We start from the raw sequence: 72,089 nt of genomic DNA, 5'->3' as shown, positions 1-72,089 counted from the left end.
GTCACTGTGTCTCCCATACAATCTTGTTAGGCCTTCTGCTTTAGTTTTCTTCCACACTGCAAAGCAGGTTGTTGTCAGTCTCTGTTTGTCTACATCTGCTTCCCAATGAGATCATGTGAGATCATATGACTTCACGTGAGGTGGTACTTTACTCCCTCTGGCACACGCAATAATCTTAATATCTTGTACTGAGTGATGTGCCATTATTTTTACATCTTGTAGTGTGTTCAATGTATGTTTAGTTTCTCTTTATCAGTGCTTGGTAACATTACTTTTAAAAGTCGTAACGTTACGAGATTACTGCGATTAAAAAGTCACTTGTTACATTGCTGCGTTACCGACAAAAAGTAACGTGTTAGATCACTTTTGTGTTACCAAAATTTTAAAGCCGTTGGCGACTCTTTATGCATGTCGTATATATAGTCAGGACGGCGTGTAGCCTACTTTACGACTACTTTTAACTGTATTGACTCCACTGTCATTCCATAGCCTTGTTTATGGTCCATAAGACGCAGTATAACCTTTACAGCTCTTTATAATGCTAACACTCTGACAGTGAACTGGGTTATACATTATTAGGCACAGCTGTTTCAATTAAAACAATACAACACAGGCTCTTAGTCCCACCAGTGTAGCGGAGCTGTGTTTAGCTTCAGATGCTTCTTCACATTTGAACATGAGTTCTTCACAGCTGACGAGCACTTATCTACCAGACACAACTTACATTTCACCGTCATGTTGCTTTTGTTCCTTTCACCAAAAAATACAAAATAATGTGAATATTTCCAAGAAGTAAACATTGTCCTCTCTGACATCTCGCTATAGTTGAATTAGCTAGCTAGCATGCACACTGACACAGCTGTGTTTACCTTCTGCTGGTACGCAGCTACCTGCCAAGAAGAAACAGAAACTGTGAAAAAAACACTTTTATGAAAATGTAACTAAATAACAGATTACTTGAATTGCAGAACTAATGCGTTGTGTTACTCGTTACAACAAAAAAGAAATCCGAGTACGCTAACGGATTACTTTGTAACACGTGACCCCCAACAATGCTCCTTATGTGCATGATTCAACCCAGATTTTATAATCTCTTAGGATCATAAAGGGTGGTGTTGACTATTGAGCTGCCAATTAACACAAATATGTGTAGATGGGGGGAGTTCTACACCTTTTTGGCTCAAGTAATAGCTTTAGTTTTGCTTCTTTGAGTGTGTGATTAATACTGCATCCTCTCTGTATGACATTTAACTGTGTGTGCGACTCTGCAGCAGTCTGATTGGATAAGTCATCTTCATCTTGTGTGCAGCAATGTTTAAAGTGTAGAACATTGACAGCATGGACTAAAGAAACAGATAATGGCTGCTTTCACTGACCTCTGATCTTTGGCAAGACTAACAGCTCATTGTTTGACCCTGAGTTTTCACTTGCAGACGTCCTGTGGTAATTGAGGTTAAAATGTCTTCACTTCATATGGTTTGACTTGGTTTCTATATTCCTTTCTATGACAGGGGAGAATACTGGCTGCTATAATAACCTTTAGAGTATCTGAAGAGGTTATTGTGGCTTGTGCTTTGGCTTTCTGAGATAGTTCAATGTCAAGTGGAAAAGTTTATCTCAATACCCTGAAGTGCCCTGAAGAATCATGTCATACTTCATAGTGTGAGCTCTTAAGAGATTGATATATTTGAAGATTATCAAGCGAGTCGTCTATTACTGCTTGAAACATTGATTTCTGTGTTATATCTGTGTTTGTGTGTGACTCCTCGCATCTGTTCCTGTGCAGGATTTCGTCGCCGATCCCATAAGGCTCCTCTGGCGGGCGTCCCATCAGAAGTCGTCTCTTGAATGAGAGACGGCTCGATGGTGCTCAGATGGAGTGAGTATTGTCAGAGGAGCTGCATGTGACTAATCAGGACTGGGCTTGGCTCCCTGCCTCCCTAAACTGCTGATTCAAAAGGCCACTGAGATTTAATGGCAAAGCGTGATGGGACCGTCTGAGAAAGTCAAGGAACACTGTGGCTGATGACCAAACAATATGCGGTAATGTATCAGAGAGAGAGCCAACTTTGGATTCATTATATGATGTAGATAAACACTTGATTGATCCACCCTGGTGTCAAAAACTGCCACAGACCGAGTAAGGGATACAAAATATGGGTTAGCCGTATCTTACATGCTGTCTTTCTTGCTGTTTTTCATGCCTTCTGCCATATGCTCCCCTTCTCCCTGTCTCTATCTTTCTCTCACTCGCCTTTTTATCTCCTCTTTCTTTCTCTCTGGTCACTCTCTGCCTTTGCTCCGCGCCTGCACACACATAAAATGGAGGGCAGCGGTGAGGTTCCAATTCAGAACTCATTTGTGGTGCTGCCGGCCCCCTACCCGCTCAGCAGTTGCCGAGGGGACCCAGGGGAGCCCTATCACAGCTCTATATGCAAATGTCCTTGCACCTGGACAACAGCGTGGGCATGCTGGGACTGGGAGCTTATTTATGCAAATCTCAGGGAGACAGTCACAGCACACAACACAGAGCCGGCCACAGACACTGGTGGCCATATCTCCCCGCCAGCACGACAACTAGTCGCGAAAACGATGAAAACATGAAAGATTTGGACCAAGTTGTAAAAGAGAAAGTGGGGAGTGACAGAGTCTGGGAGATAGGTGGGAATAAAATGTATGGAGGTACAGTGTGTAGGATTTGGTGGCTTATTTCCTGTATTTAAATGGCTTCACTAAAAGATGTGTGAGATGTGACTGTACTGGTATGTGCAGCAATCAATGTGTGAGATAATTAATGATGAAAGGCTCGATTTCTTTTGTGTATCTGTCTTTTTTAGCATGACACACAGAAAGATGTAAGAGACCGCACACAGAAACGCGCACCGCAAAGGTTTTGTTTACCACCACAACAGCGCTGACAAGAGGCAATAACACTGAATGTGTTAAAGCGCTCCGCGGCAAAAGGAGAACAAAACCAATCTTTGTGTCTCAGCTGGCCCTGCCTCCCGACTGGGCCGCACCACTGTGTGAGACATCACACAGGAAAACGCTCCCTCTCCGCACACAACAGGCCACATTAATGTGCAAATGTATGCAAGGAAATTTCAGAAAAGCCGAAATTACTGAGCCAAATGAGGTAGCTGCACTCAAATTGTCGGGATTATGAATAATTACCGCACGTTGCATGGAACTTTTCTCAATTTCCTGTGAAACAATGACTTCAGTGGTTTAATTGAGGAAAATCCAAACGTGGTGTGAAGTTATTGTTTTCCAGTGATGGAGGTAGAGGCTACCTTTGCCCATTTTATATGCTGAATCAGGGGACATGGAAGGAGTCTGCTAAAGCAAACCATTTCGCTTTGTTTTTCCTGAACTTCAAGCATGATCTGTCATCTCTTTGTAATACCTGCCAGTTCTCTAAAAGAAATTACTGTCAACATACATGCATGTAGTTGGACATGCAAGGGAATTCAGTTTGGCTTTGTTCTGCTCACTTTGGACAAATGTTTTCTCAAGAAGAAAAAACTCCATACTGAGCTGAACTGAACGAATACTTTTGGGCAGCATTAGTTGGTTTCTGGTTACAAAAATATGATTTTTTAAAGTGACAATAAGCACACAGGAATATAAATAAGGTACAATTTGCAATAACACCCTACTACTTCGCCAAATTAGTTGTTGTGTTGTTCGCTAAGGGGTGTATCAGTTTGATTTCTATATGTTTAGAGGAGAGACTGGTCTGGTATATGCTAGCTTGGTGCCTGGGCTGCTGGTTAGCCTTAGGGACAACGGTGAACATGCCGGGCGTGTAGCCAGCAGTTAGCGATAAACAACTTCCAGTTAAGACTTCCGTTTCCGCATGCTGCATTGTTTACAGAAAAATAAACCGTTTTTCTTGTGATTTACTTTAATAAACAGAATTTTAACATCATGATGCAGATTAGTGACAAGTAAAAATGAACCTTTGTCAGCTCTGTCCTCAAGAGGAGAAGAAAACTACTTTTAAAATGAGAAGTTTGTTGAACGGAGGATCAATCATTTGTGATGCATTCGAGGAAGTTCGGAAATCTGAATGCTGAACAGCTTTCGTGACACAGCGTCAAGGAAATTTATCTCAAGTTGAATTTTAGATCTAGAGCAGATTGTTAGCTGTTAGGTTGCAGATGTCTGTTTGTAGAGATTAATAAGAAGCTAAAGCCTGCTTTTGCTCCCCACAATCCACGTCCCAGCCAATTCTACATTTCTATGTAGAATCTGTAAATAGAGATTACCAAAAGAGTAATGATACATTCCTTTTAACAAGAAAGGCACTTCCTGATAAGATGTCTTATATCAGTTAAAGCTGGGATAGGCAATGCATTTTAGATTTTTCTTTAATAAATGTTTAAGTTTGCCGTCCCTATGCTTGGAACGAATTACAAAAAGACATGGAACTAAGGGAGATATTTATGATTGTGGTTGTTTTAGACAAAGATTGACTGGTTTCACTTGTTATTTCATGTCTTTTATTGTATTATAGTCTCATATTCTGTGTTTGTATGTATGGCTGCTCATTGTTTGTCGGAATCTTTGTAATGTGCTGCTGCCTGTCTTGGCCAGGACACTCTTGAAAAAGAGATTTTTAATCTCAAGAGCTTTCTTTCCTGGTTAAGAAAAGGTTAAATATAAATTAATAAAATAAATGTCATGAGATTGAAAATCGGGTTTCTGTTGTAAGACCTTCTAATTATTATATTTGGTCCGTCGCTTGAACAACCTACAGCATTATCTGACCATCTACTTGCCTATCTGCACAGACTTTTCACGTTAAAGCTAGTGAACTAGTGGCATAACAAAGGCAGAATAAGGACGCTGAATACAGATAGCTATTACAACAGGACACTGCGCTCCTTTCCCCACCACTCTGTTGAAGACCTCCAGCAGTAATATGTCTGTGTGCATCATGTGTTTTGGTTGAGTAGCCTAGAGAGAGATTCTTTTTGAATACTTACAATATTTAGCTTGGTGTTTATAGTTTTCCAAGGTTGCCTACCCCAACTTGAGGTGTCTTTGCTAGCTTAAATCGTAAGCCTCCAAACTGTGGTTCAATGCGACTTGATAGACCTTAGTGTTCCATACATCACATGAAGCTGAGCTGAATAACTAATGTAAGGATAATGTAGATACTCACTTTTACTGGTGAGAAATAACTTAACTAAGAATGCTAAAAATGAATGAACGTCTCTACAGCTAACACTGCTAACAATGAAATGACGATAATATCCAGCTAACGTCTCTACAGCTAACACTGCTTACAATGAAATGACGATCAAATCCAGCTTATGTCTCTACAGCTAACACTGCTAACAATGAAATGACAATAAAATCCAGCTAACGTCTTTACAGCTAACACTGCTTACAATGAAATGGCGATAATATCCAGCTAACGTCTCTACAGCTAACACTGCTAACAATGAAATGAAAATAAAATCCAGCTAACGTCTCTACAGCTAACACTGCTAACAATGAAATTATAATAAAATCCAGCTAACGTCTCTACAGCTAACACTGCTAACAATGAAATGACGATCAAATCCAGCTAACATCTCTACAGCTAACACTGCTAACAATGAAATGACGATCAAATCCAGCTAACTTCTCTACAACTAACACTGCTAACAATGAAATGACGATAATATCCAGCTAACGTCTCTACAGCTAACACTGCTAACAATGAAATGACAATAAAATCCAGCTAACGTCTCTACAGCTAACACTGCTAACAAACAATGAAATCCAGCATCTCTACAACCTCCCAGTTCAAATAAAAGCCCCCCCCTCTTAGCTGCGGACTTGACAGGCCAGACCAGGTAAGATTGAGGTGTTTTCATCCTAATTAGACCAGTGTCTCACTAGCTGTGCCTTAAACAGCAGTGGTCATGGAGAACGGTGCACCAGCCTGGGGGCTGACTGGCAGCTTTGATGCTCTGATCACCAGGATGCTGCCTCTCACCTTTCTGGTTTCAGGAGAGTAGAAAAGAGACAAGGTGGTTAATAATGATGGCTTACGACTCTTTGTGGTTTGATTGAGAGCAGCAGCCAACTCGGATATGACGTAAGCTGCTTTAAAAAATGTAGATGAGTCCACCATGAAAGGCAGATAAAAGGAGCCTTTGGTGATGTGGACCAGGAAGAGAAATGTCAGAGAAGAAAATGACTTAAAGAAAAGAGGTAGAAAAGGGAGGGTGTGAGGATGAAGGGGGGCTAGGACGGCTGTTGTTATTGTGTTTGATGTAGTGCTTGACAAGAGAGAGAGTTTAGAAATCCTTGTGTAGTACGAGGCAGAGGAAGAGAGGGTTCATTTAAATGCATGCTCACTCAGGGCCCATACGGAGTGGGTGTCTGTTGAGAATTCATCATGGCCTTACTGATAAAGCCTCAGCCTCTTAGCGAGGGGAAAGGAGAGACAGATCACTCTCTTGAGGTGAGATTGCCTCGTGGATGGACACTTGTTAGGTAGAAATACACAACACTGACGGATATTACCATGGCACTTTCGGACTGGTTAGTCATCCCTCCATCCTCCATCCATCCATCCATCCATTCCACCATTTTCCTAGGTTGGATATGAAGTGCTCTTTGGGGACCATAAGCTGCAGACTGCATTCGTTGCATAGCTTCAGTACAATTATGAGGAAAGTTTTAGGAGAGAGTATCCATATTCTTCACACAGCAACCACATAGTTATATGGAAAATATGCGCAAGTGTAATAAGTAAATATGTTAAAAAACATTCAGACAGACTAATCCCTTCTTTAGCAGCCCCATAAATACATCTTGGATGTCAACTTAAGCATACGCTCTATCCTTTTATTTTGATACATACTACATTAATTTATTTTGGCCATTTGGGGGACAATGCAACAAGCTGCAAACAAAACCTTCACATACACTGATCAACCATAATATTGACCACTGACAGGTGAACGTTGATTATCTCGTTACAATGGCTCCTACCAGGGTGGAATATGTTAGACAGCAAGTGAACATTTTGTCCTCGAAGTTGATGTGTTGGAAGCAGGAAAATGGTCAATCGTGAGGATGTTAGCGACTCCGACAAGGACCAAATTGTGATGGCTAGACGACTGTCTCAGAGCATCTCCAAAACTGCAGCTCTTGTGGGGTGTTCCCGGTCTGCAGTGGTCAGGAGCAACGATAGGGTCATGGGCAGCCAAGGCTCATTGATGCACCAGGTGAGTGAAGGCTGCCCCTTGTGGTCCGATCCAACAGAAGAGCTACTGTAGCTCAAACTACTGTGAAAGTTAAAGCTGGTTCTGACAGAAAGGTGTCAGAACACACACAGACTGATCAGGTTGCCCATGCTGACCCCTGTCCACCGCCAAAAGTGCCTGTAATGTGATGAGCATATGAGCATCAGAACTGGACCACAGAGCAATGGAAAAAGGTGGCCTGGTCTGATGAATCACGTTTTCTTATACATCATGTGGACGGCCGGGTGCTTGTGCGTCGCTTACCTGGGTAACACACAGCACCAGGATGCACTATGGGAAGAAGACAAGCCAGCGGAGGCTGTGTGATGCTTTGGGCAATGTTCTGCTGGGAAACCCTGGGTCTTACCATTCGTGTGGATGTTACTTTAGCACATACCACCAACCTAAACATTGCTGCAGACCAAGTACACCCCTTCATTGAAACGGTATTCCCTAATGGCAGTGGCCTCTTTCAGCAGGATAATGCGCCCTGCCACACTGCAAACATGGTTCAGGAATGGTTTGAGGAACACCACGAGTTCAAGGTGTTGACTTGGCCTCCAAATTTCCCAGATGTCAATCCAATCGAGCATCTGTGGGATGTGCTGGACAAACAAGTCCGATCTATGGAGGCCCCACCTCCTAACTTACAGGACTTAAAGGATCTGCTGCTAACGCCATGGTGCCAGATAACTCAGCACACCTTCAGAGGTTTAGTGGAGTCCATGCCTCAATAGGTCAGGGCTGTTTTGGCGGCGAAAGTTGACATGGTATATATGTGGGCGGAGGTTGTTAGCTAGCAGTTGCTAATTTACGCATCCAGCAGAAACAGAGCGGTATTTGTAGGAAGTCTGGAGCTGTGTTGGACTGAAATCCAATATTTACTTTCCTTTTAGCTCTGTTTTTGTTTCCACCAACTACTGTGGGAAATATCTACCTTGTTAGCTTGTTAGCCGCTACATGTTCCACAGTGTTCAACAGCTTGTCAGTAACTTTACCTGCCTGTAGTCTGCTGAAGCACTCAATTAATATCTGCTGCTGGGAAGCAGATTAACAAGAACCAGTAGAATGACCCAAAACAGGAAATATTCAGGCTGGAAAACCAAAACAATAAGCTCAAAGATGCTCTGTGGCACTTAGGGAAACTGCTGAGTCAGATAATAGTACTCTGTGGGTTAAACACTGCCACATTTGACCCATTGTTGTTGTAGATATTCTGTATAATGTGTTCAGCTTCAAACAATTCAGGTCATTAGCAAGACTAGCAGCATCTACTGGCCTGCCCTGACAATATGTTTTACATTTTGTGCTAACAGCATGGTTGGGTGCTGAAATGCGCTTTAATACTTTACTGCATGAAAGGAGGTTTTTTTATGGCATAAAACAGATGTTTTCCAGCTCGACTTGGGCTATACATAGAGGGAGTCTATCAATATCAGATGCTGATGGACCAAATGAACAATGACAAAAAAAACATTAACAATCCCTTTTATTTTGAAATTGTTACCTACAGATTTAAAGAGGCTTATTTTTAAACCTATACATGCACTGGCTTTATCTGGTCTCACAGATGTAAATTTAACCCGGGGAACATTCATTTGGACCAACATAATTTAACGACACATCATTCAGCTTTGAGGAGCAATTAGCACAAATCTGCAAACACAGGACCGGAGAACAATGGACCTTTGGAGGTAAGAGCTGAGCATGAGTGTGTGTGTTTGTTTGTGTGTGCGTTGCAGTTTCTCTCTTGAATTTTTCAAAAGGACGGTGAAGTCGTTAAACAGTGACATGAAATTCTTGTTTGACTGATGAAATGTAGCACGTGCCATGCTATGAAATGTAGCAAATCTTTAAAGTTAGGTTATTGTATGAGTTTGTCACTGTTTGTTGTAACCACAACCATTATATTCTGCTGTGGTTAACTTGGGTTTTATGATTTGCACTAAGTCCTATGTGCTTTATTTGTTCTTTGTGCTTTAAATGCATGATAGCTGCAACATTGAATCTAAGTATAAATATGCCTTTAACAGAGTGCTTATGTAATCCAGGTGCAGGTGAGGTTGTCTTCAAGCTGAATCAGCAACACGCTGTGCTTTTTCTTGTTTGGTTGCTTTTTCCGGCAATTAGCTTTTGAACCTCCATCGTGTCCTTGGACAGAACTGTTTTACTTACATGCAATGCCCCTCTGCAGAAAGCTCCTGCTGCTCATCGCTGTGAAATTTCACAACCAAAACAACTCGTTCCCTCTCCTCCTTTGTGTAACTTTGTGCTCCACACACTTAAATAGGTCCAAACAAAAACTCTTCCATCTGCCTCCAGTCCGATCTCCTAAAAAGTTACAGATTTTTTTTTTTTTTAATCTCTAATGTGTTAGTCGGGCAAACTTTTTTGGAGTGCAGGGGGATTTGGGGGGCTGGCATGGCGGCAATGGTGGCGGTGTTGGTGAAGTAGGCAGCAATTAGCGTGTTGCTAATGAACTCCCTCTCATTATCAGTGAATCAACAGGCCTGTGCTAATTACGGTTAGCAGGACAGACTCCTCTCTCCCACTGCGACGGGCTTCAAGGTCCCTCCGGAGCTGCAACATACCGGATGGTCTGCCAGCAGCCACAGGTGCAAAGCACTCACTGCCAATGTTAAAAACAGAACATAACACATGCTCACACACACAAACATGAGGTCTGACAAACACACAAACCCAGGGAGCAATACTCTCTCTGTCATGTTGTGGTCATCTCGTGCAGGTGGCCCCATCGCACAGCTCTTTTTTTATTCAATATTCGCCAGGAATTAAAGTGCTGTTAACCTCTCTCACCCGAAGTTAAGCACCTGAGAGAGGAATGTGTCAAAAACTTAAGTGGGGCTGTTAGAGGACCTCACCTGGACATTGTTAACTGCACACTTTTTTTTTTCAGCAGGCCTAGCTCTTTCAGCATTTAAAGGATCATTTCGGTTTGTTTCATCTTGGGTCTCACAGATTTGGCCGTCGTTCCAACGTCCTTATTCACCAAGTTAATTGCTCAGATCTGAGATCATGCCAACATCGCTAAAAAGGAGCCAGATGGGGCATCCATCCAAGAGGTTTTAAAGCTGCATTATTAAATATTTTTATTAATGGATTAAATGAAGATGCCATACGAGAGATGATTATCACACAACATTGCATTTACCCTCTTTCTATTGAGTGTTTTAGCATCTTTCAGCTCATTGTTTTGGTTTTTTTGCCTGAAACTTACAACTCTGTTTTATTCTCACTACTATTACAGAGCAGCAGACAGCTGGTTTAGGCTGGAGGTAGACAACAGGAGTACCAGGCTGATTTGCCCCCTCCCCACAATCAGAGGAGAAAGTTCAGGACCTTGGTCTGTACTAATGTTGAGCCCAGATTACCTGGTCATTTGAGTCTTAAACCTTCCAAACAGTTTGCAGACTCATCGGCGCGTCCTGATGATATCAAACTATTTTAAATTTAAAATCTGGATGATTGCATGAGCACTGTTCCAGCAGGTCGCCCTAGCCAATGAGGCAGACAAGGTGACTGAAGCCCCTTTTACACTGCCAGTTCAAGGCAGGACTATTACATCTCTGTTACACCTCGTCTTTTATGTAAAATGCACATCACTAAAAGTGTGGGGCGAAGTCATTCCGCCTCTGAGCTGACATCGGAGGCAGTAACAGAAGCATAACAAAGGCGAAACAGTGTCAGTGTAAACAGCAGAGCCAGCAGGGCTGAACAGCAGCGCGTGTGTATGTAAAGCTCTCGCTTTGTATTTACATGGCCAACGCCTTTTCTTCCGCAACACAAACGCTATGTAAAAACACACACTGGGGCGGCTTTACGCTGGAACGCTTGCTTGGTTCAATGTAAAATGGCAAAGGCGACGTGATGGCAGAGCTTCGTTACGCTGCTGTGGCAGAACCGCACTGTAAAAAAGGGTTAACGACTCTGGCGGTGTTTCCTTGCAGCAGTTCACATTAAAGCCCTGAGGCTAACGTTAGCTAGCATAGTACTCTTAACAAAAAAACTAACAGGTGCAATCTTAGAGATCCCACTCTAACGGCGTCCCCGCAAACATTTGCTCATTCAGACTTGTTTGGCGTTCTGCATTTGTATTTGTCCCCACTGCTAACCATCACTACAGCAGGTTCAGTCAGTCTCTGTTTGATTTACATCATACTCTCTGTGAGATCACGTGAGATCGTACGAGATCACGTTTGCAGGTTCATTGCTCCCTCTGGCACACAAAATAATCTTCTTTAAGGTAATTTTTTTGGCTTTTGCCTTTACTTATATGATAGTTGAAGAGAGACAGGAAATGTGGGGAGTAGAGAGTGGGGGATGACGTGCAAGCCAGGAGTCGAACCTGCGGTCAGTGCGATGAGGACTGTTGGGCACCTGTTCTCCCAACTGAGCTAAACCAGCGCCCCCACACACAATAATCCTAATAGTTTCCTCTAGTGAGAGATGCACCATTATTTTCGTATCCTTTAATAACTCCAAACAAATGCCAATGTTGCAACAAAAAGTGTGTTAAAACTGCTTTCAACAAACTCCAGGTTGGCCAAAAGTTGAATGGTTAAACGTTCCTTGAACTCAGCAATTACTTTTGCGTATCAAATATAATCCTAACAGTTTAAAATGGGGCCCAACACTACATAAAACAGGACCCCAGTTAAGTTAAATCATCACCTTTAAGCTGTGCAGGTCCCACTCTGAGTCGTGAACATTTTAACTGACATATTACGACAAAATCTTTCAACATTCCCCTGCTCTGCAAACAAGTGTTTTACAATAGACACAGCAAGATCCATTAATCAAATGCCACTTGTAAGGCAGCAGCGGCCCTCGCCTATCAAACACTAAATACTTACTGAAAAGCACAAGTTCTAGCTCCATTGATAACGGCGCTGAAGGCTTTTCAGTGTGTCACTGAGGCGAGCAAACACCAAAAAGATTGTCGGTGTCAGCGCACAGCATGCGCCATAAGATGGGACCTGGGCATGTAAAATAGACCCCCCTCCTTCCCTTTCTATCCATAACTTAAGCAGAGATCAGTGGCTAACACTCTTAATCCCAAGGGGGTGCTTTCTGAGCTGTAATTTAAAAATAGCGTTTTAATAACACACCACTGCTACAGTACATTAATCTCAGAATTAATTATCTACCCCACCCCCAGCCTATTTACTTGAAAGAGGCTCTTTGCTGCATTTCTTGTGTTTTAGTTCTATTTATTCACAGAGTGAGCGGATAAAGAGATGCATGTGGAGTGTCTTGTGTGGCGTGCAGTAATTATGCAGTCGCTAGTATATTATCAGTATGTGTATGAAAACCAGCGAATACATTAGAGCTGCAGGGTGTCGTCGGCGTAAATGGTCAGTAAGGTAAGATGTTCTTAAACGGTGCACAGTCTTTCTCAGACTTTGCAATGGAAACAAGAAACAATTCAATTAAGGGATGCATTAAATAAGAAGGCGAGCGTAATCTAAAGATATTGTAGCAAAGCGCTGCCGTATGGAGAATAACTTCTCGTTCGTTTACATTTTTATGCAAGAAAATGTTTTTAATCAAACGTCACTCCTAGCGATAGAAAATCAATTCCGAGGAGAAATTAAAGAGCATAATGTGACTGCGAGCCAGGCCTAAAGGCACCGCAAATATTCAAAAACAATATTAAACTGCGATAAATAAAATATGAACCTTCTTTGGCAATATAACATTCGGGCGTCAGGGGACGCGGGCACTTAATGCGAGTTAATGAAACACAAGAATCACGTTTAAAGGCGCGGCAATCACCGAGCGTTTGTGGGGGAAAAAAGGTGGTGATGGCGTTGCTGAGCCCCGTGGCAGAAGTTGCGGGCTGACAAGAGATCAAGTTGAACACTGACAGTGATTATCCGGATATGAGCTGTGGCTGTTAATAAAAATGATGTTAAAGGGAGGAAAAACCTTCTTGTTCTCTCCCTCCCCCCCACCTCACTTCTTCCTGTTTCCCTGATTGACTGACTGACTGACCTCTATTGTCATAGCTCCACAGCTGACAGTGATCTCCACACATACATCACTTTGTATGTTCTTGCCTGAATAGCGGCAACGTGCGCGCACTCCGCATGAGGCAGGTGCCCCCGGGTCTGTGTATCACAGATAACCTTTACAAGGAGGTGTAGTTCACGCCTCCCGGCCCCCGCACCTTCCCGCTATCGCATCAAAGGATCTGGATGTGGTTAAATTCAGTCACTGGAGAGACAGTCGGGGCTTGGCATGCATGATTGATGTCGAGTTTGCAACATTAGGTATCATAAGGTGTAATATAGGAGATAGCGCTAAGTGCGAGATTGCATTTGAGCGTGTTGAAGGGAATAGGAACTGTTTGACAGCTCGGGGTGTTTTACGGTTTCCTGCTGGTCTCTTTTTGCGTTCTGGATATCTGACCAAAGCAATAAAAAACAAAAAGCTGATATTAATTTGTGTTATGCAATGTGTTCACTCCTTTTTATCCTGCATTTGTGTTGTCTTCCCCTGCCTTTAAACAAATCCCTCACACACACACACACACACGTAGAGAATCCCTCGCAGACTTTCATGTTTCAATTAAGCTTTGATTGAGTTATGAAATATACAAGTCTTGCAGCCAAAGCGTGACAAAATGACATACATTTCTGTTGTTTGTGACATGACTCTACTCAGATTTCTGTGTCTCCTACATGACATCCTATTAATTTTGTTTATATCGAGGCAGGTGGTTGTCAGTAAAAGTCATTTCGTCAATCAATTTTTTTCGGACTGACTATTTTTCAGATGAAAAAATAAGTTGCTAATTTTGTCAGTGCTCTTTCTAGACACTGCAGGTTTAATTGCTAATTGTTAACTGGGAATGAATGCATTTGCATATTAATTAGTTAGCCCATTTGCATTTTTAATTTGCTGCCTTCAAAGGGGGTGAGATAAAAGGTCGCACAATTCTGAATAATTTAAATAATTTATGCTCCACTGGTGAAAAGAAGCTGAACAGAAGTGTTCTGCGGATATTAACCCCTGAGAGCTTTTACCGAATAAAGCACTCCAAAAATTGTTTTAACAAATCTAATTAAACGGAAAAAGGTCTGAACACACAACCACCCAGAGCACTAGCAGCTAGAGTGTGTCCTCGGGAACAAAAAACGCTCAGGAGAGAGTGATGGAGGCTGTATGGATGTGGAGGACGAGACTTCCAGCCCTCCATGCGGATATGAAGGCCTCTCGTAGTCTTTTCATCATTCAGATTGATCAAATACCCCTACAGGAATGCTGATGGAGTCAGCGCTTGGTACTGTAATAGTAATTCTCTGTGAAGTTAAGCTGCTCTTTGCAACGTGTCGTACTTCATAAGCAATCAAAGAGATGCATGTGCTGCGGTGGATCCTTGAAAGTTAGCCGAGACTAATTTCGACTACGCGTCCAAGTTGTAATTTTAATGAATGACACTACTAGCGCGGGTAAATTCATCAGATGATCACAGGGAAGAAACAACAAATAGACAGCATTTGTCAGCATGTGTTCATCACTTTAACTTTCTTCTCTTGAAACTACTGAAGTGTCCATTAAATAAAAAAAACTTCTTTCCATTTTTGGGCGCAAGGAGCTGATATTTTCTCTCCCTCGTCTTCAACCAGGTCCCGACTGCATTGTGAGACTGTCTCCTCGCCTTTGTCCCAGTGATCTTAATTACAGGCCCTGGGCCTCGTGCACAGAAGCCCATTTAAATCAGAACACATCCAGCTTCCATTATGGGCTTGGCATTTGGTCTTTGTGCCCATGCTCTTAAATTACATGCTGCCAATCCAAGTGGGCACGGGCAAGATGAGGAGCGGAGGATGGGTGAGAGATGAGGTGAAAGGGGGGGATGAGAGGAGGGAGAGAGGGGGGCTGAGAGTAAGAGCGGCGGGGGCTACAGGCTACACTTGTCGACTGAAAGCCCCCTCTCCCTCTCCCTCTCTTCTTCTTCTGCCCTCTTTATCACCAGATAACTTATGTAAAGTAGCAGATGAAACCCATTCCCATTCACGTCGGCCTGATTGTCAGAATAAGCTTGCATTCCTTTGAAAAGTGATTGACCGCCTGAAAGGGTACAAATTAGGGGCCTGTTCGTCTTTTCTTCTCCGGTCGCGGGGTTTATTTGCGGCAGATTCACCCAGGCCCAAAATTAAGTGAACTCAGGCAGGGATGAATGGGAGAGCTCTGATTGAATAATTGATTTCCTTTGTGCGGCCTGTGTTTAAGAGGGATAACTAGACATCCTTTGGAGTGTAATGATTGTAATTACTGCGATGACTGGTCATGTCAAATATGACACAGGAAAGGACTGTTATTAACCTTTATTCTCCACATAGAGGGAAAAAAACTAACCCAATATCCTCTTGTCTCTCCCGTCTGCATATGTGTTTCACCTCTGGTGGAGGCTTGGCTGGCGGAGGTTGAATGCATGGATGAACTCGTTCCCTGTCTTCTACTCCTGGCCCATGAAAGGTAGATGGGTAATTGACTGTGCAGTCGGAGTCACTGGTGTGTCAATGACTCAGACGGCTGGTGAGCCTTGGGGTAACTCTCCGAGTACAATGCATTACGGCTCCAGAATTTCAGCGTAAAAGACGGGAGTTATAGGCGTGTTCATGATGTCTGTCAGATTCGCAGACGCCTTGACCTCTCAAGCAGCGCGGCCCGAAACAGGCTTTAGTGCACTTGATGCATTCGAGGGCCGTAGTGAAACAGACGTTCATCATGTAGTGATCAGACAGCCCGCTGAAGATGCTGGACATGTGGTCCATATGAGTCACAGACGCCACCTCTGATCTACTCAGACCCAAACAGTCAGGTCTAAAGCCTTAAAGCTGCAAATGCAGACCTGACTGACTGTAGCACTTAATAGCTTCAAGCCTTAGCTCTGACCCAAACACTCTCCTGTATTTGTTAGATGTACAATGTTACAAACCCTAAATGTGTTAGATAAAGCAGCTAAGAGATGGACCAATTATTTAATCAAAGCGTAACAGCCTCCTTCCCTGGCTAGACCTACCTACAAGTCCTCTAGAATGCTGGTTTCTTTAACCCGATTCAATAAGCTTTAGCCTGTAGCTGCTAACTAGCTAGCTAACTAACTAGCTTATGAAGTTGTCAGGAGTTCTGGTAACGATGCATAAAACAGGTGCTTTATTTACTCTGCAGTAAACACAACACACACTTGTAGTTTTCTGTCGCTTACACACAGGAGAGACTCACTGCCCATAAAAACACAACCAACCCACATGCATATGTTAACCACAAGGTTCGGATATATACTTGATCTTTAACCTTGCCTCCGTGCATGCACCCGGCTGTGTCATGAACGTAATTGTTCACATACTTGTCTATGCACTACACGTGTTACTGGAGGATACCTCTAGAGGGCACACCAGAGAGCTCAGGCAGTACAGTGTGTGCGGGATGTAAACAACACACATGGCGACACTCGAGGAGGTTACTATTATGTTTATTCTGAAATCACAGCAGAAAAAGCAACCGCTTTTGTCTGTTTGGTGGACAAAACACAACATTGGCACCTTCCTGCATGGACGTAACGCTCCCGACTTCCATTTAGTTTTGCAGGTTTCCCTGCGACTTCTATAATGAAACTTATCTGTCAACAGCTGTTTTGACAGGCATGTTAGTCGCTGTGCAGTGGTAATGACACATTGTACAGATGTGGATAATCTTGGTCTATCCGCTTGTCTTCAAAACTTACTTCCATTGTTGTCCCTGCTGCTGTGTTGACCCTGTCACATCCCCTCGGGCCACTACACCGGCCACTACCATTCATGTGCACACTGCATTCATTTTTGAGGCCTTGCACAACAGACGCAGGGAGCGTGTAGCAGCCATCAAGCGCACGCAAACACGTACTTAAAAGCAAGTGCATCTGCAAATTGGCTACCTGCATACCCAGCCAATACAGAGCAAAATTAGCATTAAGCTAGGTTAACATTTCCAGCCTCATGTCACATGAATTAAGTATTCACTCATATTTGTTGTCCACCAACTCTTCAGTAAAATATGTGTCTCTTTAGCTGCTAAATGCTCCGCCATGTTCACTTGCTAACTTTGTATGACTGCTGCTTAGTGATGGACAAGTGGGGTACAGTGGTTTAATTGGAGCATTTTTTGCTAAAAACAGTTACCTGCTGCTTCTGTGAACAAGGTTAATGAGAGGGTGAGCCAAAAACAGTAAAGGTGTGGGGCCATAAACAATGAGCTGAGAGAGGGTGAAACACTCAAAGCTAAAGGAGGACTGCAGCACGGGGCGATAATTCTCTGTCACCACAACAAACCCCTTTCACATCACACATAGTGATTTGATCACTTGATGATGTGAGAAAAAATATTAGTGCAGCTTTAAATTGAGACGCCTTACTTGAAGAGTGGAAGGCCTACCTGAAAATAAAAAATACAGGTGCTTATTCCATCATAAAATGAAGCTCAGGTTTAATTTGTACAAACAAACATGAGTTTCCTTGAGCTGAAGAGCAGAGAGACGAGACAACGGTTATCATTTTGAGCTGAAATCCTGGAGCTGCTCCATAGACGGTGAATAATTAAACAACTGCAAGGCCACTGTGACAGCCCCCGTGGTGATTTAACGGGGATACGTAGACATTTTATGTTTCACAGCTGTAAGGCCTACAGTCAAATGAAACTCATTTGGTTGTAAAATCTCAGATATTGCACCAGCCCACGGAGTCATTTACTAATTCAGCGTATGTGGACCTCCTCCGAAGTGTCACAAAATTATTAATTCAACACTTGATAATGTGATTTTAAGTTTTTGTGTTTGTGAATGTAGACTGACCAAAATCTCTTGGATTACCCAATTTTAAAGTTGTAATCTCGAAGATCTCAGTTTCGTTCTCTTTGGCGGCACCTATGGTGATAAACTGTAATTGCGGGAGCGCACTTACCAGGTATCCAGACAGTGTCGCATGTGTGACGTCCACGGTTGGCTCCCGTTGTAACTCTTGATTTTCCTCGCTGACGCTCGCTTTTCTTTTCAGACTGTTTGCCTTCATCTGAGCGTCAAATTTGTTTCTTTTTCTTTGGATTTTCACTTATTTTTGAAGTTGTATCTGTAGATAGATCTTTTCTTTGTTTGTTCAGCAATAGTAGATTACTGTTTACTCACAACACTTGCAGAGACCGGAAAAGCAGCCGCTTAGCTCCGCCTACTCTCTCTGGCACACCAACCACAGCTGGGTGATGGAAAATGCGTCACTACCTGGGCACTGCTTGTGATTTTTTTCCGTGATACTGCGAATGCAAAGGCTTTCATCAGTGGGCCATAGGCTCAGGCTCCATTGTGTTACCTCATTCTGCGATAGATAGTGACTTAACAGACATTTATTTAAATGAAAATCTTCGAGATTGTGGTACCACATTTGTAAAACTTGTTCCACAGATTGCAACACCTGAATCCCACAGGAACAGTGTCCGGCGCAGATGGAACGTGGTTCTGGTCTGTCAGACAGCGCGAGCCCTCGCCCACAGGAAGCGCGTCTGATCCGCAGTGAGCGGAGTGCTGGCCCCAGCAGCTAGATTCGCGAGATCACAAGATCGCGAGAGAATTGCGAAACGCGATAACATCAATGTTAAACAGAGCAACACACAAACAACAGTTCAGTTAAAAGTGTTCTTTTTTCAAGATTTCAGTGTGTTGTTGTGATGAAAACGGAAAAAACGGGAGTCTGTACTGGTCTGTACATGGTGTTTTATTTTGAAATGACCGGTTGCTGTATGCTGTTTTCTGTCTGACTTCCTGTTTGGAACAATCTGCTCTGTTCAGCAAGTCGCATGCTTGAAGCAGCCTCCGTCAAAAATAGACCCGGCGCCAGAGATGGACCGCGGCGCGTGCTGTGGAATCACGAGCATTGACTTGGATGGGCGCGATCGACTCTGGAGGTCGCAGCGCACACGGAACGCCCGTCCTTTGGAATTTGAAGGTAACTACTACCTCTTTCATACCACACCAAGTTCCCTGCATCTCCAAGTCCTTTAGCCACCACCCGTCTCATAATCCATCCAAAGCTATTCGTCCCATCCACAGGATCCATCCGGCTCCAGGCAAAACTTTTACAGACTTGTGCCTAACCTGTCAGTCGACACCGCGGGCCTCGTTGCCCTTCAGTTGAACCTCTGGAGTCGGTGCTGCCAGCCCTGCCAGCTGTGGAGACAACTGAAAAACTTAATTTGCAAATTCATTTGAAGCCTTTAATTAGGTACCACAAGCACTTGCACAGGGGAAGTGTGACCAGTGAGCACCAGACAGACAGATGGCACCAGGGAAACAGTAATACATTTTCTACATGACCAAAGTGAGAAATTACATTTCGATAACTAGCTCAAATTGATCATATTAAAGAAATGAAAGCATAATATTTTAAGCAATGCTACCTGTTTGGTTACAGGGATGGCATAGCGGGATACATGAAACAAATTGTTTAACAGTGGCTCATCAAATCCATCAAGTGTCCAAGTAACCACGGCAATGAAACAGCATTCACAATAGCCTTCAGGCTATCTCATTTAAAGTAATATGTCATTTATAAAGCTAGCAATTACACCTCTGATATTCATGCCAGTATACCACAATGATGTCCGTATTAAAGGGAAATTTAAACATTTGAGCTTGCTAACCCAACGTTTTTTGATACCAAGAGCATGACAGTCTGAAACAACAAGATCTAAATCAAAATGATGGAAATAATGAAGTACATATGAAGCCGGGTTCACCTGGACTGGTCGTAAGAAACTCATATAAGTAAAGAGGGTAGCAGTAAAGTCTCATTAGCGGGGGGGATTGAACTACAGATTGATGGGAGGACATTTGGCATGCTCATCCATATTCTCTTAGATTTCTGCCCTTACTTTTCATCACCACCAGGTCAACAAAACAAAACAAACGGCCCTACCAGCAGCCACGCTAGGTGTTTATGTGAAGGGTTCAAATGTGTATTGGATGCATTAATATGCAACTTTGAGACAAATATGCAAAGAGTGTTAAAGGGCCAGTTCGCTGATTTTCAACCTCAGTCCAATCATCCCATGATGGCATGACTACGTAAAACGCATCATCTGGCTACACTTCCTCAATCTTAGGACGCCTGCCTCCGATGGCTGCAGTATTTAGTTGACAAAAACCACATACGTAAAATGTAATCATTTGTTCCGTGAGGTGCCTTAACGCTGGCTGCTCTCCTGTTTTCCCTCCCAGACATTCCACATTTATAACTGAGTCATGTATCGTTGAAACCGTGAGGTTTGAAATGTAGACTGTAGACCCCGAAGATTTTTTAGACGATCCGCCGGTATATTCTGGTCGTATTTCAGATTCAGTACCGCTCTGAGCCGTTGCCTGCAGTGAAAACGGTAGTATTTAGCGTCTCTCGCTGGGCCCTTCCTTCCAGAGGGAGGGGCGCAATGCATGCTGGGTGTTGTAGGAATGTAGAATGGGCGAAACCACAAACTGTTTGTACAACTTTCTCCACAGCTCTGGCGCCAATTTCAACTTATATTGATTACAGAGAACACCAGCTTTGACTAAGATTGGCTTTTTCCAGAGGCCAATCGCTAAGTTAAAGATGAATGTAAAAAGGTATACAGGAATTAAAAAAGTTAAAACACACTCCTCCCTGGCACCCCAAGGCCAGTTTAGAGAAGCAACATTTAGTGCTACTTTGCAACGTTAGCATGCTAACACACAAATTAAGATGATAAACAGCGTATAGAATACACCTGCTAAACATTAAGTATTGTCATTGTGAGCATGATGGCGCTCTGACATCAGCATTTAGCTCATTAGCACTTAGCTCTGTGCCTTAGCATAGCCTCACTAGCATGACTGCAGACTCTTGGTCCTGTTTTTATTTGACAGCCACATTTGACTGCAGCCATGCTTTCACTGATTCCTCCTTCAGTCTGTGTCTCAGTGAGTATAAGCAGCATAAAGGCCGTCCTGCTTTGATATAGCAGCCCCTGTTGCTTATTCGAGATCTTTGATCTCTATTTACTGTAGTGGAATAACCATCAGTTTTTGTCCAGAAGCTGAAACTGTTTTCAAACTGCTGTCTGCACTGGTTATTTTGAAAACCACTACTTTGTTGGTAGGTTTTTTATGTTAACCAGCGTCAATTCAAGCTGACCTTTCAAAGAACAAACCAAACTTCACTTTTTGTCTCTTTTTTTGCACTCATGAGAATGATCTCAAAGGCAGGATTTAATGAAAGCAAAGAATCACATAAAGAGAGAATCTGAATATGAAAAGTAAATATAATCATAATGAGCAAAAAAAGTTAGTTTTTTCCCAGGAGTCTATAAATGAAGACACAAATTAAGTCTGGAGTTGGTTGCGACTGTGCCATCCTGCTATTTGTGTTCCTTAATGACTTTCTAATTCCTCATCAGTGGGTAGCGAGCCTCCACAGCAGGCAGACAGGGAGCAGTGGCAGGGTGCCATCCAGGAACAGGTGCTCCTCCATGTTGTGCTTATGCTGTCCGTAGGCCTCGCTCACATCCTGTAGGATGATTTTAAATTGGGCACATTTCAGCAGGTTCACTGCTCTCGCTCTGAGCTGAACATTTCCTGCTTAAACCTTTGAGTGCCTGACTTTTACTCCAAATACTGGTTTATTTGTGGCTGCTGCTAACCTGGCTTGTTATTTAGCATGTTGGAAAGTTAGCTCCTTATAGGCCACATTTACCTGCTGCAATGGATGAGACCTTTTAATAATGACGTCAGACATTTAATGTGCACTGTGGTCCATTGAAGACTTTAACCTACTAGATGCTTTGTCATGCTAAAATTCATTCATTCATTTATATTGGCCAATCACAGGTGCCACATGACCCCACAGTGGTGTGTTTTACTAGTGAGCAGGTGAGGCCTACATACATGATGGGGTCAGGGTCAGTGAAACGAGGCTCTGTGTGTTCAGTGTTTTTGATTTCACACTGTTGGATGTGACTAGGAACTACATGATTACAGTACCACGGTGCTGATTGGATGATTAGTGACAGTGTGGCAGGGAAAGTGATTAACACCTGTCAATCACTTGTTTGGTCTTTAACACAACTTAAAGTCTTCATAATGTTGACTTTACTAATTAATAAGCACATTAAAAAAATATCTCTGAATGAAACTTTTTAGTCGACAAAAACGTGGTTCTACTTGGACTCTGTGTCCTTTAAAGGTTTGACAGATGCATTACGAAGAGTTTGATGAATTCAAGACATTTTTGTTTCTGACACCAGAAGATTATTGGTTATTGTAACAAGCATATAAATGAATCAGTCAAATATTTCTGTTACTGTATCTTCTTCCTGAGCTCATGTCACCTCTCTTCTTTTCAGTTTGTCGTCTCATTTATAACATTAAATAAAGATTTTCATACCAATCCTGAAAATTATGAAAATATCCTTAAAGTCCCGCAAGAAGTTTTCAATTCTAGTGACAATCTTTGACTAAATCAGCCTCCAATTTACAAAGAGCCTTGAACATTAACATAAGCTCATAATTAAGTTTCATGCACTTTCACTTTATTCGTCCTGTGTGTGCTCATTTGTTCTCCTTCCTCACAGCTTCACTCATCACACTGCTCAGTGCTGACATGCAGGGCGGCCATCTTTCTTACATCTTTCTGAATACTTTACAGGCTCGGCTAAAACACTGTTTATTGACCATCTAGCTGCCAGATAGTTACATACAGTAAGTACTGTTTGAGACTCGATGAAGTCCACTGAGACTGCAGATCACAGACTGTACAAAAAGATAGATATATTTAATATACAGTCATTGCTGCAGATAAGTTTCCACACGAGATGAGCAGGAAAAGCACGATTTACCTCCATCAGCTGTTGTCAGCTTTTTCCTTTTTACAGTGTTTCTGTTGCTTTCATGAAGTCTCTGAAGGTTATTCATTGAATATCAGATGCAATATTGTGGAGGCTCTGAAAGTATCTTTGTGTTAACACTGACATTAAAAACTCATCAAATCTGCATCTGCACCAACCGACTCTGCTTTAACCAGAATGTATATGTAGTTAACCTTTAATTCAAAGCCTGCAGGACGACGTACATTATCTTACACAATCCCCTGGCATTTTATTATTGCAACAATGTGACACAACATTTGCAATGTTTGCAGTTTTATTTTACTAATTGCATGAAAACAATACAGACACACAATACAGGCAGTAAAGGTGCCTTTGCAGGATAAGATATACCCTGCTCCCCTGTTCCCGTTCCCCTGGTCCCTAGGGTAAGAGTAGGGGGGTTGGGGGTTAAGGAGAGGAGGGTTCATAAAAATCGATCAATCAAGAAATCAAGAAATAAAATGTTGGTCGGAGGTCGAGGATGTCGTTTTCCTTCTTGGTCAGGAGCTCGATTAGTTTATGGAGTGGCATGTGAAACCCCTTGTGGGTCACCCACGGGTCCAAATAAAACTTAGAAGTACAAAGGGTTCAGACACCACACTGTCCGTTTCCTGCTTTTACATGTACATTATACTTAAAGCAACAAAATGTGTTCCAAATATTAAGTGTTAGTATTGATCGGGTATCCAGGATTTTATTATAACCTTGATTTAAAAAAGGTTTTATTGTTGAAACCAGCTTTAAAATGTTACAATTACCGCTCATTTAAAGCACCAAACAGAATCCGATCATCTGGAAAGTCAACAAAACAGTTTGAAGCTTTTTTCCACCTGCAGAAGCCACACACACACACACACACACACACACACACACACACACACACACACACAGACCTTGGTAAGTCTGTTCTCCATGACACCTCCCCTCCACCACGCTGGTCAGATCAATCACAGCAACAAAACAGTACACATCCACCGGGCCTCCTCTGATCTCACCCGGGAAGGAGACAACACTCTCACATCAACACCCTGTCATCTCACAATGTGCCATCTTCCCCTTTGAAGGTACAGTAGCATTGTTGCAGTTTCTCGCGTGTGAAAGTCGAGCTTTTATCATTCTGTTTTTTTGGGGGGGGCAAGGAGGAGAGGAGTGGGAGATGAAGGAAGCGATTTCTTTTTAACTTGGACCCACCAAAGTGGAAAGAAACAGCGTGTTGACAGGCGTGTGAGAGGAGCACTGCTGGGTCAACCGGGGAACTTCAGAGAGCAGTTTAGAAGAGGAGGAGTAATCGGCCCACTGGCAGGAGAGCAAGTATCAACGCTCGTGTACAAATCAGAAGTTACCAGCGACTTTCTGCTACAGTAGATTATTGTTCAGTTTTAGCCACATAATGTAAGTCGTGCTAACGTGCCACCAAAGAGTCTTAAGTCAGAAGCCGGGGAGATTCGCTCCTTGTCCCGCATTACCAGCCAGCTGTAAACTACAAGTCCCATCCCACAGCAGGAGGATCACTCCTCCCATTAGCCTTGGCAAAGTGCCGACTACAAATGTGAGATCCGTGGTCGTCGGGAGGCCCAGTTGGGACGAGACCCTCTGTCACTCACGGCGACACATGTCATAAACTCATTGTCTTGCCATCAATCCGGAGACCTAACCACCTCGGCAGCAGATGGAGGCCCAGCAGGAAGACAGGGGGCCGTGCCCTGAGCCTGTGCCCCACACAGAGTGCACGCGGCGGGAGGAAGAGGGGCCACAACTACAGGGGAGCCCCTTACCCTGGACTGGACCTCCTGTGGATACACCTCTGGATGAAGTCCTAATGTTGTCCGTGATTAATTAGACACAAATGTAAGTATGCTGCTCTGGGACAAATCAGCCTCCCTTTGAGTGGAATATTTGGCCCTTTGGATGACTATTTAAAAGTTTTAAATCACTTTCCAGCTTGTACTTTATGTCAGCACTTACTTCGCATCATGACTGCATGTATCAGTGAATAAATAAAGGTCTAAAACCACAGCGAGCATAAAAATCCCTCCTAAATTTAGGAGTGAAAATAGCGATAAACACGGTCTGCGAGGGATAAAGATGTCTCGCCTCCCCTGAATGGGGATATGTAATGATATTCATAAAGAGACCACCTACCAGGGGCGCAAGAAAAAACTGTTCCTAAGCAACAACATACACGCTCTTACAAGCTTCATCTTGGGAAATTTTGACCGGATTGGGATGCAAACAACAGAAAACCTTTAACTAGGCCATGTTATGAGTGTGCTCCCTATGGCTGAATATGCGGTGTCTCGTCTGGCACAAATCCCTCAGCTAATGATACACATGCTGCATTTCAACAGGAAAACAATGAAGAGAGAAGAAGAAAGATGGTCATGTGTTTCTGCAACAATTCTCAACATTTTAGTCGAGCTTCGCTTTAAAATGTTTCAATGATAACAAGTCACATGATTAACTTTCAGCGAGGAGCAAAGATTTCAGCTCTTTTTGAACCTGTAGTTAGAAAAGTTGTTGTTCGATGATGGGAAACATCAAAGGTCAAGAAGTGGTCAACCCAACTATCTAATCCCCGTTCTCCCTCCAGCACTCAGAAACCATTTCACATTATGACTTGATGAGAAAACTCTGATGGCTCAGGTGCATTAAAGAAGTCTTTTGCCCATTTCATGTAATTAATTGTTGAGTCGTGGCCAAGAGTCTGCATCGTGGGATTACTGAGTGTCAGATATGAAGGAAGAAGCCAAAGCAGGAGGGAGGAAGTGCAGTCAGAAGCAGGTGAAAACATGAGGATGATATTTACATGTGTTCTGTGTGATGTAAAGCCAGGCTCTGTACTCGTGAAGGTACACCTGGCCATCTGCTGTACAGTTCATATTTAATGGTGTTAGATTGAGAGTGATTTTTAGCTCTACTTAAATCTGAAGTGTACTTGCTATTATCCTCTTCATCCAAAAACGTCCTAAAAACAATTATGCTTCAGTAATGAGTGATGTTTGTTTCTCCCTGTCCTTAATTACAATTAATCAAAGAGTGCAGACGACTTAAAAGCATCGCTCTGTGACGAGCTCACGCGGGTCAACTGAAAAAACCTTATCTTCTGAGTACAGCACCTCCAGCAACATGATCAAACACCTTCACAGAAAGTATAACAAAAATACTTCTTTTAAAAGCACAACGTAATAAATCATAAATCATCGTCACAAAATGATTGTTAGCACGACCATCACCGCTCTGCTGATCAGTTCATTTAGGTGCAAGGATATAAAATCTGTATCTCTTTCCTTTAAAGACCCAAATATAGAAATATTACCGACATATCAGGACGCTCCCTTAACTCTAATCTGCATCAGGTTTTGCTGTCACCAAGTGACTAGTCTTTGAACAGTGCGTCTGAGTACCCGTCCCCTTGCTATGGTCACAGCAGAAAGACTTCACTGCCCTCTAGTGGTGAGAAATGTAACATTCATGCAGCTCTGCCTCCCATGACTCTAACCGTCTATGTAAGTAAGTCATGTGAGGAACATAACAAGGCAGGAGAGAGAAGAAGAGCATACAGGTATAGGAAAGTAAGAAGTCTATATTATAACTCTGTGTGTACCTGAAGTTTGAACTTGATGGAGCTTTTTGCTGCAGCAGGCGTGAAGAGGCTGGTGGGCAGGTCAGGCAGCTCGTCATCAGGCACAACCTGAGAATGGATGATATTTAGTTTGCAACATTTCTCATGAAAGAACTGAATCAGGATGCAAATACGTCTCCTCAAGCTAAACGTATCTGGTACAAGGCGAAAGACCGGAGTCTGTCTCACACACTTTGCCAGACACTTGGAGCATAACGCCTATGGGTGGCTCCTAATAAGACTTATCATCAGCCAGGAAATACTTACTCTTACTCACTTGGTGTTTGTACTGATTAATGAGATACGATAAGCTAACAGGCTGCTAGCTGTAGCTTCATGTTTTACCACACAAAACAACAATGAAACTTTAAAATGACATTTTCTCATCATCAAACACAGTCTGGCGTACCTCATCAGCTCTCATCCTTTTCGCTGGCACTTCAGGTTGAGGCGAGCCTTTTCTCTTCTCGGCCGGTTGGCCTGCGTCTACAGCTGCTGTTGCAGGAAGCTGGTGGCTCACTGTGGGCTCGACCCTGTTGACTTCTTCAGGCAACTTCCAGCTCTGGTTTTCAGATTTAATTTCACAGAATCAATAGAGAAGCTCAGAGAGAACATTGAGTCATGGAGGACACTTCCCTTATCCATGACTGGATGGGTAAATGCAATAAAAATGGTGAGCCTACCCAGGTTTTTATATCTTTCTCAAAACCTGCCAATTCACCTGAATGCATCATTTTTTTAGCGGCTTCATTCTATCATAAGGCCATTTATATGGGCTTATAAATAACACAGGATACCCAGGGCTCACCTAGACAAACCCCTTGAAAAGGGGGGCCAGTTTTCAGCATGAGTACTGTGCAGCTAACTCCAGGGCTCTTTGGTACTGGAAGTGCAGAGGTGCAGGGACTGACAGGTAGCCAGCTACAGTTAGAAGCTTCTGCTGCTGAAAGATCTTCACTTTGCGCTCTTTTGTTTTCTGATTCATCTTCTGACAAATCAATTAAAATAAACTTTACCTTAAATAATTCTTTATAAATATTAAACCAAATAAAAGTGGCTCCCCAAACATTCATTTTTATCACACAGACATTAGCTCTATCAGTCTCATCTAAATCTTGGCTAGCGGGTAAATTAGCATGTTTCCCTAAATGTTGAAACACTTCCTTTTAAAATGTCGTTTTCTCATCATCAAAGCAGTTTGGCGTACGTCATCAACTCTGCTCCTCTTTGCTGCCATCAGAGGTTGAGGCCAGCCTTTCCTCTTCACAGCCGGTTGGCCTGCGCTGACAGCTGCAGTGGCAGGAAGCTGGCGGCTCACTGTTAGCTTGACCCTGTTGTGGGAACAAAACATTTATTTTTTTCAGAAAGAGAAAAGCTCTACAGCAGCTGGAAATAAAATATTAAAAGTGTTTCCTCCCTCAAAGAGAACCACGGGCATGAATAAGAAGTGCTCTCGCCCAAAGATGTCAGATTGTCTACAAAAATGTCTGCAGTTGTTCCAGTTTCACTTGAACTCCTCGTGTTCTTTGCTCTGTGTACTCACCAGTCTGGATGCTGCTCCTTTGTAGCTGACGTTGTTTCCAGCGTAGAGTAATGCCTTCAGAACATAAGAGACAGAACAATGGCAACAGACGGCACAAGGCTGGAATCTTACTGTATTAATTTCAAGCAGGCTGCAGCTGAGTAACATGACCGAGCAAAGATGGACACTTTCCTTCATTATATCATTTTAAAAGACAAAACCTGTTGACTTTTTATGATGCTTGTGCAAATAGATTGAAGTCTACATAACTTAGAGTAAGTCATATATACAGTACATACAATACAGAATATAAAGAGTACAGTAGTAGTTGTTTTGAGTAGAGGAATCACATCTTTTTACAGCGTTTACATGCAAATCTATTCTTTTAAAAGTCATCAAGTTCTACAGTTTTTACAGAGGTACAAGTTAAATATATCTAAATGATAAACAGTTACTACAAAGGGCTTCAGAGTGTGAGTGTGTAAATCCTCATTTCCCTCTTCACACTGTGTAACACATACCTGCACTGCTCTAATAAGTTAGAGATTTCAAACAGTTGTCTCCAGCTTCCTTTGTTCTGCCGGATGTCTTCGGTGACTGTGAAGCCTGTGAAGCCTGTGAACGACAAAGGGAAACTGGTTTGTATACACGGTATGATCAACAAGAAGTTTGAATAAAACATGGAAACTTAATACAAAGTGACACACAGTCATTAAAATTCCTGACCCACTGATTTTGTGTCAAACAGGAGAGAAAATCAGCGGTGGTAACACACCTCTCTTGAACTCCTCCTTCACGATGGCCAAGGTGGAGCGACTCACGGTGCAGGCGGACTTCAGCTGTGGGTAAGCCGGGGTGATGATGGGCATCAGGTGGGAGCGGTCACCGCGAATAGCCTGGAAATGCAGATTAACACAGTATTTTCAGCGTACCTGTGCCTTTAAGGACATTTGATTTTATGTTTGCAGCTTAAAATGCTAATAGAAATCTGTGCGAGGCCTTACCCTCGGATTCCACACAGGCAGTCTGCAGACGCGGTCCTCCCGTCTCTCCAAGGCGACTGGGATTTTCAGATCATCTCATCCTCTGTTGTATTTTTTAGCACCAAGGATTCTAATGTAGCAACATTTTCAGAGTGAAAGATCCTAAAAACAACTCAAATGTATTTTATCACAAACAAGGCATTATTTATTCCCCAGACTACCCCTGACTGTAAGCACGTTTCAAGTCGAAAACTCGCCACATGTTGTACACCTTGAAGAATTTGTTCACCAGGGTCGACGCTGTGGCGTTTGGGTAAGCCTGCCAAATTCTGGCCAAAGAAACGGCGCCCAGGAAGCCCAGCGTGTTGGCGGAAATGTTACGCCCTGCAGAGACACACGAGGAGGAGGAACGGGATTAAGACTTAAAGTTCACAATGTTTCGTTGTTTTAATAACGGCTTGCTCTGATTTGCTATAGCCCACTGCCAGTTTTATCTCTCATATAACTGCTTCCTTCTACTTTATTTAAATGTTGTAAAGGTGTAAAGTTTGGGGGAAATGAAAACAAATACAATAAAAAACTATACATGTGACAAACAGTCATAAATCTGTCTTACAAAGCAGGATTACAAACACGTTCAAACAGAAGACCTGCACCTTAACCTGCTTTCAAGTATTATAAGAAGTCTCCACACACACACAGTAAGCATTGCTCTTCGGCTGTGGTTCCCTGGTAGCAAATGTAGACACCACAGACAGCTGCATGTGTTTGAATTATTGTTATTCACATCTATTAAAAATACAGCATTGTGTGTTTTATGAGAAAGTAGAATATAAGCTTCATTATTGATGTTTCATTACACTGTGTGATTTTTACAGCATAATAAAGTGCATACTAATTAAAGTTATGATGTAAAATGTCAGGTGGTACATATAGTGCCCTACATGTGAAATAGAGAATGATTTCAGATGCGGTTTATGACTTCTAGTCTGGTTAAGAATTAAACCCAACACAGTGTGTGACATTGTTTGTGTTTATGTGTAATTATTGTGTGATTAGAAAGCTAGTTGGGATTCTGCGACTCACGTTTGGCCCACAGCTCGACGGCTCTCAAAGCCAGCCGGAAGTTCGAGACATTCGGCACATTCGTCAGGATCTCCTCTGCAAGTCTGTAGCCTATAAAAGAGCATGAGAAAAGATGAATACAGACAGCCACGGCAAAAAGAGACAAATACACAAAGTGGTACACAGGCAAACAAAACAAAAGATTGTAGAGGTTCTTTCTTCTCTAACTAAATTACCTCAATCCCATCATTGAAGGCTGGGATGTACACCTCTTCATTGGCCTAAAGAAACAACAATATCGTCAGTCTCTTGTTGCATTAGAGAGAAAAATGTTTGACTTGTACGAACTGAATCACTTCAAGGGCGTACCCGTATGTCTTTGACCGCCTTCTGCGCTTGAAGCTTCTCGTAGAAGGAGGTTAAGAAGTCCTTCCTCTCCAGGAATCCAGGTCCCACACAGAGGCCGTCAATATCAGCACCTGTCAAACCAGCACAGACTCATATGACCGCAAAGTCTGTATTTAAATGTATGGCTAATTAAGAAGTTTTGTCATATTTTATGAACCAAAGTTACAAGCTACCACAGTCTTGACATACTCCTAGAGTTTGGTAAAGAAACTGTTACTTACCTTTGATGTGAGCTCCCAGATGGTAAGAGATCTTAGCCTATCTCACCACTTCTGGCACGTTCTAAAATGACAAAAAGTTATAATAAGAATGCATTATCTTTGCAACAAAAAGTTTACTTTTGAAACAACAAGAAAGCTGAATAAAAACAGTCGTCTTACCATACTTGTACATGTTTCTGTGAGCCACTCCTTAAACAGTGACTCCACTTTCTCAACAACCTTCTCTCTGCAAAGAAACACAAAAAGCATTTTCAAACAGTGTCATTTCTTTGAAACAAAGCATGCCATGGTCCCTCCGACACGTGGTATACCACTTGCATTTACTTATTAAAAGATATTGCTTTTCTTTTTTTTTATAGAGATAAACAAGTCAGGTAAGTTTCACAAAAGCAAAGTCACAACAACACAATAAAAATCTAAAGTTGATTTCAGTTCTCACTAACTGCACGTTTTACAATATGAAAATAATGAAATAGAAAAAGGTGTATCATACCTGTGCTGAAGCTCCAGGTCACCCTCGGACATATCATGTGATTTCAGCTTGTCAAACACGTATTTTTGGTCTGGATCACGTCAGCCTCTTCAGGCAGGGCCTCACTGATCGGAGGAGTGATCCCATAGCAGTTGGACGCTGCTGAGCTTTGCTCTTGCTCTTAACAGCTGAACTGAAAAGTGACATTAGCATGTTAGTGCATTAGTCTTGCTACACACTTGACATGAAGTATACAGCCTTCAACTGCACCAAGAAACCTTGACTAAAACTGAAATAAGACATGTCAGTTAAGTACGTTACTCCCATGATAAGGCATGTTTCAATACCAGTTAAAACCAATATCAAAAATCACATGTTAGAGCAGATTGAAGACTGCATTTTAGACGACCTGCGCCGAGCTTCAACCTTTAAAAATGCAAGAAAACACGACTCAAGTACTTACAGAGACATAGTACAGATAATTAAGGAGGGCACTTGTGAGTTTGTTTCGACTGTGCAAGTAGCTTCTGATCCTCTCTGTAACTAAAGGCTGACTGAGCTGAGTCAAGGGCTGAAGCTCTTATAAACTCTGGTCAGGTTTTGGAACGCGCGCCGACCCATTATGCCGGCACAATGTCAGGGGCGGATCCAGACTTTTTTAATTGGGGTGGCCCATCTGGGGCACTGACTTATGCAGGGGTGGCATGAAGTGTGTGTCCACACGCACGAGAATGAATAGCATTTAATTAACCCTTTCTTCTAAGCGTAATTATTTAAGGACTGAAAAAGATGTATTACCAGAGTAACAATTTAAAGCACTAAAGGAAACGTGCCACATTGAAATACAAAGAAAGCTACTAGCAGCCTGTTGCAACACCAAATAGTTGATTTTAACATAAGTCCCACCTCTGACAAGGCCAATCCTAGTTTATGATTTTAGGGTGGCACTTGGGGTGGCTAATTAGATTTCAAGGGGGGCCCAGGCCACCCCTCTGGATCCGCCCCTGCCAAGGGCTGGGATATACGGACAACAGTGCAAAAACAAACCACTGCTGCAAAGTGTATCTTCTGTTGGCTAGTGAGTTCTGTTTATCTAATTGTTTATTGACTGAATCTACTGAGCTCTGAGAACCCGAGGTTGGTCAGTGTTTACACCTCTAACATAAGCTTTAGACTTTCAGGAGGAAGTTGTCTGACTTGGGCCAGGGGAACGGTCACAGCGGGGTACAAATTTTGACGTCAGTGCCTGGGAGATTTACAAGGGCTACAACCAGGATTGTGACTGTGGGGATGGCAAAGACACAGCAGGGACAAAAGAGGAACAAGAGGGATGTCAGCTATCAGTCAGCGCCAAACTCTGGAGGCCTTAGCGGTGGTTTCCTGAGTGGTGCAGGATGAGCAAGGCAAGAAAACCACATTGCTTCTGCATTCCCTGGTGTCAAACTGACCTCCTTCGTTTCTTTCAAAATCTACTTCCCCTTAGCATCCCCTACCGGCCTGGAGCACTTTTGTTATGATGACTTAATATGCATATTTTTTCTGTTGCACATCTGGGATTGTGTTTTGTTTTCTTTTTTACTTTGAATCGTTCATGTAGTTGCAGTGTGTTTAATGGTAATATGTTTAATTTGGCTTTCAGCTGCCTGTTTGTCATTTGCTGCACATTTTTGTTGTTGTATGTACAATGGACTTTTGTATCTTAGATAAGGCATCATTTAACAACTGTAACGACTGTTTCTTGTTATGAAAATCTTTTGGGCTGATATTTTTTCTTGTCAGCCATCATAAAGCGGTCATGTGCAGAACTGCTTTGTCTTTTTAGTTTATTCGTCTATTTTCTCTCAAACTCTCTCTTTCAAGCATTCTGAGTGCAAAAATCTGAAGCTAAATGATTGAGAGATGTGTGACAGTTGCGCACCATACATTAATTGTAATTTAGAATTTTAGAATATTGATTTATTTACTATTTTATTCAATTTTTAATTTTTCTTACAGGTTTTATTTGTCCTCTATAACATGGCACTGCAGGGCCACCATACTGAGTTCAAATACCGTCATGTCACAATTTGGATTACCTGATTAGCGTGTAAGTGTGGAAATCCATGTATGGATGTTGTAACGGTTCTTACAATCTTGAAATATAGGAGTCGATGAATTATTTTTACACCTTCTTTCAATATTACAACTCTTGCAAGATTGAAGCCCGTAAATAGCAAGATACGTCCTACTTCTTGTTGCTCTAACGACGGGCGTCAACGAAATTTCCAGGCAGCTTTCATTTGTACAGAGATCCGTGAAAGCAGCATCCGGAGCAAATGAATTGAGGGCTGAGAAGGACGATGAAAACAAAAATGGACATCGATCGAAAATAGCCAAGTAAGACTGCAAATGCATTGACTCACGCAAAAGCATGAATACGGCTGTATTTTATTGGCAATGCTTTCAACAAAGATGAATATATATTCACAAAAAAGACTGACGTTACGAGCAACGACTGCTAGTTCGGTAGCTTAGTTAGCCTCAGCAGCTTAGAAACGTATGCTAGCGTTATTAGCTGTGTGTAACATTAACGCTACAACATTGGCCACTAAGAAAAGCATCATTATAAATATAAGTTAGCAATCGCTGGTTTAATGAGTGTTAAACGAACGAGTGTAACGCTTGCTTCCTTGCTCTTGATCCGCTACATCTCTCGGTCAGCTGTTGTTGTTATTGCTCTGATAGCCTCTATAATCAAACAGCAGCCATTATTTTATCTCGAGGCACAGATGTGTAGTCATTTTGTTATCAATGATAAGCAACAAACAATATATCTGCGCTCGTGGTACCGTTAATGTAGCCAACAATGGTTCTAACAGTAGTACATATATTGTATTTAATTCGGTCATGGGTTGTATTTTCTGTAACAGCCTCAGGTTGTCGCTGTTATGTGTTGACTCGTATCCAAGGAGGTCAATCAGATTGCGTCTTCATTTAAAGCTATCTCTAAGTTTATCTTCCATTAGTTAGATGGAAGTTACTTGTCTTTCCTTTAGTTGTATGTATGAAGACCTTTATTATTATTATTAGATCAGGGGTTCTCAAACTTTGTGGAGCCAGGGATCCCTTACAGGGGAGAACATTTTCCAAGGACCCCCTCATAATCATAACACCGATTAAGCATATGCTTACTACCATTTGCACTCCTAGATGCCATTGGAACTTCTCAAGCTAAATCGGCTACTTCAGACGTTATGTTTCATAGTGATAAACAGAAAAACATGAGCATTTTAATCATGTTAATACCACTTAAATACTTTGGACTCAACTTGACAGCATTTGTACTTTTCAAGTAATTGAACTTAAAAGCTTTCAGGAAATTAACAGCAGCAGGAACAATTCATTATGACCTGAGTGAGTTGAGTGATTCATGATAGAATGACTTTATGTGTCACAATCGTATCCGTTTCTATTGGTCCAAAGCTAACGTGGGTGGTAGGAGTAATGGACACAATATGCTTGTTTAATTGGCGCAAATGGTCCTCATCTGTAGACATGCAGTTTTTTATGATACTGCACAATTTTATAATTTATTATCAATTTCTTAAAATGATTTTGCGGACCCCACTTTGAGAACCACTGGTTTAGACATACTCTTGTTTTTATACTACCATCGAATTTAAGGTATTACTACAAAATGCAATGCCTCATATCTAAACAGGAATAATGGCTACTCGAAACCAGAAATTAGTGTTTACTCGTCACTGTACCTTTTACTGTTAGATCAGTCACGCAGTGTCTCTTTGTTTCATGCAGTAATATGTACAACAGTATCTAAATGTCTGATGGCAACCATTATGCAAAACAGTGTGTAAAGTTCGTTTGGTCAGCTCATCAGTTTTTATAGGACATAGTTTAAAGCACAGGCACAGCTGTGGTAGGCGTATAGTTTTTGTTTACAAGCACTTCCACTTCCTTAAAGTTGGAACTCTATCACAGCCATCATAAACAGTTGACAAACTTCCTGATGCATCTTCTGAGAAATGTCTCCCATGCAAGAATGAGCACTGTTTTGTTTGTTTGATCCCTGTTCTACTTTAGTGTAAGTTCAATTGTGTTTGTCTTATTTTGTAACAGGCTGTCTGTGTCAGACCTCTGACAGGCTTTACAAAGAACCTGAGGGAAGAAAAGTGAGGGGACAGAACCATGGAGGCTCGCTTTGGTAATACTGTGTTCAGCTCCAAGTTTGACTCAGGAAACCTGGCCCGTGTGGAGAAGGTGGAGAAGGGCAGCTCCAGCCCTCCTGGCGATGTCGCTCCAAATGGGAGTGCGCCCTCAGGGTCAAACATTACCCCGGACTATGAGTTCAACGTGTGGACGCAGCCAGACTGCGCCGGCACAGAGCATGAGAATGGAAACAGGTAAAAGGATTCACATGAGAGGACATGAACATGGCTTATTTGGGCATACATGTGCTGCCAACTTAACACTGACTTACATAACTTTTAACATCATGGTGTTTCAGATCATGGTTTTACTTCAGTGTGCGGGGCGCAGCACCAGGAAAGCTCCTGAAGATCAATGTGATGAACATGAACAACCAGAGGAAACTCTACAGCCAGGGCATGGCTCCCCTTGTACGCACTTTACCTGGCAAGAACCGGTGGGAAAGGGTCCGAGACCGACCCACATCTGAGGTATATACGCGCATTCAGAGGCTGTGAGGGAGAGGATTTGCATATGACGAGCCAGCGAGGCAGAGAGCCGTGGCTCTGGCTCCCTGTCAGCTATTTATATCGCTCTAAAAATATATTTCTTCCTTCTGTCAATGTCAAGATTGTAGATAACCAGTTCATCCTGTCATTCACTCACCGGCTGTTGGAGGTGCGAGGGGCCACCACCTACTTCTCCTTCTGCTTCCCTTTCTCTTACACCGAGTGCCAGGAGATGCTGCAGCAGTTTGACAAGAGCTACCCCAATGCTGCTCAACTCAGTCCCAGCAGGTAAACACGACCCACACACACACACTGAGTTATTACCTTAATCTGCCGTTTCTATGCGTGCCCTTCTAATTTGAACTTTTTTCCAACCTCCATCCGGACTCATCAGTGCCCCAGGTACCGTGTATTACCACAGGGAGTTGCTGTGCGACTCTCTCGATGGCAACAGGGTGGACCTGCTCACTGTGACCAACTGCAGCGGCATGCAGGAGGAGAGAGAACCACGTCTGCCTAAGCTGTTTCCTGACACCAACACTCCAAGGCCACACCGCTTCCCCGGCAAAAGGGTATCACTGAGTCATACATCAGCACATTCACATTATTCAACTTTAATTACTTTAATAAATGACAGCACTCAAGGCTGATGCTGATGTTGACTCACCAAAAAATGACTCAACACTGAGGCTAACTCCTGGTTCTTGTGTGTCTGCAGGTGTTTTTCCTCAGCAGTCGAGTGCACCCCGGGGAGACGCCCTCTTCCTTTGTGTTTAACGGTTTCCTCAACTTTATCCTGAGAAGAGATGACCCTCGCGCTCACGTGCTTCGAAACATGTTCGTGTTCAAACTCATTCCCATGCTCAACCCAGACGGGGTTGTTCGTGGGCACTACAGGTAAGGAACACACATGAAGCCAAATGGATCCACCACTTTTTCACAATGCTAGTTTGCTTATCTTATCATTTGGCTCAGACTAAAGCAGGCAGAGCTAGAGTTTTTTGAATGGGTGGATCTGCATTGTTGTTTTTGTAATGGCTTTAGTAAGTAAACAGATTACACAGAAAAATTATAGAGAAGCATTACTTATTATTGCAAGTGTGTAGTGTGGTGACTTCTGTGTAATTGTTATAGCATTGAAACTTATGAAGACTTCTTTTTGGGAAACACTGTACACAAGGCCAAACACTTTTATTTATTTTTTTTCAAGGAGAAATCTAGCTGAGGAAATCAGGTTTCTCTCAATCCCGGATCCCAACGGGCGTGTAACCAGCAGTTAGTGATAAACGACTTCCAGTCAAGCCTTCCTTTTCCACGTGCTGCTTTGTTATTTACTTTAATTAACAGGTCTTACCTTAGTCAAAATTTCAACATCATGATGCATATTAGTAAAACGTAAAAATGAAGCTTTGTCAGGTCTGTCGTCAAGAGGAGAAGAAAACTACTTTTAAAAGGCTCGTTTGTTGAACGGAGGTCGGATCAATCTGATGCATTCGAGGAAGTCGTGGAAAGCTGAACGGTTTTTCGTGACAAGGCGAAAAGGGATAGGGAGTTGAATTTTAGATCTAGTGCAGATTGTTAGCTGTTAGCATGCAGATGTCTGTTTAGAGAGATTAATAAGAAGCTAAATCATCATCAGATAGACGCTGGTGAGAGCCGGGATGTTATTACGGCGCATTATGTTACGTGATTGGTCAATATTACTTGTTTACTCTACATTTCTATGTAGAATCTGTAATTAGAGATTAGGTTTCTCTCAGCGCCTCCTCCAGTTACCGAACCTGGTTTTCTAGTGTACATGATACAAAGAAACCAGGTTACTACAGATAGCCAGCTCTTACCTATGTGAACAGAAGGGCCAGGTCAGATGTCTCATGTTGACCCTCTTAGCAGATTCAGGTTAAACCCGTGACACAGGTTTGTATGAGGAGTAGCACTAACAGTGACATGTGGTGGCCCGACACTTTACTAAGACAGATACGGTTGTTGTTCTTTCTGTAGTATGTCACCTGTCAGCATGTCTTGATGTATTTCCAAAACTAAAAGAATTATGTCTAATTGTAGTTGTGCGGTACAGACTTAACACACGTTTTTGAAAAGCAAAATATTCTAATTTATAATCCATGTATGTTCAAATCATCAGCGTGATCTGACGATTACCTTCTTATTAATCTCTATAAACCTATAAACAGACATCTGCAGCATGTTCAGCGAACACTCTCTTCTAGATCTAAAATTCAACTTGAGATAAATTCCCTTGACGCTGTGTCATGAAAGCTGTTCGGCGTTCAGATTTCCCGACTTCCTCGAATGCATCAGATAGATATGACCTCCGTTCAACAAACAAGCATGTTAAAAGTAGTTTTCTTCTCCTCTTGAGGACAGACCTGACAAAGCTTCATTTTTACTTTTTACAAAACTGCATCATGATGTAGAAATTTTGGCAAAGGTAAGACCCGCTAATTAAAGTAAATCACAAGAAAAAGTGTTTCTATTTCTTTAAACATGCGGCATGCGCAAAAGGAAGCCTTGACTGGAAGTCGTTTATCGCTAACCGCTGGTTACATGCCCGACATGAGAGGCTGTATTTTCGTCAGACTGTAGCCGATGGGATCTGAGATTGATCAAAATGTAACAGGTTCCTGGTTCCTCCTTTGATGATTCACACTCTGACCAAGTTCCAGATGTAACTGGTTTGTAGGTTTTTTCCACGATCCTGCTGACAAAAGCCACTGAAAACACAACTTCCTTGTTGGAAGTTATAAATATAAAATTTGCAATTATTTGCATTTGTATGATCTTTGTCTTTATCTATGAAAACACCCTCACATAGAAAATGTGGGGGAAAGCCATGAAATGATACTAAATACAGCACAATTTGACATCAATTCTGAACCCTAGTTGTAGAAATGTTTCTCATGACTCTGCTGTGTTTTGTTAACAATGTCAAAGTGCTGTTTTTTAGTAAGTAGTAACCTGTCTCTCTTCTCTTGCAGGACTGATTCCAGGGGTGTGAACTTGAACAGGCAATACCTGAACCCCAGCCCTGAGCTGCACCCTTCCATCTATGCAGCTAAAACACTGCTGCTCTACCACCACACACACAACCGCCTGCACAACACGCAGTCCAGCTCTCACTGTACCAACCCCCCAAACACACGGACCCCTCCCCTTAACATCAAACCCACCAATCAGCATCAACCTCCTCCTTTCACTGCCCTTGAAGTCAGCTTGAACCAACGTAACGCTGAGAAGGACACAAATCCCGCCCTGCCTGATGTTCCCATGGTGACCGAGGAGAACGGTTGGGACAGCACCGAGATGGGGAAGGGGGACGAGAACAGCTTGTCGAGCTCCTCGGAGACTGTAGCGCCCGTTAATGTGGAGGTAACGATACCAGAGGAGGAGGAGGAGGAGGAACAGGAAACAATTCCACCGCAGGAAGGGGGCGTGGCTTACTATGTGGACTTGCATGGCCACGCCTCTAAGCGTGGATGCTTCATGTATGGAAATAGCCTTCCAGATGAGAGCCAGCAGGTAAACATTTTTTTAATCACATGACTTTGAGTTCGTTGTTTTAACATCAATTTTTCTTTATAGTAAGAAAAAAAACTTTTTACAATCGTGTCTTTGACATATTTGTTTATCCCCCTACGGCAGCGAAAACAATTAGGGTGCTAATACTTGTTACATGTAAGCTCCTGTCCTCTCTCTGCAGGTAGAGAACATGCTGTATCCGAGGCTGATCGCAGTGAACTCTGCCCACTTTGACTTCCTGGGCTGTAACTTCTCAGAGAAAAACATGTACGCACGCGACAAGAGAGACGGCCAGTCTAAAGAAGGCAGTGGCAGGGTGGCCATGCACAAGGCCATCGGGCTGCTACACAGGTCAGATGTTCATAAAACTTCAACAGTTGATGTTCCGAATAGTCGGCTCAAATAAAATCCCCCCAAAATAAATAAAGTAATAAATAAAATAAATTTCTAAAAATGTATTTGTAAATGTGTTTTGAGTTTTGAGAGCCAAAATAAGTTTTAATAGAAGGACGAAATATCAAACTCTTGCCTGGCTTTCACTTATTACCGTAATATCCAGAATATAAGTTGCACCAGAATAATAACACCCAGTCTGTTTATGTGGGTATCCCAAAGGAAAAACAGTTATTTCAACACTATTTCAATTTATTTTAATTCAAAACACAAACAAATAATTGCCTACAATCTGTTTTTGCCATGTCGAGTTTGCAATCCTGCTAGCTACTGGTGCTGTAGCTAGCAGCCTACGTTAACGTTGATTGTTGTGAGGGTAGCGGCTTCACTGGCGGTCATGACTTTGCAATTCTGTGACAGCGCATGTCTGGGACGAAGCGTTAGCTAGCTTATAGCATCTGGGTAAAATACGGTAACAAAATAAAATACCTCTCCCTTTCATACTGGTATATTGGTCGCACCGGTATACAGGACACAACACACTTTTTAGATGAAAAAAATAATGGATTAAAAGCGTGTCTCATACACAGAATTTTATGGTACTTGGAAAAACATGCTGTAAAAACTGAATATATAGTTTTGACCACTTCTTTGTCTTCGTATCCCCACCAGCTACACTTTGGAGTGCAACTACAACACAGGAAAAACCATGAACACCATCCCGCCTGCTTGCCATGACAACGGACGGGCAACCCCGCCTCCACCTCCGTCGTTCCCTCCAAAGTACACTCCAGAAATCTTTGAACAGGTAGGAAAATGAGAGCCGCTTCTGTGCAAGCATTCCTTCTCATCTAGAGAGGAATGGGATTCTTTGTTGAGAAACCTTAAACACATACTGACATATTGGCTTCCTGTCATCGGCTGATGACATTTAGTACTTAACAAAACCCAATCCTTAAATTAAGTTTACCCTAAGAAATACGAAATACTGGAAGTAAAACAGATGATGTTGTGCACCAGGTTGGTCGTGCGGTGGCGGTCTCAGCCCTGGACATGGCAGAATGTAACCCCTGGCCTCGGCTGGTGCTGTCTGAGCACAGCTGCCTGACGAACCTTCGAGCTTGGATCCTCAAACACGTCCGCAACACCAAAGGCCTGAACACCCACACCAACGCTCATCCTCCACTAAGAATACACCACAACGGCAGCAGGGCGTCGCCGCCAAAGAGCTTCAACAAGTGAGTTCACACGCACATCTCGTTAAGTCATGCGTATCAATCAGGTCACTGGTCTCTGTCTGTTTTTTATTTACAGCTGTCTGTCGGGATCAGCGTCAGAGAACACCCTCAGTCGCGTTCGCTGCAACAGCCACAGCAGCAGCAGCCAGACGCCCTCCCCGAAGATGCACAACTCCCCGAGCTTCACCTTCGGCTGCCCCCCACCCCGAACTCACACACAGCACAACAGCACGCACACAAGCGGACGTGGAGGCAACAAGACACTCGGGCCGGTCAGGGGTAAGTCGATCTCTCAACCATCTGCTTGTTGCTGGCGGGCAGTTTCTCTCACCTTTCCCTGTGTCTACCTCCACTGCTTTCCTTTTGCCTCAGAGTATATTTTTATCTCTTCCTGTTGGTGGAGTTGTTAAAAACACTGATGGCAGGTTGATGTGACAATGTCTGTGTGATTGTTGGCTACAGGTGTGTCATAATTTGCTCCAGGTTGTGGATAAGCTTTATTAAAGAGAGATGAACAAATTGATTCTTGGATGTGTGTGGCCTGGAACGTCAGCATGACCTTTGCTTGACCTTAGCATGACCCCACCTGCTGCTGTCTGTGTGTTTGTTTTTGTCACCTTTTAGGATTCATTTTACCCTGAGCATGAAACCACATGAGCCGCATACTGACATCATTTCAATTTAGACCTAAATTTTGTCTTGCCAATTGGCTTCCTTCGAGGATCAGAACGTCTTGTTTGTCTCAGTACGTGGCTCTTGTGAAAGGTTGCCTCAGCAGGTAGCCACTCTTTAGAGTAGTTCTGATACCGATACCAGCATCTTAAATCAATCAGATGCTGCTAAAATGTGTTATCATGTATCACAAGTACGCCAGTCAATCAACCAATCTGAATTTATAAACGGTTCCAAAAATGTCTTCTCCAAAAACAGCAGCCTACACAGCAGGGTTGTCAACATTTTCAATACTTGGATACTTTTTTCGATACCACGTGTTTAAAACGATACAACCTCCCTTATTTTTATGTCCGAAAGTCACCGAAGCTCTAAAAAAACAACCACAGATCTACAGTCAGATTTTCAACCCAAAGCTGTTGCGAGCAAAACAGAAAAAGCAGTTGTGGTCGAGCGACATAGACAGTAAAGGGAAGAAAGCGAGCGCCGTTTATGAAAACAAAGGGGTGAAACAGAAAAATAAAAAATAAGGCTTTACAGCGGTTACGCCCAAAACCACAAACAAACACCTCCGCACAACCCTGCAGGAAGGTACAGGACTGTCTGCAGCTGAAGTCACACTTCATCCCGCCGACTGTGTATGTGTACGTCTGCTCCGCCCTCCGTCGTCTGCAGCTCTTATGCTGCTCACACTTACAGGTCGGCAAATACCGACACCTTGTAAAGTCCTTTTGGCGTGTAATAAAGATGCAAAAGTTACGTTAGCGCCTGTTGCAGACGCTGTCACCTGGTCTCTACGTTTTCGTTTTGTCCCGACCTGCAGACAATTATTGACACCCAGAAACGTCCCAAACAATGCTGATACAACACAACTAAACACTTCCTGTTTATGTTTAGGATTGATAATTGAGAGGGGATGCTTTATTTTAAAACAGTCTAAGCAATAGCCGATCAAATAATATTAGATATACACTTTCTAAACATTAAATCCTGCTCATTAAGCCTTTAATTACTGTAAACACTTTGTCCAATGAGCTGGTATGTGTTCAGTGACTTTTTTCTGTAGCATTAGTGTGTGCAGGAGAAAAATAAAAACAAGGAGATTATCCAAACTTTGGTAACAAACAGTCCTTTTTTTGTTGCCGTGGTATCGAATATGTTTTACTAGTATCATATCAAAGTTCAAAATTCTGGTATCGTGACAACCCTACTACACTAGCACTGTTTTAGAAAAGATAATGACCTGAACCGGGAAAAAACAAAATAAAGCAGTTTTATATAAGTTTCTCCAATGCTCTTCTGCGTACACAGGACGTCTAGAGGGGCTGCTAGCCGAGCTGCTGCTTATGTTAGCTCTGTTAGGTATCAGCTAATAAACAAGTCTCAGGTCTCAAGTCACAAAGTGATCAGGACATCTCTGGCACGTCTGTGTATGCACACAAACCCTGCATGTCTTTGAGTTGGTTTGTGTGTGTGTGTGTGTCTCCCTCTCTATAGACCCTAAGCCTCAGGAGAAAAGACGCCCCCCCCACCACCGCTCCATCCTACGGTCTCCCAGCAACAGCCACGCACCCTCCCGCCCCCCACACTCACCCCCTTCCTCGTCCTCGTCCTCGTCTTCCTCAGTGTGTGCAGCGGGCTCCTGTCCCCTCCCGGCCTCCGTCAGTATGACAGGTCTGTACTCCCTCCAGTCCCCCAGCCTCTCCACCCTGCTCCCCTCCCTGCAGGCTCTGCCCCGCCCCGGGCTGCTCTCCAAACTGAGCCCCCTGCTGCTGCAGGGCCTGCCGCCGGCCACCAACGCTCCAACTGGGCCCAGCCAGGACTGAATCTAAGCTAACCTGTTGGAGCTTGAGTTTAAGTGTGTGTGGGTGGAACTAAGTGAGTGTGAGCTCTAAAAATGGAGTGGTGCTCTAAGTTATATCAACAGACTGTCACTATTTGATCCGGGGTGATTGTGTGTGCGCGTGTGTGTGTCTGAAACATCTTTGGTGCTAGCTCTTTTAAATCTCCCTAAAGTATTGTTGTTTTTTCTCCTGCACATAAAGTATCTGTGAAATATCATGTATCTACAGTACTAGCACCTCAAATAATACACTGGAGATGTTTGACTATGACTGACACGTGTTACAAAAATGGTTTTAGTTTTTATACTTACCTTGAATTAAAGTGGTAATCTCGAAGATCTCAGTTTTGTTCTATTTGGCGATAAACGGTAATCGCGTTGATGTTAGCACGCGCCAATGGCCTTTTGGAGGACGGCTGTATTTATCAAATGACCACGTCATTGGTTAGTAGAACTACGGAACGTATCACTTGACCAAATTGTCTCTCTGACTCATCCACTGAACGAGTACGGTCCTTGTGAGCAATACGAATCTTGAAGCTGAACTTAATTTGAAGATCCAGATCACTGCAGTGACCGATAACTGCCATTTCTACTTCCCAGAAATCCAGACAGTGTCGCATGTGTGACGTCAACCGTTGGCTCCCTTTGTAAGCAGCCGCTTAGCTCCGCCTACCCTCTCTGGCAGACCAACCACTGCTGGCTGATGGAAAACGCGTCACTAACTGGGTGCTGCTTGTGATTTTTTCCGCAGAAGTCGTCACAGACACCCCGTCTGTAATACTGCAAATGCAATTTGTTTACATGAAAATCTTCGAGATTATCACTTTAAGCGGACTGGTTAGTGTGGGACTGTTTTGGGAACATTGCTTTGCTACATAATGTCCATTGTCCCCACAGGCCTGCAAAATATACAGTAGATATTTGCAGTAATATTGGAAATATTATAATGATGGATTACCTTACATTGAGTAGCTCTTGTAAAGTGTGTACAAGTAATAAGCTAAGAAGAATAACCATGTGACTGTGCTGATACTTTTGTTATAGCCAGGGCTGCTGCTTATTTTTACAGTTATGTTTTAAAGAAGAAGCTCTCGTATGAGTGGGGTGCTCCATGTTGCACTTTCATTTTGAGTTATTTATTGGTTTTATTTATGTGAGAGAAATTGAGTTTGCAGAATTCGTCTGAACACGGTGTGGCTGCTGTTACTGTGAAATCCTCTCATGCTTTAGGATGTGTTTTTTTAAAGTGTTTGTTAAGAGTTGGACGGAACGTTATGTGCGCTCCATTTGTTTTGTAGAGACTGAAAAATCCATTTCAAAGGACTGTGGTTTCATTCTTGTCTGTTAGTCATGCCTTTAGTAAAGACACCGATCATTCCAGTGTAGGTCCAGTTTCAGTATGACATTATATTCACAGTTCAGCTCACTGCCAGAAACCTCATGTGCGTCATCACTGCTTTCATCAGTAGATAGTGAAACTGTTACCGGTTTTGTCGGTGAAAAGGGTTGCTTTACGGAGTTCATGGAAACATGTTGTTTGTGCTGCGTTTGAGCAGTTTGACACTAAAATAGAAAGTGTGTTTTTTGATAATATTCCACTGTCGATGTTGGTGTTAAAAAAGTTATTACATGTTTCATCAAATTGGTGAAGAAAACATTGATTATTATTTATTAAAGCATTTGTGTTATATCGTGTAACATAAGGTGTGCAGCGGGCTGTCGATGGTAAAAGTTAATATTCTTGGTGGTTAGCAGAGGTGAGACATCATCTCGTCGTCTTGGTCTGTGTGTAACCCTCACATATAAGTTGGGTAATTTTAGTATCTTGTTCGGTGTGCTGTCATCCGAGTACTAGATGATGGTCTGTGTTTTGAGGATCAGGAGACGTTAGAGAGGTTAAGATGCCTTCAGATGACTCGCTGTAGCTATCACCCGTTTCAGTGCCGTGCAGCTGTGTAGTTGTGGTGTGCCTTTGCTCTGCTGTGTGTTGTCGTGAGCAGGAGGTTTCGGAGGCTCTGCTTATTTTATTTGTCCAGAACTGAAATTAATCTAATATTGTGATGTAGTAGGTCATCTTCCTGCCATTTGCTTTGCCCTTAATTTGGAGAAACTTGCCTTGTAAAGGTTCAATGAAGGTTCATTTACATATAATTTAGTGGCTTTTTGGGTACACAGGCCTGAACACTGTATGATTCAACAAGTACTGAATAACTGCAGATAATGTTAAAAATGAAGGGGCAGATGTAGGGCTTTTCACAAAAGAAAAAGCTTCATTTTTAGCGGTATAAAACATAAACTAATGCCATTGGTTCTCTCGCAGCACCGTCCCCTCTTACATTAAAGCTGGATCATCGGTATGAGAGATAAATCTATGTTCTTCGAGAACAAATGTGATGGTCAGTTTGAGCACCAGTAACATCAAAGTCTTACTCGATGCTCCTTAACGTCACTCAGACGATGTTTTCATGTCGCCTCTGCCCGCTGCGTTCAGGAGCTTTCACTTTGGATCAGCGCCCTGCAACATGAGGGGGAGTGTACTGTTCAGCTTTCTCACTGTGAACTTTGATTTCCTGTTTTCTAGTTGCTCCTGTCCTAAAGCTTATATATTCATCTCCATCCAAAGGAATAAAACACTGTATGCATAGTCACGTTCTCACTAGGTCTTCTTATGAGAACTGTGCCGTCTCCTTCAATGTGGTGCTAACCTTCTATACCAGACTACAGTGTCTGTCTGTGTAACGAATATCACCTTCTTGAATGTGCTGCTGTCTTTTACCGCCTCTCTGTTTAACCTCTGGAATAAAAACTATCCCTTTGTGAAGCAACTCCTGTGTGTGTTTCCTCTGCTCTCTCTTCCCTTTTGTGTGTGTGTAACATTCATTGTTCAGCTTCCATGTATAGAATAGTTGGTCACAAACGGGTCAAACCTGCTTGAAGGTTAGGTTGGAGAACGCTGCTGTCTAAAACCACTGATGTATTGTGTGTAAGTAACTCCAGGATACAGGTGGTGTGACTCATCCACCACCCACTGTGTCTCCTTTCCCTTGCTTTTATTCATGTCCCTTCGTCTGGTCAACAGGCCTCAGCTGCCCAGACTTTCAGGCCGGTGGACCCAGTTCACCTGCTTGGTCCAGATTGCCTTTCCCCATGCGTGCCGGGCGTGTGGGGAGAGGGTGTCGAGCTCTCACGGTCACTCATAACCCCACAGAGGCTCCCCCAGAGGTGAAATTCTCTTTTTCCTAAAATATACATTTTCTTTTTCACTCGGTTTATGAAGTATCACTTTAATGTCTCCATCTGCCACAGGCTGCTAAAGACTTGGGGCCTGAACACATCCTGTCCTCCGTCAAATTTAGCAAGTGAGTCCGTTTTGTTGATTTATCTGGAAATCTCAGGGAATATTTGCAAACTGAAGAAGAGATGACACAAGGATTGGAGTTATATTATTAACCTCTTTTTTTGCCTGCACAGGTGTGAGCTGCAACCTCATATGAGCCGCATCCCCATCAGGAGGGTGGGGTCAACTGAAACCCCTCCCACACATGACAGTAAAACATCCCCCACCAGTATTAACCCAGTCTCGCCAGGAGATAAGGACAAGTCAGCCACCATGAAGGTCTGGAAGCTGCTTAAACCCGGCCTCCATCGACACCTGTCACTGTCAGGCATGTATACTACACATACACGAGAGGCTGTGCTATTAGCTCTGTTTGACCCAGAGAGAATTATCTGGAAAAGATGGAATCAGTCGTATGTGACATGTATCGTTTTGCTAATTTTTCATCTAGCAAGAGGTCAGTTTTAAGTGAATATTTTGTGTTTTATTACATAAACTTTTCACTTATCCTGTTAAATATTTCTACATCCACTTAATGGGTTGCCATAAATATTGGTACGGGCATTCATGTCCCCATCAGGATTGTAATGTCTTCATCTAGCATCATCAATGGGACAAAATTAACAAGTTTCGTTGACCAAATACTTCAAAACTAAAGTCTTTCCCATCAGCCCTAGTAGTACTTTGTGTTGAGGGGCCAGTTGGCCGATTGTCAACCTCAGTCCTATCATGCTATTATGAATTGAATTGAGTTGTGCCTTTGGAGGACGCTATCCGCTTCTCCAATGGGCCCTGGAAAACCTCCGCCAGACCATGTAAAACGTGCCATCTAGCGGAGGCCAGGGAGCTCGCTAAACTACACTTCCTCAATCTAGGACGCCCGCCTCCGATGTCATGTCTCGTTCAAAATCGTCAGGTTTGAAATGTAGACTGCAGACCCAACAGTATATTCTCATCACATGCGCCATTAAACACCTCTAGCATGTAGCCTAATTGTTTACATATTTTAGCAAACTATCAAAAGTCAAAGGCATTATTTTTAATCCTTTACGAATATTCAACTGAAAAACACAAACATCACAAAGAACGTGCGATAAATAACCACATATGTGATCAATTCAATATTCCTGTCACCGCCTATGCTCGCTTTGTTTACATGCCCTTTTTCTTTTGTTCAAACTTAATACTTTATATATAGTATATATAGTATATTTAATACTTTTTCAAAATACGAACACGTGTTTACATTTAGTGGGAGGCTGGGCAATCACGTTTGTATACGTCACCAAGTTAACTATGAACTCTGGGTAAGTACCAAAGTAATGTCTGCAGATATGTGGAGTCACGTAAAGTCTGCATCAGAGCCTACACACACTTGGTGATTTGACAGTGGGGCAGCACAAAGTACTCACACACTTAACGGGAACATGCCTCAAAGTGTGTGAGTGTGGAGACTGGGATTTGGCCATAGTCTTGTTGAATGGAGGGAGCTACCAAGCTGTGATAACAGGGACCTGCACATGGCATCATACCTTAACTTTTTTCAGTGATACAGGAAAACATCTTTTAAATTGAAAATCACCAGACTGCAACATTTCATGAATTTTTAAACTACTACTCCCCATTTCCATAATCCATTTGGCTTTGATATTCTGACATTAGATATTTCCCCTGGTTCCATCATTTCCAAACGCTGCATGACATTGGTTTTTGAGTTCCATTTTACAGTATGTAAACTGCTCTTATACACAGCTCCCTTCAATACAACTGTTTCCCTCTTCAGGTGTATCGGGGAAGGAGGCTGCCGTACAGTTGGCCTCTAAAGCACTAAAGAAGAAGAGCACAGAGCGGAGCTTCAACTGCAAAGGAAATACTATTATAGAAACCTCACCAGAGAAGGATGAGACTCTGCAACAGGTGAACACGCAGATTCACACACACACAAGCACATGGTGCCATGTCAAATAGCATTAATGTTTATGTAGAGAAACACATTTTGAAAATGAATGAATCATATTACTAAAACCTGACCAGGCTGTATGATGTTGTTTTAAAGGATGAGGAGACTCCAGTGATGCCTCTGCCTGAGACTGTGAACATGTGTGAGACAGTGACCCTGTGTGGAGAAGCCTAGGAGCTGCACAGAAGAGCGGACACGTGTGTTCATGTCTGTATTTGCTGTATGTGGGCCCAAATAACCATATTGTGATGGAGACCTTTTGAAAATACGAAACAGGAGGATTAGTTTGGGGGATCTTAATGTGCAATACTTGATTTTTAACATTATTTATTCAGATTTAAAGGAGGATACATGGTGTTTTCAACCAGTGCAGTTACACATGTTCAGACCTACAGTCGGAGCTGTCCAGTACAACCATTGAGCAGCTTTACTGGAGCAGCTGGAGGCTAAGTGCCTTGCTTAGTGACACCACAGCAGCGGCTGTATTATGGGAGAGATTTAACCTTCCAACTGATCAAGAGTCCCTCAACTTGAAATAAACATTTCAGCTAACATCATCATACCGTACATATCTGTTTTTGTAATTTTGGTCCTTTCCTTTTGACGGATGTTTAATGCACTCTGACCAATGCACTGATACGTATTTTTACAGTCAGCCACTTACACCGATTCAACAAATGGTTGATTCTCACTTCGACTGACGAGCACAGCAGCACCTTTTATAACCTCCTGATTTCCACTTAAAGTTTAGACACAAACATGTGAGTGATGTGTTTTATTCAACTATTCCAGAAAGTGTTTGTGCTTTTCATGTTTGTTAAAGGTATTCACCTCCCATTGGACTTTTTATTGTTTGCTTTACACTGAAAAAAGAAATTGAGCTATGAAATTGTAAAAACTACACAATTATTTAACACACCTAAACTATTACTGATGCAGCCAGTTGTTTTTTAGAATGCTCATAATGAATGGAGATCACCTGTGTGAGCCATGTGATTGTGAAGGACTCACTAGCTTCAACCAGGAAGCTGCGGACATTCATTTTCCAAACTTACCTAAAGACAGTTAATTGTGTGGCTGAAAAACGCATCCAAAGTTTAGAAAGAGCTAAAATATAGACATTAAATTGTTGCCAGAAGTGCACCTAAGACATGAATTGACTTAAATTAATAAAAAAATTTGTCTCAATAGTCTTGTTATATCTACAGTGATTCAAAGTAAAAAAACACAACAGGTCCAAAGGGAGGAAAATACTTTTATACGCACCATGTCTGTAATTGATATTTTTCCTTTCACATTCCTGTAGAGATTTTGTTCCACAGCACATCAATATGGGAACATATCCTTTATTACTATAAACTGTGTATTCATGATATAAATAATTTGTGTAAGGCGAGCTGTGTTTTTAAATGTAACAAGCATATCTTAAACGCAGTAACAACTAGACTGACTTTATCAACTTAATTATACTGTGACTGGTATAATACTGTGTTGGAACTTGAAACAAACTTGAAGTATAAATAAATTATCTTGAAAAAAATGTGTTTGTTACATTTTATAATTAAATAACTCAATAAGAGTTACACTCATGTGCATGCAGAATAATGTACTGGAACACAACTGCAAGTTTGGATTTACACATTTTTAATAGAAAAAAACTCTACTGTGCAATATTACAAAGAAATTCATCTCCATGAGGGGAATGTTGTTTCCATGGTGATGGCACTGAGACCCATCTCACCTGTGGAGAGAAAAAAAGTGAGTTCACAGGTGTTGAACTTGGAAAAGTCATCTTGGTAGCTACATGTGCTCAGACCAGCAAAGAGGACAGTGAGAAGTTAAATTAGGAAACATTTCTGCTTACGCTCATCAACCATGTACTCATATACCAGGTGCCATGGTGACCTTTAATTTGGTGTGTCTGCTTTAACTCATTAGCAAACCAGGCCTTTAACCAAAGAGGAAACTAATCCACAAATTCAATAATGATGGTAAGATGGTTCACAGTTGAACCAGAAAAAAAAGATGAGCGCTGAACCTTTTTAGGCAAACATTAATTGACCTTACCTTTCCAATCATTTTGGCGAACTCTACTCCTGCTTCTTGGGGTTATTGACAGCAACGTAGTGATATAACACAACCAGCAGGAACAATGACACGCCAAGCATGTTGGCAAATATGGCCAGCTGCACGTCGGTCACCATTCTGCAAAGGATGCACAGATATGTTAGTGTAAGAAGGAGCATGTTAAGTCTTTAAAAAGGGACCAAAGCAGCATACCAGTTATTTGGAAGTTGTAGTTATTTTAATTAAATGTTTATTTTGCATTAGTGATGCACGATATTGGCACCTTATCAGTATCAGCAGATTATCGGCATTGGCCGATGTCATTTTTCTGCCGATATTTTCAGCCGATAAAATGTTTTAATAATGCCTAAATGCTCAATAATTCCCTAAAAAAGCTTGACGTAATGCTACGGCATTAATTCGGCACGAATGTGCGCACACTGCCTGCACCATGCCTCTTCCATCAAGCTTGAAGAAGGGTGCAAGATGTCTGCGGTATGGCAGTTTTTCAATGTTTCCAATACGGACAACAAGGTTGCTATTTACAATAGTTGCAAAAGTTGTAGGATTAGTACAGTTTTATTTTGAAAGAAAACGTTACATACAAATAAATATGGCATTTTGTACATAACCTAAGTAGTTCTTATATTGCCTAGTGAATATGTACATTTTAAAAAGCACTTCATCATGTTATTTCTGCATCTGCCAGTGGGCCACTACAAAAAGAGTAGGCATGATATCAATTGCACTACAGGGGAGACTTTATATAAATATCGGCATATCAGATATTGGCAAAAAATCCAATATCGTGCATCACTATTTTGCATCATCCCTGTCCATTTTCTAATGTACAACACATCTTATTGTCATATTCCATTCACTTGCTTACATTAATTTTAATGAAATATATTTCTTAATAAAGTGCATAGTAGTGAGCTTATGCATCACTTGTTTTGCAGCACTGTAAAGGTAAAGCATTTAATCCATCAACATTTTCATGTTTGAAATTATAATCAGATATCAAGTACCTATACGGTTACATTAAACAGTGTATGCAGAGCTAACATTGACTATATCATCTTTATCCAACACTGACACTTTGCTATTAGCTGGAATCTGTAAATAAGTACTTTGAATATGAATCAGGAAATTATTATTATAAGGTGTTTGTAAATCAGGCCGGGAAATATTGGTGAATTATAAACTGGACCATCAATCTGTGTGATGTTAGCGCTAAGCTAGCTAGCTATCTATTAGGACCAACACAGACTTAAATTACCAACACGGGGAACGCCACAAATGCATCTTCAAGGAAACTAGCTAATTAAACACTTTACAATGTAGTTTAATTAATGCTTTTACTTACATTATGCCTCAAATGTGGGTTTTACTCCTGGTTCAAGCGATATTTCAGCCGCTCAGCATCAAACAAGCAAAGCTGTCTCTTTCTTCCGGTTGGAGAGGAGAGCCACGTCACGTTTAAAAGCACCATAGAAGCAGATGTTAGTGAGCAATACAAAAAAAGACATACAAATAAAACCTCATCATTAATTATCCGTATTTGTTTCTTTAATTCATGTCTTTATTATTTAAAATAGTAATACTTTGGACCGCTGGGTAGAATTTCAAGAAGTTTATTTCTTATTATTTTATCGCAATCCTCCAGGCCACAGGTGGCGGTAGTGAGCCCCAGTCAGCTGGATGTCAGCACTCTGTAGGAGTGGCCCAAATGGTTTCGACATCACCTCACCCGGCGTGAACGACAGCGACCGAGCTCGATGGTGCTTCGACACGGCAGCTAACGTTTGGGATTTGCATTTCCAGAAGGAAGAGATATCAGATCTGGTTGTGGAGCCAGACTGTACCACCATGGCTCTTTACGAATATGTCACTCAGGAGCAGCTCGCGGGCTTCGACAAATACAAGGTGTGATATTGAGCTTGTGATAGCCTGCTAACAGTTAGCCATTGAGCGGACAGTGCGTGTCCGATCGTGTGTGTCCGATTGTGTGTGTGTGCGAGTGTGTGTGTGTGTTTAACAGCTTACATATCTGTCACGATCTGCAGGGTGCTTCCCTGGCAAAGAGAGTGTGTTAAGATAGACCCAGTAACCTAAATATATACCAGACACTGGTCATACTCTCTCTAGAAAATAAAAGCATGGTCAATTGAAGCGCGTCTGCAACGATTTCAGTTCTTAATACAGTTTGCCTCTACTAAGGTTGATTTTGCAGGTATCTCTTATGTATCTCTATGTAAAACCATAGTTTTATTGTTTATGGCTTCATACCACTCATTGACTAGCATTGGTTCAGGCCAGCTATAGGCACCACTGGGAAGTAAATACTCAATGTCTTACTCAATGACACTTTTAGTTCAATTTAAATTCACAAGAGCTTTGTTGGCATGGGAAACATACGTTTATATTACAAAGCAAGTGTCAAAATAATAAAGTAAGCAGAATAAAAGAAGATAAAGACGACATGTGTAGACCAATGACTGTATATATAGAGCTGTACAAAACTGCAATTGTAATCACTTCCAGATTCAAGATATTTATTGTCACTCCGGTTATACGAGTACCGTGTGAAATTCTATAGCCGCGGGGCTCCATTTAACAAGATGTACATATTAAATATAAGACATCATAAGAAAATGGAATATATATAAGGAAATAGGTAAGCGGTACTAAGAATCAAATAAGAACATTTGAGGAAGAAAGAAAAAAGAAAATGTACTTTTAGATCAAAAATATATATAACTTAAGATAAAATAAGAATATATCGACAGCAGTTAACAGTGGTGCTCTTTTTTATTTTGAAAGTCATGACCGGAAGTAACAGGTTAACAAGTAGTACTTGACATGGGCGCAAATGTGCTAATAGTTAGCAAGCGACTCTTTCTCTATGTTAGTGTTTGGCTATGAAACAAGGCTTTAATTAATGTTTTCACACATTCCCCTATCCCCTTTCTGTTTCCTCTATATATAGAAAGTCTGTACTCTATTTTTTGTCCATATCGAAACCACACAAGAGAAGAAAAAGTAGCTGTTGTAATAGATAAGTAAGATGAAACCACTAAACTTGAACCAGCACACTGATGGACAATAAAGGGGGTCTGACAATTGAATCCCTTTTACAAGAATTCCAGTGACCATAAGATTGTGTTGTTGAAAGGCTTGACACAGTATCACCCTTTCTGCATGTAACACAAACCTTTAATTGTTCAGTTAATGCCCATAAAGATGAGCATTAATCTGGCACTACAGATACAAGGGGCCTGTTGTCTTGTTACTGGCTATAGAGGACTGTAGGAAACAGGAGTGGCACTTATTCATTGATATAATATCACAAGTTTGATATCATTGGGCAGTTTATATATTAGATTATGAGCAGTATAGCACGTAATGTATCCCCCTGTAGAGACAGTAACATTTATTTAGTTTCCTTAATTATTTCCGAGTCATGTTTTTCACCTTAAATGACATGTACCTCTGTGGTTCAGACGCTCTCTCTCAAATACCTCTTTCCTTTGATTAATACTTCACGTACACCCCCCCCTGAGCTGTTTATCATGTGGGACCCTTTTCCAATAATTGCTTTTTAAGTGGCTTCCTTCGTGTCTCAGCTGCTGTGCCCAGAGCATCAGTGGCTGGAGGACAGCGGAGGATGACAAATGTGAGTGAATAAAAGAACTGTAGCTCTCTTTGACACGGCGTTTGTACAATTTGTTTCAAGCATGCAATCGCGAAGCACATGAGAGAGAGAGAGAGATTGTTCCACTGATACTGTTGTTTTTTTTTAAAGCAGCCATCCATCTTCCTTCCCCTCACATCCTTTGTCAGACGAAACAGAAACTGCAACCATTTTGATGTTAAAGTAACTTGTGTCTCTGCGTGTGCTTTCAGTTGTGGTTGGGTGGGTACATGATGAGAGTGTGAACTATGGTCACAGTCACTTTTTTTATCTTAAGTGGTGATGAATCACATTTGTTGTTCTTGTTGATTTGAGGAACACACTCAACATTACACAGCATCATAGTAGCTATCTTTAGCCATAGTGGACATTCTTACTAAGTAATCTGTATTATTTTCCATGAGATTATTTTTATTGCGCAGGATAGGCAAACAGGAAGTGAGCGAGGATGCCAGCTGGTATTTAACCAGCAAAATACCATGTAGCTACTAAAGAGCTCCAATACAATCCTGCTAATGAATCAGATAATAATTTGCTAAAAGTAGTAGTAGCCTTAAAGAAGCAACTCACCTCTGGAAAAAGCCACCGTCAGTCAAAGCTGGTGTTCTCTGTAATCGATAGAAGCAGTAATATTTGAAATTGGCGCCACGGCTGTGGAGAAAGTTGTACAAACAGCTCGTGGTTTCGCCCATTCTACATTCCTTCAACACCCAGCATGCATTGCACCCCTCCCTCTGAAAGGATACGGCGGCAAAGCTTTCGTGGGTAGTCGAACATTATATTGTTCCTTCTTCGCTGCCATACGCCATCTCATCCAACAGAAACTGCACGGTGAAATTTGTGGCAACACAATGACTCACCTGCCGCTCAAACACCACCAGTCACTGCCAGGTCCCAACTCCTCTGCTGGGCTGTCCTCGCTGACCGACAGGGCTGCTGCCTCAGCCTGTACCTCTTCCATAAGCCGCATTTCCTCGGCGCTATATTCCAGCTCGAATAGACAGCCCTGGATCTCAGACTCTAAAACAACATAGTAAAAAGTGTGTTCATCTAGGGATGCACGATGTTATCGGCACGTTATCGTGGCTTTAAAATATAGGCAGGCAGATATGTCAGTTTTCTGCCGATAAAACAACGCTTTAATTCTGCCTAAATGCTCGATGATTCACTAAAAAAGCTTGACGTAATGCTACGACATTAACTCAACGCGAGTGTGCGTGCGTGCTGCCTGCGCAACGTTATCAACAATATACAGATAAAGACTAAAAAGTCACAGAAACTCGAGCCCATGAATAGGAAGTTAAACAACTTTCACAACTCTTCACTAGCTAACTGTTAGCTCACGTTCTCATAATTTTACCGAACTTTACAACATCAAACATGCCGAAAAAGGGTTGGAAAATATCGGCATATCAGCAAAAAATCCAATATCGTGCATCCCGATCTTCATCCATTTGTTGTAAATCTTCAGACGCCATTGTGTAGTAGCTTCTTCTGACAAAAACTAAATGAGGATGAGGGAAGGACAGTTCGGCAGCCTTGTGGAGACACCCTGTCGGGGTTGGACGCCCTTTCACGGAAGCGTCCTAGATTGAGGAAGTGTTGTTTAGCGAGCTCCCTGGCCTCCGCCAAATGACACGTAGTCAGGAGGTTTTCCAGAGCCCACTGGAGAAGCGGATAGCGTCCTCTAAAGGCACAGAGCAAAACTGTATTTTTTTCCTACCAAAATGGCATTAGCTCGCCATAATAGCATGATCGGACTGAGGTTGGAGATCGGCGAACTGGCACTTTAATCTGCATTCCTGGTTTCCTGTTGCAGCATTACCTCGTCTTTTTAGTGGTTCATTTGAACTAGGTCTGCAAAACATGAGGAAAATCTGCAGACTGCCAAAACCTTGTGCAATATGGCATTGATGATATGACGTGCATTAAATAGTCAAGTGTTGAAGGGTGTATATTAGCTGTAACTTACAGTTCCTGCGTCTTTCCATTGTTCTGTCAGTTTTAGACTGTACCTGTTTCGCCTTTTTCAGCCATTGTGCAAGTTTACCTAGCAGTCACCACCAAAGTGACACAAATTAGTCAAGCTGATGGCTAGCAGGGGCCTCATCTGGTCGGCCAAATGGTGCGAATGCATGTCCCATGTATCCAGGGCATGAATGGATGATGTGAAAACAAAAACTGAAATTGTTTGTAGACTAGGGAAGGTGCATTACGCTGTGGCTGGCACACATGTCACTAAGGCCTGGATAGAGTAACACAGGCTGGCATCAGGTTTGTTTGATATGCAGGATGACAGGCTACCAAAATTATCCAGTAAACAAGTTATGTGAGGCCATGTGGTGCTCCCTTTTACACTCACAAACTGTCTTGCGATTAATCGAATAGAAAAGATGCAATGTTGTGTCTGTTTATCACATCCTGTCTCATTGTCTCTTTACAGTACAGCGCAGTGGACTCGAACCCCCTGTCCGTCTACGTCATGCACCCTTTCTGGAACTTTGTAGTGAAGGTAAGAAAGGCCTGTTGGGCCCTGTGTGTGTATGTGTGTGTGTTTCTGTGTGTGTGTGCATCATTAATGAGGTTTCCAACCGTCTGATGTGATACAGTAACAAGACGGCCTCCCCCACTACCTCCTCCCTCTCTTCTGTGTCCCTGCCAGAACACATCAGTCTCTGGTTGTAATAGTTTGTTCTGGTGTTTGGAGGTACTGTGTTGTTTTCAGTGCAGTCATGCACCTGATAAATGAACGCACTGTTTATTTCTTAGTCTATCTGTGTTAACAGCATTTAATGGCACTGACACATGTAGCTTATAATCGAATCAAACAGTCCATAAACTGAGACAAAGATAATTTCTGTAAAGTTGTTTAATCAGCGTCTCTATTATGATGAGAATTCTCCGTAGCTAACTATCTGTCTGTCTCTGTCCTTGTCTTTCTCCACAGTTTCTACCAACATGGCTGGCTCCAAACCTCATCACATTCACAGGCTTTATGTTCCTAGTGTTGAACTTCCTCATGTTGACCTTCTATGACTTTGACTTCACGGCCTCTGGTAGGTCCTCCTCCTCTACCTCCTGTACTTCCTACTTCTTTTACACTTAGTTGTGTTTGCCTAGTGCTTGAGGGAAGTGGAAAACCAAGGGCGTGTCTGTTGTTGAGTGTGTTTATGAAAGGCAAAGTCCATGCCTTAGTGAAACATGACTGCCAATGCTGGCTAAGGGTAATCACTAACCCATTACATCCAAACCCACACAAACACTGCACGACTACCACACGTAAACTATCTGTAGATGGTAAACAGAGTATCACAGGTACAACAGAATAAAATGCAAACACAGGCACACTACGGAGACGCATATTAAATAATCACACACAAATATGCTCTTCAGCTTATTCCATAGAGGTACAAAATAGTGAAATGTATGGCTGTTTTTCTTTTCTCTGTGTCTGTGTGGTATGCTGCATGTTTACATTATGTGCGTCTCAGCTGCAGGATATGAACACGTGCCTAGTTGGGTCTGGGTTGCTGCAGGGATCTTCAACTTCTTGGCCTACACACTCGGTGAGTCCTAACCCCCACACCGCCTGTGTGTTGTTTTTTCTCTCCTTATGGAATGTATTCTGTCAAGTGAAACTGGGACTGTATTCAAAACCAGCATTGAGGTGATGGGGAGGGCGGTTAGTGAGAATTACATGCTAAAATATAATGATAGAGAACTTGCGATGTGCACTAGTGATTGTGAGGCAAATTAACTGCAACATGTCAAGCTGCTACTTTTATGTTGCTCGGTGCATTTTCTTGTTTTCCACACACGAGTGCAGCCCGTCATGACAAAGCGAACTGACCGCTGAGCTGCAGAGTCTGTGTGTCACCTGCCTGTAAACTGTAAACAAGCACGCGACGCTGCTGCCGTCACGCATAATGCCGGTGGGATGATCGAGGCAGGATTTTAGTTACGCATGGCGGCTTTTCAGTGTGTATATTGCCGTGATCGGCAGCACCTCGTCCTGGTGCTCATTAACGCTGCGGCTACAAATACTGGCTGGTAACGGAGCAGGCTACACCTGCAGCTCGATGTGAGAAAGTAGCGTACGGCGAGCTTTCGTTTCTAAAAGTTACCCTCACTGAGCTGGTCACGCTGATAAAACATATATTTGAACACCTTTAGAAACGGGAGTTTACATACCGAATAAGTAATGCAACTGCAGCCCGCAAGTCTGTATTTATTTTATAAAGAAACTTGTCGCTTCACTTGCACTCTCTCTAGTTTTTCATGCAGTATGATTGTTAATTACTGGTATATATGTATATAAAAGCACACTGCATTTATCTGGTATAATTTGCTGTATTTTGTTCATACTGCAATAAATATAGCAGAACAAAAAGTTATGGCAATGTTAGTTTTTTTTTAATATCATGCAGCCCTAGTGTCCGGTATTCTGGAGGTCGGAATAAGTGTAATTTTGTTTCATGTCATTGTCCTTAGTGGTTCTTTGTTCTGCGAGTATGATTGCAGTGTTTATGAGGAATATAAAATCCTGCATCAGATAAAAAACAAGATACCAGTTTGAATAGGCTGTCTGCGGGATCATCATTTGAATATACTCATTTTGGAGTGAGGAAAACTAGAATGAATCTATTGTTGCCATTTTAATAAAACATACACTGAGTGAGGTTAAAAGTGATCTAAGATAAGATGATAAGACTATATAGTATTTCATCTCAGTTGTAAGAACTGTAAAGACGGTAGGAAGTCCTCCTTAAGTAGCAGCAGGCCATAAAGTTTGTGGGAAGTGCATCAGTTACACTCGGCCTTCTTTGTACTGTTGAAACGCCCTCGAGCAAAACTATTCAAACTGCATCCTGAAACGACTGTAACGGCCTGTCAACACGGGTGCATGTTATGATTGTACACTGTCAGTATTTACTCCTCATGTATTCTGGCCGCCTGCTGAACTGTGGTTTACACTTCACATAAATCAGCTTTGTTTCAGCTTTTTCTGCTCCCCCCAAGTTGCCCAAAAACTCTGTTAATGTAGTTTGGACTGTATTTGAAGCAGAGGTTGTTGCACGACAGGTCAGGATAAAACAAGTCGACTGACTGGTTGAATCATGTTACCTTATTTTGAATAGAGGGTTTAACCGAGATTGTAATTTGATGTTACTCGGCACACCCTCCTTACTCTCTAACCCATCCCTTAAGTATGATTAGTCACTTTAACAAAGCAGTATTTACACGCAAGGTGTAGCATTTAGCATGATGTACTGTATATGTCACTGAATAATGCCTTTCAGCAGTACAATTTGAGTCATTGTTTCCATGACGATGCAGTTTTTATTAACGTAACTTTTAAAGCTCAAATGAATTATTATAAAGAGGGGAGAACTACATTTGACCCTGCATGCTTTCCCGGCTACCAATTTCCCCCCAGCTGTTGGTCAGCAAATGTTACTGCATCAAATACATGCCGATTTATTATACGGTTAAAATCCTTCTCTGTTTGTGTCGTACTCCCTGAACCAGAACAAAGTCTGTTTAAAATCTCGCTGACCATTTTGTGAACCAATAAAATCAAACAACTTTCCACATGGAGTTTCTTATGAGACTGCGTGTAAAATACTTCCATGTGTGAATGAAACGAGTGTCCAGTTCAGTCGCTTGGACCGTGAATTCAGTGGTGGGAAGCAGGAATGTGACTGTCCAAGGACTTTCACAGTTATGTGAGTGTGGGCGGCAACTTTGACTGAGTGGAAATGAAACGTTTTTTTGCATTTTACATGTTAATGTTTAGCCAAACATGTACTGTATGTTACAATGTGTCTTTTTTTGTTCTGTGTAGATGGTGTTGATGGTAAACAGGCTCGTCGCACAAACTCCTCCACGCCACTAGGGGAGCTGTTTGACCATGGCCTGGACAGTTGGGCCTGCATCTTCTTTGTGGCCACCGTCTACTCCATATTTGGGCGTGAGGCAAGTGGCGTGGGCGTGGCAACGCTGTATTACATCCTGTGGGTGGTGCTGTTCTCTTTCATTCTGTCTCACTGGGAGAAATACAACACTGGCATTCTGTTCCTGCCCTGGGGGTACGACATCAGCCAAGTGGTAAGGACACACACACACACACACGCACACACACACACACACACACACACACACACACACACACACACACACACACACACACACACACACACACACACACGAACCTTGATGGAAAATAAGATGAAATAAATTGCAAGCTAACTGACCATCTGCTAAGCCCCGCCCCCTTTATTAATGTTGCTAAGCTAGTCAAGCTCTCTGTCAACACATATAAAGTTTTTAACTTTATAGTATCTATTTCAACATTATGTCTGTAAATGTGGACACTGCTATATTAATATAAATATTTGTAATTATACTCGATGGCTGTTGGTTCTGCTGAAATGCTGCTTGTTGCTCACAGGTTAGCTAGCTAATTTTAGCTTCATCAGATGATTGAAAAAAACGCTGTCTCCAGCTGACTTGTTAATGTTTACAGGTTTTGGTTTTACTGGTTTTAAATTGATAAAGCTGTAATAGTATTCTGATATGCTCTTGATGGCTACACACATGATAATGCGATGAAACACAGAGGCTAAAGCTACATGTAAATAGCATGCTAACCACTTGTGGATCCAAGGAGAAGATGCGTAAATAGAAACAGGATGTTTTTGTACACAAATAATGTGCTTTTGGCCGTTGATATTACTGTCAGTTAAAGAGGGGGTATTATGCTGTTTCACATTTTAAGACATAAGCTATATATAATGTTATAACAATGTCCATACTAAATGTGGGTTAAGTTTCAAATCTGTAGGTAAAAGTATGTATGGAGTAACTCCCAGGCTTCTCAGCTCAGTCTGCGGGCTGCTGTGAACGCCAGGTTTCACCTCGTTTTTTCTTTGTGACGTCACAAAGTGCAGCCTCAGCAGGCTTCGGAGAGCTGGCCAATCAGAAGAAAGTGGGCTTGTAGGGGCAGGGTTTCTTAAAGAGACAGAGCTGACTGAGTCGTTTCAGGCAGAGGCCAGTGTGAGAAAACTAAGTTTTTTTTTTTAACTGTGGGTTATGCTAAGCTACTCCACAGGTATCCTAGTGAAATATGAAGCTTGAAATTAGCATAATAATGTTTACAGCTGGCCGATTTTACAATGATAACCCTGTAAAATGATCTTAAATACATGCTGTATGGCTCCACACATGATAATGTGATTAAACCCAAAGGTGGAGCTACATGTAAGGAGTTAGCATGCTAACCACTTGTGAATCCAAGAAGAAGATATGTAAATTGAAACAGCTTTGTTCTTGTTCACAAGCCTAGTCAGTTGACCATGCTTACTTTTTACTTTTTAAATCACTTTCTACACTTTTATCTCATATTATTGGTTTTGAAGAGGATATTATTAAAAAAATAATAATAATTTACCAACTTACCCGCCTTCAAATGACTCGCGTCTCATCTCGTTCCAGACCATCTCCCTCGTTTACTTGGTCACTGCTGTGGTCGGCGTAGAAACGTGGTACCAGCCAATCCTGTGGCGTTTCCTGTATAGAGACCTCTTCACTTTTATGATCATTGGTGAGCTGTGATTGGTCACTCTGAATACATTCATTCACCGGCTGATGCAGCGGTATTAATGAATTTTCTCTTTATTTCCAGCCTGTTCCTTCACTGTGACCTTACCCATGAGCCTCTACAACGTCCTGAAGTAAGTCTACCTTTTCATTAGCATCCTAATGTTGTAGCATTATTAGTCACACAGCGCTCTGAACTCCTCATCCTTTGTCGTTTTGTAGAGGTCACCGCAGTAACACTCTGAAGCACAGCAGCCTGTACGAAGCCTTCCTGCCCTTCCTCTCGCCCGTCCTGCTCTTCATCCTGTCCACCACGTGGGTGGTCTTCTCTCCAACCAAGATCCTCGAGCAGCAACCCAGAACCTTCTACCTCATGGTGGGAACTGCCTTCGCTAATGTCACGGTGAGCGCCTGCTAATTTTTTTTTTACACGTTTTGTGTTTTTAAGCTGTAATGTAAGTTAATTCATGTTTGTATTTTTTTGCCTTTCAGTGTAAGCTGATTGTGTGTCAGATGAGTAACACACGATGCCAGCCGCTGAGCTGGCTGTTGCTGCCCATGACGCCCGTGGTGTTGCTCGCAGTGACCGGGGTGGTCGTCAATGAGACCCTACTGCTGTATCTGTGGACAGCTGCTGTCTTACTAGCACACATACACTATGGAGTATCAGTGGTAAGAGCGAACACAGCATCTCTGCTGAAATAAAGACATAAAAATGTTAATATGTAAATGTGTAAGTTAGCTTAGCTTAAGACGGGTAAACAGCTAGCCAGGCTCTGTCATAAGGCAGTTATTGACAAATTACGTTTAAATGAAGAGTAAAATAACTTTTTTTCTCCAATCGTAGGTACAACAGCTCAGCAACCACTTCAACATCCTCGCCTTCTCTCTGAAGAAGCCCAACAGTGACTGACAGGAGGAGGAACGAATCGGCTTGAAAGAAGCAGAGGTTTAGGCTCCTCCCCTCCTCTGCTTCTTGACACTTCACTCTCATCACCACGGATACCGCATCCCCTCCCCTCCATCCCTGAGGACGCTGCGAGTGGGATGGACTGTGGCCCCTAATAACCACTGTCCCAAAACATGCACACACACTCACACACAATTTTAACCAACCAACCGAACTCTGGACTTGGCGATGGGGCGGGCCCAGGGGCTCTGCCTTCCGTCATTGGTGATTGGCTAACAGATTCAGCCAACGAGGTGCAATTGTTTCCTACGGAAATGTGCTTCAGTCTTGAGGACAGGAGCCATCCAGACACACACACATGTACATTATTCTGCTTTGGCGCAGATAATTTATATGGTGTGGCATGTATTTCAAATACAGACACACTCACTCACACACATAGTATTATGAATGTATAATATGCCTTTGGGAAACGCCATTTAATTTTATTCTAATAACAGGAATGCCTCAAGTAGTGTTGTTTAGAGGGCGACCGAACCTTTAAGTTCTGGCTCATCATGAGTCCAGAGGTTAACGGCTCAGTCGCCTTTTTGTCATCAGATGATTTTCAGTTGGAGATCCCTGTGATGTTTGTTAATAGTTCTATATATAGTGAGTGTTTAGGGGGTTGGGGCATTTTATTTTCAAACTGACATCAAACTTTAAAAAGGATTATGACTCCTGTTAAACATTGTATACATTTCCCTCTAATTAATTCCACTCTGCTCTGTGGTGACGGATGTCAGGAGTGAACAGAGTCGGATTTTTGACTAACCGGGGCAAGAATTGACCAGGCTGACCTTTTGAACTCAACTAACCCCTCACTCCGACCTCTCTGAGCACTGGCCTTTCGGCCGTCCCTTCCCTCTGAGGTGTTGTGTCTTCATGCTGATTCGTTGTTTTTTTTTTTTTTTTTTTTTACTTTTCTTTTATATTTCGTATGATTTTGTTCGTGTGACGTCACGGCGGTGGTTTGTGGTTTTAGCTGCGAAGGGCTTGAATGAAGAGTGCGTTCAAAAACCGTCAACGGAGCGGATTCACTCTGAGGGAACAAGCCGTCGCACAGGACGCCGTAAAAAACGCCACAACACTGCCTGGCCTCACACACACACACACACACACACACACACACACATATTATCACACCTTTTATACTGTCGGATAACGTGTATTTTCATGTTTTCTTTTTCAGTCTGTTAAACACTGTTCCTCTGTGTGAGTCAAATGTTGTCAGTAGTGGCTGCAGACTGGACTGGGTAACTGATCAAACTCAACCAGAATAACACTTGACTTATTGCCTGTGTCGCTTTATATTGCAAATCTGTCAGTGTGATGGGAGTTTTGAGGAAATAAGTTATTTTGTGTTCACCCTTTGGAGACCCCGCTTTTTCAATGGTCTTTTCTATCTGCAAGGACCTCTTTCAGATCTCTTAAAACCAATGAAACTAGAGTATTTTATCCCCGCTCAGTCCGGCGGGGCTCTGGTTTATAAGTCATTCCTCACTTTTACATGTAGACAAAAGATGGATCCAGTCAGTCTTAACGTCTGGGTCTCAATGAGGGAAAAATGTTGGGAAAGATCTCTACAGGATTCAACTGGTCGTCGAAGACAAAGTCTGAATGTGAATCATCTCATTGTGATTGTGACACAGTGTGAAAAGGTAAATTCACATAAGGTACACTGGGGACGAACTCTGTCAAATACTTGTGGATCATTTTTACAACTTGTCTGTAAGTTTTGTACATAAAATCTTATTGAGCAACACTGAACATTAGGACCACAGCCTTGTAGTTCTATTATGGCCATGAAGATCTAACTGTACTGCCAGAACACCCAGTAAAGATGCTCAATTTGGTTTGCAGTACATGCGCCACTGGAGAACGCTTGTGTGCATTCATTGACACAAGGTGAAATTGGATTTGAAGCCCCACATCTGTGACTTTGAAGTGACTGAGATTTAACTGTTTTTTCTGGTGAGCACATGCGCTGTCTGAGCATGTGCAGATCCACGTGTACAAGTCCGTGAATGTATGGGTGTATACTCTGTATGTGTGCATATCTGTGTAAATACATATTATTTCTGACTTTATTTTTTAAAGTACAAATGGGATTGTTTTCCGTCAGGCTGATTCACCAAATATGGCTTTTTTTTTAGACCAGCGGAAAACGCAAATCAGCGGTTTCCATATCATCAGCTGCTAAACTATCAGGGTAGCAGGTCCTAGATCAGAGAGGACAGGGTTTTTTAAAACAATGTACATCTCTGTGGCTGACTAGATCTGGTCTTTTCTCTGCAGTAGTTTTTTAGAGGGCACATCTCTGGGTGTGAAGACCTCCCCCACAGTCTGCAAACACTTCACACAGTGCTACATGCAACAAAGGATCTCATTTCATATCGTCGGTTGAGAAAACAGTGCCATTTAATGGAACAAACAAAAGAGGCAGAAAAAATGAAAATTGGAAAATTCATGCCTAAACATCTCTGAGCTCATTTTCTGGGCATATTTTGTAGTGTGCTCCTCGCCTTCACTCACCACTTTCTAGGAAAGCAGTCTCTATCCCCCCCTGCCCCCCCTCCCCCGGATTAATGAGCTGTTCAAATCGTGACTAAGTTGTTGTGTAAGCTGCCCTGGCAAACACTCCGGGGCCTCCGTGTGGCTACTTGTGATATTGTATTTAACCAGTGAGAGAAAGGACTGTCCAGAAATAAATAAAAGTGAATTTTCTTTAACCACTTCCCAGTGTCCCAGCCAGAGCTGAAGTTCATTTTATTCCCACTGGGTGGCAGCAGAGAGCAGTGTTGACGCTTATGTAGTGGCACAGCTGGTACTGGAGGCAGAGTCTGTACATCCAGCGTGAAGTACATAAAATGGGGAGTACCGAATCAAATATTACTATGTTGTGATAGCTGTAAAGCTTCTGTCCTGAAACCCATTTTGTAATGAACCTACATTTTTATGCTTTCTGCAAAACATCATGAACCTCATTCACATCCAGGGTAATGAGTTAAAAACAAGAGGAACTTAGTAAAAACAAAAAAACTAGCTTTCAGTACTGAGATATAAAAATATGTTTTCCGATCACTTTTTTTTCGTGTCAATCTGCTGTATAGGTTGAGTTTCTATGTTTTAAAGGGACATGTGTTACTATATGATAGTAGTAGTTATTTCAGTTAAATGCAGGCAAATGTATGTTACGTTGCTTTTCAGTTGATAGTTTACCATTAACGATGTGCCTCTCTGTTGTTGTGTGACGTCAGAAATCTGATTCTCGTAAAGTCGGGGTAGATGAATCTGCTCTGAGTTCACAAGTAGGAACTCCGACTTTGAATGGCAGTCCAAAGCAATTTTTTCTGGTCGGAGGTCGGAAAACCTGACTTCTGCGTTCCAGACGACTCACGAGAATCAGATTTCTGATGTCACACAACAATGGAGAGGCACATCGTTTATGGTAAACTATCAACTGAAAAGCAACGTAATATATATTTCACTGCATTTAAATGAAATAATACTACTATCATACAGTAACACATGTCCTGCATGAACATGTACGTCACGGTCGGCCATGTTTTTTATTTATGTTTGGTGCACGTGGAACGCTCTGAGGTTGGAAGTCGGAAATTTCTACTGGGGAGTTCCCAGTTGTCTGGAACACAGCATTACTCTGCACAACGGCCCTGTATCCCTACGTATGCAGCGCATCAGATCAGCTGTTCAGGTCAGCGGTTTGTAGAAGAGAACTATAAGTAAATAAAATATTATGGAAACAACGAAACGCTGTTCTCGGTGGGGACTAGTACCTCATGCATCCCCACTTCAGAAAACCGGAACCATCCGTTTGAGGTTGAAGAGGTGCAACCGTTAGATTTAATAGATTTAATATGGGTACTTAAACTTTACAGATGGTACAACAGAACACTACAAATATACACAGTTTACTAGAGACTTTGATTTAAAACTTTGTTTTGTTGCCCTTTATTTATTTTATTGCTCATAAGAGTGGTGCTGAGTACGGAGGCCCTAAGCGGACATGCATCCATACATTTTATTTACACCATTTTCCTGTGACAATAAGTAACTTCTGCTTGTCTTCTTGAGATCTCGACTTATTTATCTTATCTTATTTATTTAGGTAAAAACAGTGCACAACCGAAACGTCACATGATCATAACTCGTTCCCCCAGAGTTGCAAAAGCACAAAACAAACATAGAAACAGGCTTAACTTACCTCTATAGTGTGGGCAATGGCAGCATGGCATGTCGTGGTCTGTAACATCACAGCTGTTGTTTTGACAGAAAATTATCCTGTTATCAGAAAAACAGCGAGATAAATAAGTCGAGATCTCAAGATCTGTTATCACGGGAAAACATTTGGGTGCATGTCTGCTTAGGGCTTCCGTAGCCGAGACATGTGATGCATTGTGTGAAATGTTTGGTAAATATTTTGCAGATAGTTTGTACTAGATAAAATGTGTTGCAGAGCTGTTTGATAGCAGAGACACAAGTGGTTCATTTTGGGACAGAGATGAATAACAGCAAAACAAGCTGCAGTACACGGAGCCTCCAGCAGGTGGAGCTGCAGAACAATCCATGCTGTCGTCTACCAGCTATCCTGCAGCATGCTGGTGAACGTGGTGAAAGTTCCTTTGCACGTTTCCCTCTAAAGTGAGTTTCTCGGGTAAAACAACAGTTGGCGTTTTTATAGTCTCCCTCACAGTGTGAACAACATGTGCGCTGAACTTAACACCTGTGACTCATGAGGCTCTGCTTTCTGTTACAGACTTCATTAGTAATTGATTGTCTCCTCACACAAGAGTTTGGCAGCAAAAGCATGCGAGTGTTTGTTTTTATCATCTTTGCACTCACAGCAACTCTTAAAACCACCAGGGACCGGGAAATATGAGGAGGGGAAGTAAATTAAAACGTTACAACAGAGAGGAATCCTGCAGCAGTCTTTAACAGGAACATAAAGGAAGAAACCATAAGGCCAGTTTGCCTGTAATGATGATTTGTTTATCATTGAGTCAGCCACGTTTCAGCGCAGAGGCCCAGTTTGTCAGTCTTGGATCGGCCCTCTGCTGTAAACGTGAAGGTGCTGAGTTCTGCCTGTCAAAACAGCTGGCAGCCGATCAGGATGGCCGCTTATCTTGACGGGATCTTTTTCATCCAGAAATATGACTCTGCTCGAGCAATGATTCATCCAAACAATGAGCTGTGAGCGAGCCAGCGGTTTGCTCGTCCGTTAAATATGTGATCCAACCCATTGTCTGGGAACAGTCGACCGTATCGAGATCAGCACACAGTGTGTTGAAATAAACGTAGATTAGAGCTCTCTCTCATTACGCTGTTCTTCCTGCCTGAGAGGGGCCGTACGCTCAGGATGTATATGTATGATTAAAGCGACTTATATCGCGCTTTTCTAGTCTTGCGATCACTCAAAGCTGCTTTTACACTTCATGTCACATTCATCCATTCACACACTGATGGCAGAGGCTGCTACGTAAAGCGCCCGACTGGCTATGCCCCCGGGATCTGTGGTTTAGTGTCTTTCCCAAGGACACTTCAACATGTAGACTTTGGGAGCTGGGGATTGAACCACCAACCTTCCGATTGAAAGACGACTGACTCTACCACTGAGCCACAGGCGCCCAAAGAAATCTGTTAAATTTATTAATCCTACAGCAAAGACTGCAACTTTCTTCCTCGCTCAGTAAGATAGCTCGTTTTGAACAGTTGATTCCAACAGTTAAAACTCAGTATTCCCTTAAAGAGCTGGTACCACTTTCAAATATGTAACCTTGAGAGGATGACAGATTTAACTAATATATAAACTTTATGGTTATTAAATCAGTTTGTAATGCTTTATAGATGCTTCCTCTCTGCCCTGTCTAGCTGCAGAGCATCCTGACAATAATGTAGTTATTATCGATTTATTAATATTAAGAGTTTGGTGAGGTTGTCTAAACTCACTATGCTACATAAAAGCAAGAACGTTAATATAAAAGTTATAATTACTATCCAGAAACTACAAAAATGAGTGCTGAGTAGTTAAATTGCAGAGTATCTTATGAAAGGAGGCCAGAAAAGCCAATAAAGACTAAATTAAATTTTTAAAAAAAGAACTGTTGAAAACTGTTGGATAAAATAGACCATTAGGGAAGACGATAAAAGTGTTCAACAAAAAATATTAAATTCTTAATAACCCTTATTACAAAATTCAATATCAAAGGGTCATAAGTTCCGGTCAAAAGCCGTTACCCGAAGTAATAAGTGTAACTGCAGCATGCCTTATGGATGACTTTATTTACACTTTATAAATAAGAAAGCCATGAAACCCATGACCTTTTACTCATTTATTAAATATCATTTGAGCAGCATAAAAGTTCTTATTAATGGCTTACAACTGGTCTTTAAAGAAGAAGTAAAAGATTCAGGGTGCAGGCTTAGCTCAGAGGTTAAATCGCACAGAGGCTACAGTCCACCCTCAGCTGCTTGCTGCGTGTCATCCCTGCTCTCCCTTCCCCTGTTGCCGACACGATCCACTGTCCTCTCCCTCAATAAAGACATAAAAGGCCAAAAAAGAATCTAATAAACAACCAAAACATGTAAAAGACTTGACTCTTCATGAATTTTGGGCTAACTCCAGCCAGTGAAGCCAAATTGGAGCCTCCAGTGTTAAAAACTGCGAGGCACAGCACTACAGGTGACGGGAATGTCTAATATTATTGCAATTAAACCACAAAACCTGATCCCATGGAAGAAACTTGTGAGATAGTGTAAAAAAACTGACCTTTTCCTCTAATTTGTTCAGTGATGACCCTTTAAAGATAAATGGTTTTCCTGTACTACACTTAGATTAAATGTGAGTAGGTTGAGGTCCTCAGAAAAAGGCCCCCATTTCCTGATAGCACCTTTTGAAATGTCAGCCTGCTGTGTAGGCCGAGCTCGCACGTGTTGAGGTTAAGGGCAGTTCATGTGTCGAGGTTAAAGAGACACAGTGTCCCTCCGCTCCGACCGTCTTTTAGTGAATTAGCTGCTGTTGATGCTGAACTGACAGTTAATCAGAGGTGGCATCAATTAAACAGAGTCCGGCTCGAGTTGCTGCTTTGCGGCGCTGGACGTTTTGTGCGCTGATGACCCCCGTGACTCATTCACATTCTCACACGCACACATAGACGGAGTCGTTGCATCAGCTCGGGCCTTGTTAACCACCGCGGCACCCAGGACAGCTCCCCCCTGTGAGGTGAAACTCAATTATGGATGACCATCATTAGAAACTAGACACGCGGGAACACAGGCTAGCCCAGACTGACACACACACACATGCGCGCACGGTGATGGGCACAGCATTTATTCTAAGAGACACCCAAGACTATTGAAGTGCTAATGGGGTAACACCATCCACTCCATTCTATAACCACTGCACCTGTAACCCCTGCGACCTCCAGGTGACCACCGTCATCATTTTTCCATATCAGTATCATTATAAGCGTATATCAGTATCAAACTATGATATTACCTCGAGCTAATTAATGTACATGGAGAATATCATTAAAAAATGACATGACACTGAGTTCTGCTTTACAGTCCGACATGGTGTTTGCCTCCATTGTATCTAGAAGTTGATGTCGGGGGCAGCAGCATCATCGTTCTCTTGTCTCGGCTCTTAATCCTGCAATTGATCTATAAAGAGCGAGCACAAAGGACACATCTCTCATCTGGCATTAACACGGGGATTAAGCTAAAGTGCATTAGATGATGGCATAGATGATCAAGCATCTACAATGTACACACGTATCAAATAAAGGTCTCAGCTTTCAGGCTGGTATCTGGGTATGTCAGTTATCTGTCTCACTCAGGATTAATTGTTACAACTTTGTACCCTTTTACATCAGTTTAAATTTGGTTTGTGACTTTATTTCTGTGAAACTAGCTCCACTTATTGTGTAGAGCCAGCTAGCAAATGTTAGCATGCTAAAAGGGCTACACTAAGATGGTAAACATTCACTGTACCACTAAGCAATAGAGTTTCAGCATTATCATTACGAACATGCTAGCATGCTGATGTAAGCATGCAGCTCAAGGAATGACAAAACACATTATTAAGGCAGCACAATTTCACAGAAAGGCAAGAATAAAAAAGAGTGGGTAAAACACGAATATGTCTGGGGCAGCGTTAATTGATATAAAACCTGTTTCTGTTCATGTGAAAACGTGAGTATACAAATACATGGTTTAAGGACAAAGACTAAAAGGATATAATAGAAAAAATAGAGTTTTGAGTTCAGTTGGATATTGATCTGTACTAAAACAGCAGACAGTCACACTAGATACGGTGCTAGATAGCTTACAGCTAATTTCTGTACAAAACGGTAATTGGCTCATTAGGACGAATATACGTCATAAACCAACATTTTTTTGTTGCTGGTGTGTGCGGGTGTGAGAGAGAGAGAGCGTGTGTTTGAAATGTACTGCTCTGTGTCGTTCTGTATTACGTGTCTTGTGGTGTTTGTATGGTGACCTGCCAACGGACTGCGGATGAACATTAGCTTAAAGCTAACTTTAGTACAATATAGTAAATGATAACATTCATGTTTGATATTGTTCATGGTTCCTGTTAAAATAAATAA

At 42.2% G+C, this 72,089-nt stretch overlaps 3 protein-coding genes across 3 annotated transcripts; 2 read left to right on the top strand and 1 right to left on the bottom strand.

Moving 5' to 3' along the window:
• Window positions 1-33,752: 33,752 nt before the first annotated feature.
• Window positions 33,753-50,659, top strand: agbl5 (AGBL carboxypeptidase 5). The gene is made up of 17 exons (XM_069657213.1): window positions 33,753-33,849; window positions 35,590-35,873; window positions 35,978-36,149; window positions 36,289-36,455; window positions 36,562-36,739; window positions 36,886-37,064; window positions 39,164-39,704; window positions 39,886-40,055; window positions 40,770-40,905; window positions 41,118-41,335; window positions 41,412-41,614; window positions 43,505-43,681; window positions 46,933-47,075; window positions 47,160-47,212; window positions 47,325-47,518; window positions 48,974-49,107; window positions 49,247-50,659. The coding sequence occupies exons 2-17, from the start codon at window positions 35,659-35,661 to the stop codon at window positions 49,322-49,324; spliced, it is 2,958 nt and encodes a 985-aa protein (XP_069513314.1). The 5' UTR covers window positions 33,753-33,849; window positions 35,590-35,658; the 3' UTR covers window positions 49,325-50,659.
• Window positions 50,660-50,777: 118 nt separating this feature from the next.
• On the bottom strand, window positions 50,778-52,672 carry ost4 (oligosaccharyltransferase complex subunit 4 (non-catalytic)). The gene is made up of 3 exons (XM_069657666.1): window positions 52,584-52,672; window positions 51,218-51,355; window positions 50,778-50,891 (listed from the first exon to the last, which is right to left on the bottom strand). The coding sequence occupies exon 2, from the start codon at window positions 51,352-51,354 to the stop codon at window positions 51,241-51,243; it is 114 nt and encodes a 37-aa protein (XP_069513767.1). The 5' UTR covers window position 51,355; window positions 52,584-52,672; the 3' UTR covers window positions 50,778-50,891; window positions 51,218-51,240.
• A 285-nt stretch (window positions 52,673-52,957) lies between these two features.
• Window positions 52,958-66,194, top strand: selenoi (selenoprotein I). The gene is made up of 10 exons (XM_069657725.1): window positions 52,958-53,143; window positions 57,355-57,423; window positions 57,859-57,967; window positions 58,403-58,477; window positions 60,757-61,019; window positions 62,406-62,514; window positions 62,596-62,644; window positions 62,733-62,913; window positions 63,003-63,182; window positions 63,358-66,194. The coding sequence occupies exons 1-10, from the start codon at window positions 53,087-53,089 to the stop codon at window positions 63,463-63,465; spliced, it is 1,200 nt and encodes a 399-aa protein (XP_069513826.1). The 5' UTR covers window positions 52,958-53,086; the 3' UTR covers window positions 63,466-66,194.
• The last annotated feature ends 5,895 nt before the right edge of the window (window positions 66,195-72,089 follow it).

Source organism: Semicossyphus pulcher, unplaced genomic scaffold (genome assembly GCF_022749685.1).
Source record: "Semicossyphus pulcher isolate SPU_LCO1_2020_fin unplaced genomic scaffold, fSemPul1.0.p SCAF_11, whole genome shotgun sequence".
NCBI classification, from domain to species: Eukaryota; Metazoa; Chordata; class Actinopteri; order Labriformes; family Labridae; genus Semicossyphus; species Semicossyphus pulcher.
This window is presented reverse-complemented; position numbering and strand designations above follow the sequence as displayed.

Excerpts from the sequence above, each read along its gene's own strand:
- agbl5 (XM_069657213.1), top strand. The coding sequence starts at position 35,659 with ATGGAGGCTCGCTTTGGTAATACTGTGTTCAGCTCCAAGTTTGACTCA. Across the intron at positions 40,056-40,769 it reads GCCATCGGGCTGCTACACAG|CTACACTTTGGAGTGCAACT; the intron begins GTCAGATGTTCA and ends TATCCCCACCAG. Across the intron at positions 40,906-41,117 it reads CTCCAGAAATCTTTGAACAG|GTTGGTCGTGCGGTGGCGGT; the intron begins GTAGGAAAATGA and ends GTTGTGCACCAG.
- ost4 (XM_069657666.1), bottom strand. The coding sequence starts at position 51,354 with ATGGTGACCGACGTGCAGCTGGCCATATTTGCCAACATGCTTGGCGTG.